General features: G+C 50.4%; 2 protein-coding genes across 3 annotated transcripts; one reads left to right on the plus strand and one right to left on the minus strand.

Moving 5' to 3' along the window:
* Nucleotides 1-8,314: 8,314 nt before the first annotated feature.
* On the plus strand, nucleotides 8,315-16,899 carry LOC144000267 (docking protein 1-like). Its single transcript, XM_077493998.1, has 4 exons — nucleotides 8,315-8,717; nucleotides 8,845-8,938; nucleotides 10,636-10,808; nucleotides 12,935-16,899. The coding sequence occupies exons 1-4, from the start codon at nucleotides 8,472-8,474 to the stop codon at nucleotides 14,588-14,590; spliced, it is 2,169 nt and encodes a 722-aa protein (XP_077350124.1). The 5' UTR covers nucleotides 8,315-8,471; the 3' UTR covers nucleotides 14,591-16,899.
* Nucleotides 16,900-18,374: 1,475 nt separating this feature from the next.
* On the minus strand, nucleotides 18,375-60,037 carry M1AP (meiosis 1 associated protein). Of its 2 annotated transcripts, none has more exons than XM_077494000.1 (9): nucleotides 59,787-60,037; nucleotides 55,602-55,754; nucleotides 55,326-55,500; nucleotides 46,863-46,991; nucleotides 46,542-46,662; nucleotides 46,330-46,471; nucleotides 44,149-44,349; nucleotides 30,234-30,389; nucleotides 18,375-19,935 (listed from the first exon to the last, which is right to left on the minus strand). In XM_077494000.1, exons 1-9 carry the CDS (start codon nucleotides 59,994-59,996, stop codon nucleotides 19,798-19,800), a joined length of 1,425 nt encoding a protein of 474 aa, XP_077350126.1. In that variant the 5' UTR covers nucleotides 59,997-60,037; the 3' UTR covers nucleotides 18,375-19,797. The 2 variants fall into 2 exon arrangements, with proteins under 2 accessions (XP_077350126.1, XP_077350125.1); XM_077493999.1 differs by having other exon boundaries at nucleotides 18,379-19,935; nucleotides 46,857-46,991; nucleotides 59,787-60,036.
* Between the last annotated feature and the right edge of the window lie 11,549 nt (nucleotides 60,038-71,586).

Genomic DNA, 71,586 nt, shown 5'->3' on the forward strand with positions numbered 1-71,586 from the left:
ATGGACCCGACACTGACCCTGAACCGACCCCGACATGGACCCGAAACTGACCCTGAACCGACCCCGACATGGACCCGAAACTGACCGCTAAACCACATGGACCCGACACTGACCCTGAACCGACCCCGACACTGATCCCTGAACCGACCCCGACATGGACCCGACACTGACCCTGAACCGACCCCGACATGGACCTGACACTGATCCTGAACGGACCCCAACATGGGTCAATATTGTCTCAGTTTTGGGTGCATGTCAGCTGCTGGGTCAATGTCAGGTCAAAGACCCAACACTGACCTGAGATTGACCCAGCATCTGACATGGACCCATTACTGAGCCAATATTGACCCGAAATAGACCCATCTTGGGTCAGTGTTGGATCCATGTCAGGTAAAGACCCAGCACTGCCTGAGATGGACCCTGCACTGACCCAAAACCGGCCCCGACACTGACCCAGCACTGACCTGAGATGGACCCAGCACTGACCCAAAACCGGCCCCGACACTGACCCAGCACTGACCTGAGATCGACCCGACACTGACCCGACACTGACCCAACACCGACCTGACATGGACCCGACACTGACCTGACGTGGACCCGACACTGACCCGACATGGACCTGACATGGATCTGACATGAACCCGACACGGACCCGAAACCGACCTGACGTGGACCCGACACTGACCCCGAAAACTGACCTGACGTGGACCCGACACTGACCCCGGAAACTGACCTGACGTGGACCCGACACTGAACCGAACCGACCCGACGTGGACCCGACACTGACCCAAAACCAACCCGACGTGGACCCGACACTGACCCAAAACCAACCCGACGTGGACCCGACACTGACCCAAACCAACCCGACGTGGAACCGACACTGACCCAAAACCAACCCGACGTGGAACCGACACTGACCCAAAACCAACCCTACATGGACCCGACACTGACCCAAAACCAACCCGACACTGGACCCGACACTGACCCAAAACCAACCTGACATGGACCCAACACTGACCCGACATGGACCCGACACTGACCCTGAACCGACCCCGACATGGACCCGACACTGACCCTGAACCGACCCCGACATGGACCCGACACTGACCCTGAACCGACCCCGACATGGACCTGAAACTGACCCTGAACCGACCCCGACATGGAACCGAAACTGACCCTAAACCCACATGGACCCGACACTGACCCTGAACCGACCCCGACACTGATCCTGAACCGACCCCGACATGGACCCGACACTGACCCTGAACCGACCCCCGACATGGACCTGACACTGATCCTGAACGGACCCCAACATGGGGTCAAATATTGTCTCAGTTTTGGGTGCATGTCAGCTGCTGGTTCAATGTCAGGTCAAAGACCCAACACTGACCTGAGATTGACCCAGCATCTGACATGGACCCATAACTGAGCCAATATTGACCCGAACATAGACCCATCTTGGGTCAGTGTTGGATCCATGTCAGGTAAAGACCCAGCACTGGCCTGAGATGGACCCTGCACTGACCCAAAACCGGCCCCGACACTGACCCAGCACTGACCTGAGATGGACCCAGCACTGACCCAAAACCGGCCCCGACACTGCCCAGCACTGACCTGAGATGGACCCAGCACTGACACAAAACCGACCCCCGACACTGACCCAGCACTGACCTGAGATGGACCCAGCACTGACCCAAAACCGACCCCCGACACTGACCCAGCACTGACCTGAGATGGACCCAGCACTGACCCAAAACCGGCCCCGACACTGACCCAGCACTGGACGGGAGATGGACCCAGCACTGACACTAAACCGGCCCCGACACTGACCCAGCACTGACCTGAGATGGACCCAGCACTGACACAAAACCGACCCCCGACACTGACCCAGCACTGACCTGAGATGGACCCAGCACTGACCCAAAACCGGCCCCGACCACTGACCCAGCACTGACCTGAGATGGACCCAGCACTCTCCTCTGATGCTCATAGGACAGACATGTGCCGGTGATATGAAGTCTCCCTGGCCCTGTAAATTGGATGGTAATGAGATGAGAAGATCGATACTTTGTGTCATAAATAGAAACATAATTAACATTCATATCATTAGAGCGTGACAAATTATATATCACCCGTGTCACGGCTCCGCCCACTCAGGGCACACCAGCCGATGTGTACATTTCATTCCAGAACTAGGAGAAATCCTGAGGGAAAGACTCGTCATCACCTGGGGGAGGGGCAGAGACACTACTGGGGGAAATCTCCCCATTGTGGGAGGGGCAGAGACACAAACTACTGGGGGAAATCTCCCCATTGTGGGAGGGGCAGAGACACAAACTACTGGAGGGAAATCTCCCCAATGTGGGAGGGGCAGAGACACAAACTACTGCAGGAAATTTCCCCAATGTGGGGGGGGGGCAGAGACACAAACTACTGCGGGAAATCTCCCCATTGTGGGAGGGGCAGAGACACAAACTACTGCAGGGAAATCTCCCCATTGTGGGAGGGGCAGAGACACAAACTACTGCAGGGAAATCTCCCCATTGTGGGAGGGGCAGAGACACAAACTACTGCGGGTAAACTCCCCATTGTGGGAGGGGCAGAGACACAAACTACTGCGGGAAATCTCCCCATTGTGGGAGGGGCAGAGACACAAACTACTGCGGGAAATCTCTCCATTGTGGGAGGGGCAGAGACACAAACTACTGCAGGGAAATCTCCCCATTGTGGGAGGGGCAGAGACACAAACTACTGCAGGGAAATCTCCCCATTGTGGGAGGGGCAGAGACACAAATTACTGCGGTAAATCTCTCCATTGTGGGAGGGGCAGAGACACAAACTACTGCGGGAAATCTCCCCATTGTGGGAGGGGCAGAGACACAAACTACTGCGGGAAATCTCCCCATTGTGGGAGGGGCAGAGACATAAACTACTGCGGGAAATCTCCCCATTGTGGGAGGGGCAGAGACACAAACTACTGCGGGAAATCTCCCCATTGTGGGAGGGGCAGAGACATAAACTACTGCGGGAAATCTCCCCATTGTGGGAGGGGCAGAGACACAAACTACTGGGGGGAAATCTCCCCATTGTGGGAGGGGCAGAGACATAAAGTACTGCGGGAAATCTCCCCATTGTGGGAGGGGCAGAGACACAAACTACTGCGGGAAATCTCCCCATTGTGGGAGGGGCAGAGACACAAACTACTGCGGGAAATCTCTCCATTGTGGGAGGGGCAGAGACACAAACTACTGCGGGAAATCTCTCCATTGTGGGAGGGGCAGAGACACAAACTACTGCAGGGAAATCTCCCCATTGTGGGAGGGGCAGAGACACAAACTACTGCAGGGAAATCTCCCCATTGTGGGAGGGGCAGAGACACAAACTACTGCGGGAAATCTCCCCATTGTGGGAGGGGCAGAGACATAAACTACTGCGGGAAATCTCCCCATTGTGGGAGGGGCAGAGACACAAACTACTGCGGGAAATCTCCCATTGTGGGAGGGGCAGAGACACAAACTACTGCGGGAAATCTCTCCATTGTGGGAGGGGCAGAGACACAAACTACTGCGGGAAATCTCCCCATTGTGGGAGGGGCAGAGACACAAACTACTGCGGGAAATCTCCCCATTGTGGGAGGGGCAGAGACACAAACTACTGCAGGGAAATCTCCCCATTGTGGGAGGGGCAGAGACACAAACTACTGCAGGGAAATCTCCCCATTGTGGGAGGGGCAGAGACACAAACTACTGCGGGAAATCTCCCCATTGTGGGAGGGGCAGAGACACAAACTACTGGGGGGAAATCTCCCCATTGTGGGAGGGGCAGAGACACAAACTACTGGGGGGAAATCTCCCCATTGTGGGAGGGGCAGAGACACAAACTACTGCGGGAAATCTCCCCATTGTGGGAGGGGCAGAGACACAAACTACTGGGGGGAAATCTCCCCATTGTGGGAGGGGCAGAGACACAAACTACTGGGGGGAAATCTCCCCATTGTGGGAGGGGCAGAGACACAAACTACTGCAGGAAATCTTCCCATTGTGGGAGGGGCAGAGACACAAACTACTGCAGGAAATCTCCCCATTGTGGGAGGGGCAGAGACACAAACTACTGCAGGGAAATCTCCCCATTGTGGGAGGGGCAGAGACACAAACTACTGGGGGGAAATCTCCCCATTGTGGGAGGGGCAGAGACACAAACTACTGCGGGAAATCTCCCCATTGTGGGAGGGGCAGAGACACAAACTACTGCAGGGAAATCTCCCCATCATGAAGATCAGAGGGAGGAGCTTTTAATTGCAGCGTTTGTAGACTGATGAACGAAATATGGTTTATTGCTTTAATTCAGAAAGAAATGCCTCCGCCCAGTAGTTGGTCTGAATTCAGGGTGGAGTCTCATCCCTCCAAGGAGGAATCTTATTTAAAGGGAACTGTGGACTATTTTGCCACCATGGAGATCTGTGGGACCCAGCGAGAAGGTTCAGTGTCTGCAGGAGACATTCTATCATTTTAGATGACATCTCAGTTCGTTCTTCCTGATCTTTCTAATGGAAGCCTTCTAGGTAAATTCTCAGTATGTACAGTACAGTAGCAGGTAAGAATCTGCAATGTACTGAGGAGGGGTGGTTGCACCTTGTTGGGTGATTTCTCCTTATAATTGGCAGATTTCCTCGTCTTCATGTCATGTGTAGATCTACTTCATTTCACCACCAACTGTTCTCCCCAGATTTCGGGTCTCCAGCGGGAGTTGGGCTGCGTTGTCCCCGGAGACAGACTTGGCACTCTGAACTTATTGCCTACAAAATATTTCTGTAAACTTCCTCTTTCTGGCTTTTCGGGTGACGTGTGATATCGGCTGGTGACAGATGTAATCTCACATGCCATAAAAGTGATATCTCCACCGAGGTCTGTCCTTGGCTTCGCTGTATATGATGGATCCAACTTCCTCTCCGGGATCTCCACATCTCCTGGAATTTCCCACTCCTCTACCCAGCTTCAAATTGTGGCCACAAAATTTGGAAAGTTGGGACTATCATGGGGGACAGGTGCAAATCCCAAACCTGGGGACTAATATAGAGGGCATATGCCAGTGCCAAAGCCAGGGACTGCCAAAGGGGACATGTTCCAATGCCAGAGCTGGGGGCTACCAAGGGGGACGTGTACCAGTGCCAGAGCCAGGGCATACCAAGGGGGACATGTACCTATGCCATAGCAGGGGGCTACCAAGGGGACATGAACCAATTCCCAAGGTTGGGGACTGCTATGGGGAACATATACCAATGCCAAAGCTGAGGGATACCATGGGGGACATGTACCAATGCCAAAGCCGGGGGATACCATGGGGGACATGTACCAATGCCAAAGCTGGGGGATACCATGGGGGACATGTACCAATGCCAGAGCCGGGGGATACCATGGGGGACATGTACCAATGCCAAAGCTGGGGGATACCATGGGGGACATGTACCAATGCCAAAGCTGGGGGATACCATGGGGGACATGTACCAATGCCAAATCTGGGGGATACCATGGGGGACATGTACCAATGCTAGAGCCGGGGGATACCATGGGGGACATGTACCAATGCCAGAGCCGGGGGATACCATGGGGGACATGAGCCAAAGCTGGGGACTGCTATGGGGAACATATACAAATGCCAATGTTGGAGTGTGTTTTCATGCAGCATCCAGGGTGACAATGAAAATACGCAGATCATTTAAATGACATGTTGGAGGGGGGAGGGCGATGGCATATCATGGCAGCACATGTATCACCAGGGATTCTATTCTGTTCTGATGAGCTTGGCTTACGTTCAGCAGCAGTGTAATGAAATCACCTTTTTCAGAGAAATTTATCTTCAAATGTTACGAAGTCTGACCGGAGGAAGTAGTGAAAGTAATGTGGCTAGAGGAAGTAGTGTGACTGAGACCAGAGGAAGTAGTGTGACCAGAGGAAGTAGTGTGACCAGAGGAAGTAGTGTGACCAGAGGAAGTAGTGTGACTGAGGCTGGAGGAAGAAATGTGAGTGTGGCCGGAGGAAGTAGTGTGGCCGGAGGAAGTAGTGTGGCCGGAGGACGTAGTGTGGCCGGAGGACGTAGTTTGGCCGGAGGACGTAGTGTGGCCGGAGGACGTAGTGTGGAGAAAGAAATGTGAGTGTGGCCGGAGGAAGTAGTGTGGCCGGAGGAAGTAGTGTGGCCGGAGGACGTAGTGTGGCCGGAGGACGTAGTGTGGCCGGAGGACGTAGTGTGGAGAAAGAAATGTGAGTGTGGCCGGAGGAAGTAGTGTGGCCGGAGGAAGTAGTGTGGCCGGAGGAAGTAGTGTGGCCGGAGGAAGTAGTGTGGCCGGAGGACGTAGTGTGGCCGGAGGACGTAGTGTGGCCGGAGGACGTAGTGTGGCCGGAGGACGTAGTGTGACTGGAGGAAGTAGTGTGGAGAAAGAAATGTGAGTGTGGCCGGAGGAAGTAGTGTGGCCGGAGGACGTAGTGTGGCCGGAGGACGTAGTGTGGCCGGAGGACGTAGTGTGGCCGGAGGACGTAGTGTGACTGGGACCAGAGGAAGTAGTGTGACTGGAGAAAGTAGTGTGACTGAGACCGGAGGAAGTAGTGTGGAGAAAGAAGTGAGTGTGGCCCGGAGGAAGTAGTGAAAGTAATGTGACTAGAGGTAATAGTGAGACTGTGACTGAAGAAAGTAGTGTGACTGAGACCGGAGGAAGTAGTGTGACTGGAGGAAGTAGTGTGACTGGAGGAAGTAGTGTGGCCGGAGGAAGTAGTGTGACTGAGACCAGAGAAAGTAGTGTGACCGGAGGAAGTAGTGTGAGGCTGGAGGAAGAAATGTGGAGAAAGAAATGTGAGTGTGGCCGGAGGAAGTAGTGTGGCCGGAGGAAGTAGTGTGACTGAGACTAGAGGAAGTAGTGTGACTGAGACTAGAGGAAGTAGTGTGACTGGAGGAAGTAGTGTGACTGAGGCTGGAAGAAGAAATGTGGAGAAAGAAATGTGAGTGTGGCTGGAGGAAGTAGTGTGGCCGGAGGAAGTAGTGTGACTGAGACTAGAGGAAGTAGTGTGACTGGAGGAAGTAGTGTGATTGAGGCTGGAGGAAGAAATGTGGAGAAAGAAATGTGAATGTGGCCGGAGGAAGTAGTGTGACTGGAGGAAGTAGTGTGACTGGAGGAAGTAGTGAAAGTAATGTGACTAGAGGTAACAGTGAGACTGTGACTGGAGAAAGTAGTGTGACTGAGACCAGAGGAAGTAGTGTGACTGGAGGAAGTAGTGTGAGGAAGTAGTGTGACCAGAGGAAGTGGTGTGGCCGGAGGAAGCAGTGTGACTGAGACCAGAGGAAGTAGTGTGGCCGGAGGAAGTAGTGTGGCCGGAGGAAGTAGTGTGATTGAGGCTGGAGGAAGAAATGTGGAGAAAGAAATGTGAGTGTGGCTGGAGGAAGTAGTGCGACTGGAGGAAGTAGTGCGACTGGAGGAAGTAGTGTGACTGGAGTAAGTACATAGTAGGTGATTAGTTGTCAGTATTACATTATATGTGTATGTGTATGTGTGTGTGTGAGTGTGTATATATATATATATATAATGATACTACTTCCTCCAGTCACACTACGTCTACGTCTTGCTCAGGTAGGTTCCTGTTGGGGAGGTTGGTGGAAGTAGCGAGTCTTGCTCAGGTAGGTTCCTGTTGGGGAGGTTGGTGGAAGTAGCGAGTCTTGCTCAGGTAGGTTCCTGTCGGGGAGGTTTGTGGAAGTAGCGTGTCTTGCTCAGGTAGGTTCCTGTCGGGGAGGTTTGTGGAAGTAGCGTGTCTTGCTCAGGTAGGTTCCTGTTGGTGGAAGTAGCGAGTCTTGCTCAGGTAGGTTCCTGTCGGGGAGGTTTGTGGAAGTAGCGTGTCTTGCTCAGGTAGGTTCCTGTCGGGGAGGTTTGTGGAAGTAGCGTGTCTTGCTCAGGTAGGTTCCCGTCAGGGAGGTTTGTGGGAGTAGCGTGTCTTGCGCAGGTAGGTTCCCGTCCGGGAGGTTTGTGGGCGTAGCGTGTCTTGCTCAGGTAGGTTCCCGTCCGGGAGGTTTGTGGGAGTAGCGGGTCTTGCTCAGGTAGGTTCCCGTCCGGGAGGTTTGTGGGAGTAGCGTGTCTTGCTCAGGTAGGTTCCCGTCAGGGAGGTTTGTGGGAGTAGTGGGTCTTGCTCAGGTAGGTTCCCGTCCGGGAGGTTTGTGGGAGTAGTGGGTCTTGCTCAGGTAGGTTCCCGTCCGGGAGGTTTATGGGAGTAGTGGGTCTTGCTCAGGTAGGTTCCCGTCAGGGAGGTTTGTGGGAGTAGTGGGTCTTGCTCAGGTAGGTTCCCGTCCGGGAGGTTTGTGGGAGTAGTGGGTCTTGCTCAGGTAGGTCCCCGTTAGGGAGGTAGGTGTTCACCTTCTGAGTTTTTCTTTTCTCTCTAGAAGTGGAAGCGTGCTATGTCCTCCTGTATCCAGACACACCCTTCGGAGTGGCGCGAATGGAGATCTACGATTGGAAGGACGGCACAATGGCGGGCGAGAAATTTCTCACCCGGAAAGCCACGGATCGGAAAGTCATACGTTTAGCGGAATGCATCCGCGTGGCTCCAGCGCCAGCAGAGATCGGCTATAAGGACAACATGGCGGCCTTTATCATAGAGACCAGCGACAAGACCATGCTGCTGTCTGCGGAGCCCGCCACGTGTGAGGAGTGGGTGCAGAGACTGAGCGAGGCCGCATTCCCGGTGAGTGGAGGAGGGGAGAGTCCTCCCTGTACTGTGTATGGACCGCCAGCAGGAAGCTCAGCTGGTTGTCCTCCTTTCCTCTGAGTGAAGCCACGTCTGAGCAGCCATCTTTCTGTTTGTCTCTCAGGGAAATGTGAACGGTACAAAGCCGGGAAAGGAAAGTCCAGATAACGTGGCACTAGAGATGGCAGTAAATAGCATCTACATCTCCCGAGAGCAGGGTGAGTCCTCCAGCACTGCGCCTCATTTCTTGGTGGCATCTGCTCTGTATATCTACAATGTGTACAATGCCTCCTCTCCATAGTGCCACGTGTCCTCTCGCGTATATCCCACCTTCCCCTCTCCATAGTGCCCGTGTCCTCTCCTCGTGTATATCCCACCTTCCCCTCTCCATAGTGCCACGTGTCCTCTCCTCGTGTATATCCCACCTTCTCTTCTTCCATAGTGCCCCGTGTCCTCTCCTCGTGTATATCCCACCTTCTCTTCTTCCATAGTGCCCCGTGTCCTCTCCTCGTGTATATCCCACCTTCTCTTCTTCCATAGTGCCCCGTGTCCTCTCCTCGTGTATATCCCACCTTCCCCTCTTCATAGTGCCCCGTGTCCTCTCCTTGTGTATATCCCACCTTCCCCTCTCCATAGTGCCCCGTGTCCTCTCCTCGTGTATATCCCACCTTCTCTTCCTCCATAGTGCCCCGTGTCCTCTCCTCATGTATATCCCACCTTGTCCTCTCCATAGTGCCCCGTGTCCTCTCCTCGTGTATATCCCACCTTCCCCTCTCCATAGTGCCCCGTGTCCTCTCCTTGTGCATATCCCACCTTCCCCTCTCCATAGTGCCCCGTGTCCTCTCCTTGTGTATATCCCACCCTCCCCTCTCCATAGTGCCCCATGTCCTCTCCTCGTGTATATCCCACCTTCCCCTCTCCATAGTGCCCCGTGTCCTCTCCTCGTGTATATCCCACCTTCCCCTCTCCATAGTGCCCCGTGTCCTCTCCTTTTGTATATCCCACCCTCCCCTCTCCATAGTGCCCCATGTCCTCTCCTCGTGTATATCCCACCTTCTCTTCTTCCATAGTGCCCCGTGTCCTCTCCTCGTGTATATCCCACCTTCCCCTCTCCATAGTGCACTGTGTTCTCTCCTCGTGTATATCCCACCTTGTCCTCTCCATAGTGCCCCGTGTCCTCTCCTCGTGTATATCCCACCTTGTTCTCTCCATAGTGCCCCGTGTCCTCTCCTCATGTATATCCCACCTTCTCCTCTCCATAGTGCCCGTGTCCTCTCCTCATGTATATCCCACCTTCCCCTCTCCATAGTGCCCTGTGTTCTCTCCTCGTGTATATCCCACCTTCTCTTCTTCCATAGTGCCCCGTGTCCTCTCCTCATGTATATCCCACCTTCCCCTCTCCATAGTGCCCTGTGTTCTCTCCTCGTGTATATCCCACCCTCCCCTCTCCATAGTGCCCTGTGTCCTCTCCTCGTGTATATCCCACCTTCTCTTCTTCCATAGTGCCCCGTGTCCTCTCCTCGTGTATATCCCACCTTCCCCTCTCCATAGTGCCCTGTGTTCTCTCCTCGTGTATATCCCACCTTCCCCTCTCCATAGTGCCCCATGTCCTCTCCTCGTGTATATCCCACCTTCCCCTCTCCATAGTGCCCCGTGTCCTCTCCTCGTGTATATCCCACCTTCTCTTCTTCCATAGTGCCCCGTGTCCTCTCCTCGTGTATATCCCACCTTCCCCTCTCCATAGTGCCCTGTGTTCTCTCCTCGTGTATATCCCACCTTCCCCTCTCCATAGTGCCCCGTGTCCTCTCCTCATGTATATCCCACCTTGTCCCCCTCTTAGCGCACAGTGTCCTGTCCTCACCACATCTTGTCTCCAGTATTGCCCTCACTGACGGCGCTCTTTCTTTGTCTCCAGTCTCGGAGTTCTGGGTGACGGCGCAGAGGACGGAAGCTGCTGAGCGTTGTGGTCTGAGGGGCGCCTATATCCTCAGAGCGGAAAGTGATTGTCTTATACTGAAGTGTCCGGAGACTAAGGAAAGCCTCTATTCCTGGCCGTATAAACTGCTCCGCCGATATGGAAGGGACAAGGTAGGAACCTTCCCGTGTCAGATGTGGCAGGGCTCTGCCTAAACCCGAAATGGAACACTACTCCCAGCATCGGCTCTCCTGGGTCACTCAGACACAACATACAGTCTTCATGTTGGGTTCACAGAGTAGGGAGGAGGTGACTGGACCTGGACATGGTGTAGGATGAATAGGAGCCACGTCTTAAAGGGGACAGGGAGGGTGCTGAGGGTCTGGGATATCAGGGATCATGTGTATGATATTAAGGAGATTACAAGCTAAATATCTAGATGATCACATCCCCCACTGATGACAGAGGGACTGGGAAGATGAATTCCCTCAGAAAAGTGCCGGAATTCGCACTGTATGGACCGCCCTTCAAATGATGGGGTTCAGGGGTCTCCAGTGAAGGGTCCTAGTAATCCTCCATCATACAAGGACATTGTAGAAAATTAGGCTCTTCCAGCCTTGTGGTAACAGTTTGGTGAAGACCCTTTTCTGTTCCCCCATGACTGTGCCCCGCCGAGAGGGAGAGGACCTCTACCGACATCCACCGAGAGGGGGGAGCAGGGTACATTACATGTGGGGGAGAGCAGGGCACATTACATGTGGGGGGGAGAGCAGGGCACATTACATGTGGGGGGGAGAGCAGGGCACATTACATGTGGGGGGGGGGAGCAGGGCACATTACATGTGGGGGGGAGAGCAGGGCACATTACATGTGGGGGGGGGGGAGCAGGGCACATTACATGTGGGTGGGGGGGAGCAGGGCACATTACATGTGGGTGGGGGGGAGCAGGGCACATTACATGTGGGGGGGGGAGCAGGGCACATTGCATGTGGGGGGGAGGAGCAGGGCACATTGCATGTGGGGGAGAGCAGAGCACATTGCATGGGGGGGGAGAGAGCAGAGCACATTGCATGGGGGGGGGAGCAGGGCACATTACATGTGGGGGGAGCAGGGCACATTACATTGGGGGGGATGAGCAGGGCACATTACATGAGGGAGGGCAGAGCACATTACATGGGGGGGGAGCAGAGCACATTACATGGGGGGGGAGCAGAGCACATTACATGGGGGGGGGGAGCAGAGCACATTACATGGGGGGGGGGGAGCAGAGCACATTACATGGGGGGGGGGGAGCAGAGCACATTACATGGGGGGGGGGGGGGAGCAGAGCACATTACATGGGGGGGGGGGGAGCAGAGCACATTACATGGGGGGGGGGGAGCAGAGCACATTACATGGGGGGGGGAGCAGGGCACATTACATGGGGGGGGGAGCAGAGCACATTACATGGGGGGGGGGGAGCAGAGCACATTACATGGGGGGGGGGAGCAGAGCACATTACATGGGGGGGGGGAGCAGAGCACATTACATGGGGGGGGGGAGCAGAGCACATTACATGGGGGGGGGGGAGCAGAGCACATTACATGGGGGGGGAGCAGGGCACATTACATGGGGGGAGCAGGGCCCACTACATGGGGGGGAGGGCAGGGCACATTACACGGGGGGAGGGCAGGGCACATTACATGGGGGGGGGGAGCAGGGCACATTACATGGGGGGGAGCAGAACACATCACATGGGGGAAGGGGAAGCCCATTACATGGGTGGGGGAGCAGAACACATTAATTACAGTAGTGGTTTCCTTCTTATGCAGAGCGGCGCAGGGAAGCGGCTCTCTTAGGTCTCGCTGTGGCGTACTCTTCTCCACCAGCCCTCATGACTCCTCCATCCCATGTGAACTCACACACAAGCACCTGGGATGGACAGGAGGAGCCCCCAGGGAACAGCACAGACACTGGTTGCCTCCCTGCACTGCTCTGCATGCGGAGGAAGTGATAGAGTATCGGAAATGGGGCAGTTGCCCCCCTGAGGACCTTTCGTCTAACCCTGGCTGAGAAACCCTGCTATGGGGTATGTGTGGATGGCTGTATGAAATCTCCAATGAAAATTGATGAAAGCTGTAAGTTGCGTATGACATATAGGAGAAGCTGAATTCAGTCAGTGAAAGGTGGAGCAGGTCCAATGTGAACAGAGATCTCCTTCTCAGAATTCAGCTCACCTGCAAGCGTTTACTCTGCAGCTAGCCTTTAGAGCTCACACTCTATTCTTTATTAACATGTACACTGCTTTTTCTGGTTCCAGGTTATGTTCTCCTTTGAAGCTGGCAGACGATGTGCCTCTGGTGCTGGGAATTTTACATTTGAGACATCCCAAGGACATGAGATCTTCCAGAAGGTGGAGTCTTCCATTCGCGCTCAGCAGGGTTCAGAGAACCGATTAAGTGGCCCCACTTTGGAGACGGAGGCCCCCACAGACAACATGTATCATTGCTCCGACCCCGGCCAGCCTGACATACTGGGCCTAGCCCTTAAGAACGATGCAGAGGAAAAAGTGCAGAGAGGAAGAGTTCTTCCCCATCTTCCACCAGTTAAGGTGGCGCAACCTCAACACCTACTGGACCCCTCAATGCCTGGGAAGGTCAGCACTCCTCCTCGCTCTCCGGTTTCCCATCATTCATCAGACAGCGAGCATTTAGCTGTCTACTCAGAGCCTAAAGATTCTGTCAAGGGGGTAAAAGCTCATTTTGATCCTCTTTATTCAGATCCTGTGGACAGTGTATGCAACAAAGATGTCCGATCAAATAAGGAGAAGGTTGCCTCCCCACTATATTCAGACTTGTACGAGCAGGTGGGATACGAGCTAGTGGGGGGAGGGGTTTCCTCAAAAACACTTAGCCTCTCGACCGTTCCTCCCGGAAGGGAGGAGCATATATATGACGAGCCGGAGGGGATAGTACGTACCTCCGACCCTCCCCAGCTCTACTCCGAAGTACGAATGGAGGCGGCCGCATGGAAAAAGCAATCCAATGATGAAAAGATTGGTTATGAATATCCATATAATGCGAACACCGATGACTACTCCGTACCAAACTTCCAGGGACAGCGTAGTCAACCCCGTACCAGGACAGGCCCCAAGCCAATTCTGGCACCAAAGCCCCAAGGAATAATTCTACCAAAACCCCTCGGAAAAGACAGAGATTTGGAAAAGTTGCCGTCTCCTGTCATACAGTCAAACAGTAATAACAACAATGGGAACATTGAGGCGTTGTATAGTCAGGTGATAAAACCAGGGAACAACAAGAGCGCCAAACCACAGTCTGCACCACCTCTGCCAGAAACCAGCCCAGTGCAGTCTGCCCCACCCCTCTCTCTGATCCACCAATCACAATCTGCACCACCTCTACCTCCCATGAACAAGTCACAATCTGCACCACCAATCCCACCCATGAACAAGCCACAATCTGCACCACCAATCCAACCCATGAACAAGCCACAATCTGCACCACCAATCCCACCCATGAACAAGCCGTCATCTACACAACCAATCCCACCCATGAACAAACCACCATCTGCACAACCAATCCCACCCATGAACAAGCCGCCATCTACACAACCAATCCCACCCATGAACAAACCACCATCTACACAACCAATCCCACCCATGAACAAGCAACCATCTGCACAGCCACCACCCCCACCAGCCAAGCCACCATCTGCACTGCCACCACCCCCACCAGCCAAGCCACCCTGTGCATCTACGGAACCAGTGTCAGTGAAATCAGTTCCATTAACTGTACCAGAGATGAACAAAGTTCTTCCATTCCTGCCATCATCTGGCACAGGCGAGACAATAAACATTCAACCTTTGCCTGAGTCTCATACCAACAATGGAACTGATCCACAGTCTGTTCCAAAGAAGAACATTTCTGTGATTTATGAAGATATGGGATTTTTGTGAATGTGAGACAGATCCACATGGATGGTCCCTCTAATCTGTGAAAATAGTTTCTAGAATATAAAATAAAATCTTGGCTTTCCTTGCTCCAGTGACTGGGAGCATGCTTGCTGCTGTTCCTCGAGGCTGCAAGGACCATCTGTTGGGAGAACACCAATCCTGCTGTTGGGAAATTGGAGATAATATGAATACCTGAAATTCCATGTTCAGAGCCATGGACCTCTGAATTGTATTCCTGCCATTGTACCTCTCAGCACTGCCTCACTTTTCCTCAATAGGTCTCCTGTAGAGGAAGCGTGAATATACTGACCTTTCTGGTGGCCCATGTACTGAGAACAGGTTGCTTTACTGCTCCCCAGTGGCTTAAAGTCTTCTCTGTGCCCAAGTATGTAGAAGACTTGCTTCCTTGTTGGCCACTATAGTTCCTCCCGTTGGCTTGTATGTCATTATATAAAATATGAGCCGGTGGGGGAGGGGGAAGGCAAGTCTGAATTTCCCTGCAGTTGTATCATTACAAAAGCTAAGGAGCAGATTTACAGAAAGCGTCATCAGTACGATCACGTTCTTTTACAGCTGATCTTCTGGGTATAAGTGGCCCTATGGTGACAAGTTCACCCTGCCGTCTTCTGTCCTATGTGGTCATTTTGATCTATGCCTTGGAAATCAGTTCCTTTTGTTCTTTATGGTCAGTTCTGTCTTCATCTGAGAACGTTACTCCTCTGTTCAGCAGGGCTAGTCCAGTCCTACGTGGCTGGTCCTATCTGTATCTCCAAATCCGGTTCCTCTGTCCTACGTGGATGGTCCTATCTGCTTCTCTGAATCTGTTTCCTCTGTCCTATGTGGCTGGTCCTATCTATAGCTCCAATCTTGTTCCTCTGTCCTATCTATAGCTCCAATCTGGTTCCTCTGTCCTATGTGGCTGGTCCTATCTATAGCTCCAATCGGGTTCTTCTGTCCTATCTATAGCTCCAATCGGGTTCTTCTGTCCTATCTATAGCTCCAATCGGGTTCTTCTGTCCTATGTGGCTGGTCCTATCTATATCTCTGAATCTGGTTCTTCTGTCCCATGTGGCTGGTCCTATCTGTATCTCCAAATCTGGTTCCTCTGTCCTATGTGGCTGGTCCTATCTAAAGCTCCAATCTGGTTCCTCTGTCCTATCTATATCTCTGAATCTGGTTCCTCTGTCCTATGTGGCTGGTCCTATCTATAGCTCCAATTGGGTTCTTCTGTCCTATGTGGCTGGTCCTATCTATATCTCTGAATCTGGTTCTTCTGTCCTATGTGGCTGGTCCTATCTATATCTCTGAATCTGGTTCTTCTGTCCTATGTGGCTGGTCCTATCTATATCTCTGAATCTGGTTCCTTCTGTCCCATAACACTGGTTCTCTATTTCACTTTTAAGTCCGGTTCTTTTCGCTGGCTCTCTTTCTTTTTTTCCTCAGGCCAGTTATTCTGTATCACAAGCCTGCTTCTGTCTTTATCTCCAAGGCCAGTTCCCCTGTCCTTTTTTGGCTGGTTGTGTTTTCATCTCTGAATCTCGTACCTCTTGTTCTACCTGGCTGATTCTGCCTTCATCTCTTAATCTAGTTTCTCTGTCCTATGTGACCCATTCCATCTTCATCTCTGAATCCTCTAATTTAATCCTTCGTGGTCTGTTCTGTCTTCATCTCTGACAATGGTACCTCTTTCCTAGGACTTTCCTTTTTTCTCCCTTTACTCATGACTGGTTGTTGTCTTATCCCGACTTCACTTTCCTACATGGTTGGTTCTGCCCTCGCTTCTGAGTTCAGCTCCGCCATCTCATTCGGCTGGTTCTAGTTGAGTTCTTCCGTCCCACATGGCCGGTTTTATTTCTTTTTTTTTTTTTAATCCTTTACCCTCCATGATGGGTTTTCTGTCCAACATAACGTGCTTTCTTTCCCCTCTACGCCTGACTGGTTGTTTTCCTAACTCCGCTCCCCCATCCCACTCGACTGCTTCTCTCTTCATCTTGGTTAGTTTTCTCTCACATTTCTGACCTTCATTGCACTCTGCCGCCCTCCTGCCTCATCTCTCTACATTTAAGTTGATCTTCTAGGTTTAGGGGTAACTAACCCTTCTGTAGGAGATTTTTTCCGTCAGTCGGATTCAGAATTCCCTTTCTTTGGTATTGTTATTAGTGACTTTAGCTGGAGCCTTCCAGATTTCCTGGTTTTCTCCTTATTTGTCTGTGTTTTCGCACCCCAGCGGACATCCTGTACAATCTCTTGCTGTAGTATAAACATTATAGATTGCTGTACGGTCATAGATAATAAATCCCTGTATTCTTGTATGAAGTTTTGTATTGAATGGTTATTATTGTTGCATGGTGTTATTGGTCTCCGGAGAACAACTGAACTCTTCATGCTGAAAGAAGAACCATAATGAGGAGAAGATGGAGCGTTAGGAGGTCCATTCACACCCTGGAAGGGGCAGAGCTCAGCAGGGTCGGCATGGAGCTGTTTTCCAGGACGTTGTTTTTTTTCCTAACAGCTTTGCATTGACCAATCTCTGAGAGACATATTACCTAGCCATTGAGTGTCTTAGCCTTTTGGCAAGTTGCGATGAGATCTTTATAAATTGGTTCTGCTCATGCAGCTTTCCCTTTGGAGTTTTCCAGATTTTTCTTCCCTCATCGAGGATTCCACCATTTTTACTGTTCATTTTGGAGATATTTTCTGAACATATTACACACCTGTACTGTATAAATATGGTGGCATTTCAGGGGAATCCTGTGTTCTTTTTCCTTACATGTCCCATTTTTCCTTTATCACAATTACTATCTGCAAAGTGTAGAGTCCTTCTGCATCTAGGTTATGCTGTACTTCCTTCAGGATCTGATGAAGGTAAGTGACCCCCTTTAGAAAGCAGACTTATCTTTATTTTATCGATCACATGAGACAAATTAGCACTACAGACTTTTAATGTTCATTTTAATTAGGAGGCGAATAGAGGCAGACTCCAGTCCAAACCTTATTCTGTATAGAGAATGGTACATGTGTACATCAGTGTAATACATGACATGGGTGTAGCATGGACCTTTTGGTCACTAGTGGTGAAACCCCTACAGTTCTGATTGGCCTTCGCAGTCCAAGGACCATGGCTATGGAAAGCTCTACCCACTAACATCCGCATGGAAGAAAACCATCGAGCCTTCAGAAAAAAAACTCAACACCCACCTCTTCTAAAGAACATGAAGCACAGGATGGATCAAGCGCCTTGAGGCAATTCAGTTCGAATTTGTAGCGCTATACAAATCATTCATTCATTCAGGACCACCTCTGGTTGATGTGGCATTCCCTGGGGCATTGTCTTCGGTTTTCTCCAGCAGTAATAGGTGATGTGACAGACAATAGTCTAAAGCTGGAAGGCCATAGAAAGAGCAATGAGTAGGACAAGCAGGAAAGTTCAGAGCTGGAGGTCTCCAGGATGTCAGGACTGGCAGTAGGTATACAGACAGGATGTAGAGGGTTGGTTGGGGGTCACGCAAATTGACAGTGATATAGTGATCAGTGCTGGACATCTCCATAGAGCCAAGAATGACCTTCTCGCTGAGAAGGACTAGGAAGACCCTCCACAGGATCAGGAAGACCCTTCTCACTCATAAGGACCAGAAAGACCCTCCACGTGATCAGGAAGACCCTCCACATGATCAGGAAGACCCTTCTCACTCATAAGGACCAGAAAGACCCTCCACGTGATCAGGAAGACCCTCCACATGATCAGGAAGACCCTTCTCACTCATAAGGACCAGAGAGAACTAGGATGATCCTCCTTATTGAAAAGAAGCAGGGAGAACTTGCAGAAGACCAGGAGGATCCTTCTTACTCCGAAGGATCAGAGAGTCCTCTTCAGAGAACCAGTAAAATTCTCCTCACTCAAAAGGACCAGGTAGCCCCTCCAGAGAACCAGGAAGATCCTCCTCACTCAAAAGAACTAGAGAGAATCTCCAGAGGACCAGAATGATTCTTTTCACTTAGGCACTGGTCCGTAACACTGACAAATAGTGTAATGCCTGTTCCCTTCTATATTATTTAGCCTTTTTTCACCTTTAGGTACACCCAGCCATGTGGTCAGCTGGAAAATGAGTATTCATAGTTTCATAGTTAGTAGGGTTGAATAAAGACACCAGTCCATCCAGTTCAACCTGAGTGTCTATAATTGTCCCTATCCCTGTACATTACACACTCACATTGGTCCCTACCCTCAAGGAGTCAACAATCCAAGGTCCCCATTCTTATACTAGGGCCAATTTTGGACAGAAGCCAATTAACCTACCTGCATGTCTTTGGTTTGTGGGAGGAAACCGGAGTACCCGGAGGAAACCCACGCAGGCACAGGGAGAACATGCAAACTCCAGGCAGGTAGAGTCATGGGTGGGATTCAAACCAGCGACCCTTCTTACTGCTAGGCGAGAGTGCTAACCACTACACCACTGTGCCGCCTGAGAGTGCAGGAGACAGGTGGGTGGAATTTACTAGGCCGCCATAATACTGCTGCCAGTTTTATATCGCCTACACGTAGTGTCACCTGGTCTCCAGCCGTTTTCTACAGTCTTCATCTAATGTTAAAAGTTATTCCATTGTTCTGGCAGAAAGATAAATGAGCAGCAAGTCAGATCTTAGTATGTGAGGGAAGCAGGCAATTCTTCCAGGTCAAGAAACACATCAGAACTGCTGTGAACATTGATAATAGACTTTAATTAATCTTCTGTATTATACAGCAAAGCTAAGCGCAGCCCTCCTCACCTTACATTCCTCACTTCACCGTCCTAACCTCCTACCCCTCACCCCACACTCCTCATCACGCACCCCTCGCCTCGCACCTATCACTTCTCACCGCGCACCCCTCACCACACACTCCTTGCCCCTCACCTCAATGTCAAAATGTGTGAGTGAGCTCCCAACTCATCGTCACTGAATAATAGAACTTGTGACCAGGGCTGACCCCCAATTCACCATTACCAAATACTAGAACTTGTGAGCAGGACTGACTGCCCTACTCCCCAAAACTCATCATCACTGAATAATAGAACTTGTCAGGAGGACTCTCAAAGTGGGATCAATCCCAAACACTTCGGGATCAAACCTGCAGAACATGCCCTGGATTATGAGCAGTCATTGGAATCTCATTATGGACAGAGTCATTGGAATATCCAAGGCTGTTGAAGCGAGAAGTCAGGTCTGAAGAATTAGTTTTCATCATCGTGCAGAAATCGGATCTTCGATGGCGAGTTTTTCTCTCTGTGTTGCCCCCGTTTACAAGGAAGTGGGGACACGAAAGGTAACGGGGCAATTGTCGCTCTTGCTTTTCCACCACTGGATGACCCCTAAGAAGGAAAAGTCACATACAGCATTTATTAGCTTGTGGTGTTGGATGGCAGTATGAAAGAGGTTTCCCTCCACCTACAACATGTCAGAAAAAGGGGTGTGGCTTCAGCTGCTGATGATTTCATTTTACCATTATTCACAGAAATCATACACAGAGCAGTAATATTAACAATAACAACATCAATGGATGATGTAAGGGGCAGTGGGCAGGCTGTTTAAAAATCAGTGACCTAAGTTAGAAAATGTAGACAGGACGCAGTGGTAGGCCATGGGCAGAATAGGGTGGTAGGCCAGGGGCAGAATAGGGTGGTAAGTCATGGGCGCGATGCAGTGGTAGGCCATGGGCAGGATTGGGTGGTAAGTCATGGGTGCGATGCAGTGATAGGCCATGGGCAGAATAGGGTGGTAAGTCATGGGTGTGATGCAGTGGTAGGCCATGGGCAGGACAGGGTGGCAGGCCATGGGCAGGATGCAGTGGTAGGCCATGGGCAGAATAGGGTGGTAAGTCATTGGCGCAATGCAGTGGCAGGCCATGGGCAGGATGCAGTGGTAGGCCATGGGCAGAATATGGTGGTAGGCCAGGGGCAGAATATGGTGGTAGGCCAGGGGCAGAATAGGGTGGTAAGTCATGGGCGCGATGCAGTGGTAGGCCATGGGCAGGATAGGGTGGTGGGCCATGGGCAGGATGTGGTGGTAGGCCATGGGCAGGATTGGGTGGCATGTCATGGACGCCATGGTGTGCAGAGGATGTGCCAGGTGTGGGCACACACCTTAATCACCTTTTGCAGGCCAGTTTTCCCTTGCTGCCCACCCCCCCCCCCCCCCCCCAATGTCTCCCTTGCAGCGCTGCTGGCTTCCCTTCTCTCACGCAGAATACTACTGCAAATCCTTTCAAGATGGGGTGCGGGGAAGGGGCCAGTAAATATGTAATTTTACAAGCCTCTTCCTTTTCTAAATAAACACCAGTGATTGCCATGGGCAGGATGGGGTGGTAGGCTATGGGCAGAATGAGGTGGTAAGCCATGGACAGGATGGGGTTACAAGCCATGGGCAGGATAGGGTGGTAAGGAGGTGGTTCTCCATAAACACACATGGCATATTCTACAAACACCCAAAGACTGACTGATTTGGAAGGAAGGAATTGGAAGCCATGGGCAGGATGGGGTGGTAAACCAAGGGCAGGATGGGGTAGTAGATAATGGGCAGGATGTGGTGGCGTGTCATGGACAGGATGTCATGGTAAGCCATGGGCAGGATGGGGTGGTAGGCCATGGACAGGATGGGGTGGTAGGTCATAGGTAGGATGGGGTGGTAGGCCATGGGCAGGATGGGGTGGTAAGCCATGGGCCGGATGGGGTGGTAGGCCATGTGCAGGATGGGGTGGTAGGTCATGGGCAGGATGGGGTGGTAGGCCATGGACAGGATGGGGTGGTAGGTCATGGGCAGGATGAGGTGGTAGGCCATAGACAGAATGCCGTGGTAAGCCATGTGCAGGATGGGGTGGTAGGCCCATGTGCAGGATGGGGTGGTAGGCTATGAGTAGGATGTGGTGGCGTGCCATGGACAGGATGCTGTGGTAAGCCATGGATAGGATTGGGTGGTAAGCCATGGGCAGGATGGGGTGGTAGGCCATGGGCAGGATGTGGCGTGCCATGGACAGGATGCTGTGGTAAGCCATGGATAGGATTGGGTGGTAAGCCATGTGCAGGATGCGGTGGTAGGCCATGGGCAGGATGTGGCGTGTCATGGACAGGATGCTGTGGTAAGCCATGGATAGGATTGGGTGGTAAGCCATGTGCAGGATGCGGTGGTAGGCCATGGGCAGGATGTGGCGTGCCATGGACAGGATGCTGTGGTAAGCCATGGATAGGATTGGGTGGTAAGCCATGTGCAGGATGCGGTGGTAGGCCATGGGCAGGATGTGGCGTGTCATGGACAGGATGCTGTGGTAAGCCATGGGCAGGATTGGGTGGTAAGCCATGGGCAGGATGGGGTGGTAGGGAGGTGGCTCTCCATAAACACACATGGCATGTTCTATAAACACCCCCCCCCCCCCCCCAGACTGACTGATTTGGATGGAAGAAATGATTATGTGGAATGGAGATTGTAGGCCATTGTTGGGGAGACCAGGCTTATACTGTGTGTGGGGTCTGCTTGGTGCACCAAGCCAAATGCCCATGTGTTCCTATATATAACATTTGTGTTAGGATCTTCAAGATCTATGGCTACACGGAGTCGGCATACATGTTCACAGATTAGGTCTTGTGAGATGGTGGCTGGAATTAATACACGCTATAGATTGGTGGGGGTGGGGGTACACAAGATCGATAGGTGGGGACAGAGTACAGTGCACACAGTAAATATAATATTCAGAGCTGGATGAGGGCCACATAAGAAGATCTTCATCTTAGCATAAAATCATTTTCTTGGAGGGACACAGGAATTCAGATACAGTCGGGTTATACTGCCACCTACAGGAGTACGGGACATCGGCCGACAGAAAACGATGTCAGTCCCTGTACAACTCCTCCTCTACCCAGCATGCCTGAGTTTTTTGGCAAAGCAGTACCAGGAGCATGAAGAACATGGGGGGGGGGGGATAATGTATTCTACGGTAAGTACAAAAGTCCTCTTTTCATTCTCATCCAATGAGGGAACCAAGGAATTCAGAATGTCCAAAAGCCATCCAAATGAGTGGAGCACAACACAGAAACCACCATTCTATTGGCTGAATGTGATGGATGGTAACCACTGACAGGCCTGATGATGATGTTCATCTGTCTTAGACCAATTTCTGTGATTGGAGACAATTTACAGTGCAGTTGTCTACCTATGTTTGTGAGAAGTTTTCCTTTTACCTACTTTTAATAAAATACATCCAAAGGATAATGGTGCGCCCTTTTTTTCTTTTTCTCTTTCACTGTTAGGATACCCCTATCCTAGAGGGCAGCAAGGCCTGTGACATACATCGTCCTGACTGTTAGGATACCCCTATCCTAGAGGGCAGCAAGGCCTGTGACATACATCGTCCTGACTGTTAGGATACCCCTATCCTAGAGGGCAGCAAGGCCTGTGACATACATCGTCCTGACTGTTAGGATACCCCTATCCTAGAGGGCAGCAAGGCCTGTGACATACATCATCCTGACTGTTAGGATACCCCTATCCTAGAGGGCAATAAGGCCTGTGACATACATCATCCTGACTGTTAGGATACCCCATCCTAGAGGGCAATAAGGCCTGTGACATACATCATCCTGACTGTTAGGATACCCCTATCCTAGAGGGCAGCAAGGCCTGTGACATACATCATCCTGACTGTTAGGATACCCCTATCCTAGAGGGCAATAAGGCCTGTGACATACATCATCCTGACTGTTAGGATACCCCATCCTAGAGGGCAATAAGGCCTGTGACATACATCATCCTGACTGTTAGGATACCCCTATCCTAGAGGGCAGCAAGGCCTGTGACATACATCGTCCTGACTGTTAGGATACCCCTATCCTAGAGGGCAATAAGGCCTGTGACATACATCATCCTGACTGTTAGGATACCCCATCCTAGAGGGCAATAAGGCCTGTGACATACATCATCCTGACTGTTAGGATACCCCTATCCTAGAGGGCAATAAGGCCTGTGACATACATCATCCTGACTGTTAGGATACCCCTATCCTAGAGGGCAATAAGGCCTGTGACATACATCATCCTGACTGTTAAGATACCCCTATCCTAGAGGGCAGCAAGGCCTGTGACATACATCGTCCTGAGTGTTAGGATACCCCTATCCTAGAGGGCAGCAAGGCCTGTGACATACATCGTCCTGAGTGTTAGGATACCCCTATCCTAGAGGGCAGCAAGGCCTGTGACATACATCGTCCTGAGTGTTAGGATACCCCTATCCTAGAGGGCAGCAAGGCCTGTGACATACATCGTCCTGAGTGTTAGGATACCCCTATCCTAGAAGGCAGCAAGGCCTGTGACATACATCGTCCTGACTGTTAGGATACCCCTATCCTAGAGGGCAGCAAGGCCCGTGACATACATCGTCCTGACTGTTAGGATACCCCTATCCTAGAGGGCAGTAAGGCCCGTGACATACATCGTCCTGACTGTTAGGATACCCCTATCCTAGAGGGCAGCAAGGCCCGTGACATACATCGTCCTGAGTGTTAGGATACCCCTATCCTTGAGGGCAGCAAGGCCTGTGACATACATCGTCCTGACTGTTAGGATACCCCTATCCTAGAGGGCAGCAAGGCCTGTGACATACATCGTCCTGACTGTTAGGATACCCCTATCCTAGAGGGCAGCAAGGCCTGTGACATACATCGTCCTGACTGTTAGGATACCCCTATCTTAGAGGGCAGCAAGGCCTGTGACATACATCGTCCTGAGTGTTAGGATACCCCTATCCTTGAGGGCAGCAAGGCCTGTGACATACATCGTCCTGAGTGTTAGGATACCCCTATCCTTGAGGGCAGCAAGGCCTGTGACATACATCGTCCTGACTGTTAGGATACCCCTATCCTTGAGGGCAGCAAGGCCTGTGACATACATCGTCCTGACTGTTAGGATACCCCTATCCTTGAGGGCAGCAAGGCCTGTGACATACATTGTCACGGCTGTTAGGATACCCCTATCCTAGAGGGCAGCAAGGCCTGTGACATACATTGTCACGATATATAGTCCATCTGCTTGCGCAGGAGTGTTTGTTTTCTGACTATCTGATGATGATGTTACCTTATGAGTTTATGTGAAATGTCCATTAATAGCTGTACAATATTCTAATTATGAATATATTCCATTTAGCTTGTATACATGTAGGGCGTGTCTCATATTATCTTCACAGAAGTCTCTGTTAGACAGACAATTCGGTGCCTAGGCTTGTTTATCTAAACAATGGAACCCAAACCTCTTTGTTCTACAAATATTCACTTCAAAGGATCCCATGTTTGAATATGCAATGAAGGGAGGCCAACCCCCGTAATCAATACTTAACTTCCCAGGAATAGGGTTGACTTATGCAAAGTATAGGGATTGGAGATGTAGCCAGTCCTTAACTAGGAATAGGGAAGCCCACCAATCAGAGTCATGCCAACCATTGAGGCTAATCAGCCTGTAATGATATACAGATGGGAGGGAAACACACTCGATGGGAGAGCAGCCACCTGAGTGGGCCATAGCCTGGTAACTAAAGACGTTTGTCTTATGTCTTGTATGTCCTACTGTTTGTCGATTAATGTTTTAAGGAATATCCTCTGTATTCCTTCATGTAATCCATGGTTTTTACCCTTTTGCCTGTACAAAGAGATAGATTGTGTGTATTAGTCTAGGCCACTTTACTATATACCAATCCATTTTTGTTATTGTATTAAAGCTTTCACGCGTGGTCAAAAAACTCTTATTTAACCCAAATCATATCTGAGAGATATTCAATCTCAAATATAGTAAACGGGTAACAATGAGGATCGGGGACCTCCTGGACCAGGACCAACACCTGACAATGATGAGGTGGAACCCCCTTCCAGAGAGGGCACTACACGACCAAAGGGAGAACACGGAGGATCAACCTGATGCTCCAGACAAGTACAAAGAAGGACACCACCAGAGGGGAACACCGAACCTGAACCAGCGAGAAGCTGAGCAACCAAAACCAACCATGACAGGTGGAACAGGAACACATTCCCAAATGGTGAACAAAGACCCCCAGCCTTATGTGGGCAAGAGAAAAAAAAAAAAAAAAACACTTGGGGGAGGGCTGCAACCCTGAAAGGAACAAGTCCCAAGGAAGAACCTAGAACAAAAAACAGGTCCAGGTGGTCCAGGTCTACATTGAAGCCTAACCCTTTAGAATGAAAGAGATGCCTAGCCATATATAGCTCATTATGTGAGGTTTACCATTGACAGTATCGGCAAAACACAGCCCACAAGGGGTGTGAAATGACTCCTCAGACTGCTAGAGATCAAGGAGGGAAGGAGTGGATGTGCATGAGAGACACCCTGGGGTGTCCAATTTGTGAACAATCCATGGAGGCACAGGGCCCTCCAGTGAGGATCTCCGCCCACCTTGAAGGGTCTGAGGGGTGCACTCAGGGGCATCTCCTCCCAGTGCAGAGCCTACCAGTCAAGGGGAGCAAGCCTCCAATGCATTGTCATTGGGGGAGACAGTGCTAGGAAGGATAATACTCCAGAGCAGGGAGCAGGCTACTTCTCTTGTTACATGGAGGACCCCCACCCCTTCCCAGAGGTAAAGGCACTGCCATACCCAGGTGGTGCCCAGCTCAAGGCATGATCCCCAGACATGAAGAAAGCTATCTGATGTGAGGAGCCAGATGGTAACCCCAGAGATGGAGGTACTCCACAAGTGATATCCCCCGTATACAGGGAGAAGGAACTACCCCACTCACCTGAAGAGGCTGAAGGGTCGTACTAGGGAGTACCTTGTGCACAGAGACAGGCCCATTCAGAACCCAAGCCTGTGACTACAGAGAGGGAGCTGAAATGGGCCAATAAAAACAGGGTAGGGGGAAACTACCCTGAGGTGGAATTCCCCCCAAATCCTACCCTCTGGCAATGGAGGGGAAGAGGTGGGCTCCCTGAGTGATGACAATGGATCCTTACAGTACACATTCATTAAAGCTGAACAGCCTTGGCCACCGGTGACAAGTAGCTGCCAAAATCAGAACCCAATAGAGCCCAAGCTGGGCAGATCCTGAAAGTGTTATGCTCTTCAAGAAGGGCCCAATACAAAGATCTATCAATTGGAATACAAGGATCCATAAATCGGAAAACAAGGATTTATAAAGCAGAATACAAAGATCAATAAGTTGGAAAACAGGGATCCATAGATCGCTATACAAGGATCCATAAGGCTGAATACAAAGATCCATAAATCAGAATACACGGATCTGAGGACTGCTTAAGTAAATTAGGGCGAAGAGTGGGATTCTACTGACCTCCCCCTAGACCTCCTACATGGGATTCTACTGACCTCCGCCTAGACCTCCTACATGGGATTCTACTGACCTCCCCCTAGACCTCCTACATGGGATTCTACTGACCTCCCCCTAGACCTCCTACATGGGATTCTACTGACCTCCCCCTAGACCTCCTACATGGGATTCTACTGACCTCCCCCTAGACCTCCTACATGGGATTCTACTGACCTCCCCCTAGACCTCCTACATGGGGATTCTACTGACCTCCCCCTAGACCTCCTACATGGGATTCTACTGACCTCCCCCTAGACCTCCTACATGGGATTCTACTGACCTCCCCCTAGACCTCCTACATGGGATTCTACTGACCTCCGCCTAGACCTCCTACATGGGATTCTACTGACCTCCCCCTAGACCTCCTCCTAGACCTCCTACATGGGATTCTACTGACCTCCCCCTAGACCTCCTACATGGGATTCTACTGACCTCCCCCTAGACCTCCTACATGGGATTCTACTGACCTCCCCCTAGACCTCCTACATGGGATTCTACTGACCTCCGCCTAGACCTCCTACATGGGATTCTACTGACCTCCGCCTAGACCTCCTACATGGGATTCTACTGACCTCCGCCTAGACCTCCTACATGGGATTCTACTGACCTCCGCCTAGACCTCCTACATGGGATTCTACTGACCTCCGCCTAGACCTCCTACATGGGATTCTACTGACCTCCGCCTAGACCTCCTACATGGGATTCCACTGACCTCCCCCTAGACCTCCTACATGGGATTCTACTGACCTCCCCCTAGACCTCCTACATGGGATTCTACTGACCTCCCCCTAGACCTCCTACATGGGATTCTACTGACCTCCGCCTAGACCTCCTACATGGGATTCTACTGACCTCCGCCTAGACCTCCTACATGGGATTCTACTGACCTCCGCCTAGACCTCCTACATGGGATTCTACTGACCTCCGCCTAGACCTCCTACATGGGATTCTACTGACCTCCGCCTAGACCTCCTACATGGGATTCCACTGACCTCCCCCTAGACCTCCTACATGGGATTCTACTGACCTCCACCTAGACCTCCTACATGGGATTCTACTGACCTCCGCCTAGACCTCCTACATGGGATTCTACTGACCTCCGCCTAGACCTCCTACATGGGATTCTACTGACCTCCGCCTAGACCTCCTACATGGGATTTTACTGACCTCCCCCTAGACCTCCTACATGGGATTCTACTGACCCCCCCTAGACCTCCTACATGGGATTCTACTGACCTCCCCTAGACCTCCTACATGGGATTCTACTGACCTCCCCCTAGACCTCCTACATGGGATTCTACTGACCTCCCCCTAGACCTCCTACATGGGATTCTACTGACCTCTGCCTAGACCTCCTACGTGGGATTCTACTGACCTCCCCCTAGAACTCCTACATGGGATTCTACTGACCTCCGCCTAGACCTCCTACATGGGATTCTACTGACCTCCCCTAGACCTCCTACATGGGATTCTACTGACCTCCGCCTAGACCTCCTACATGGGATTCTACTGGCCTCCCCCTAGACCTCCTACATGGGATTCTACTGACCTCCGCCTAGACCTCCTACATGGGATTCTACTGACCTCCGCCTAGACCTCCTACATGGGATTCTACTGACCTCCCCCTAGAACTCCTACATGGGATTCTACTGACCTCCGCCTAGACCTCCTACATGGGATTCTACTGAGCTCCGCCTAGACCTCCTACATGGGATTCTACTGACCTCCCCCTAGACCTCCTACATGGGATTCAGCTCATCTCCGCCTAGACCTTCTACATGGGATACAGCCGACCTCCACCTAGACCTCCTACATGGGATTCAGCTGACCTCCACCTAGATCTCCTACATGGGATTCTACTGACCTCCCCCTAGACCTCCTACATGGGATTCTACTGACCTCCGCCTAGACCTCCTACATGGGATTCTACTGACCTCCCCCTAGACCTCCTACATGGGATTCTACTGACCTCCGCCTAGACCTCCTACATGGGATTCTACTGACCTCCCCCTAGACCTCCTACATGGGATTCTACTGACCTCCGTCTAGACCTACATGGGATTCAGCTGACCTCCCCCTAGACCTCCTACATGGGATTCAGCTGACCTCCCCCTAGACCTCCTACATGGGATTCTACTGACCTCCGCCTAGAACTCCTACATGGGATTCTACTGACCTCCGCCTAGACCTCCTACATGGGATTCTACTGACCTCCCCCTAGACCTCCTACATGGGATTCTACTGACCTCCGCCTAGACCTCCTACATGGGATTCAGCTGACCTCCGCCTAGACCTCCTACATGGGATTCTACTGACCTCCACCTAGACCTCCTACATGGGATTCTACTGACCTCCCCCTAGACCTCCTACATGGGATTCTACTGACCTCCGCCTAAACCTCCTACATGGGATTCAGCTGACCTCCACCTAGACCTCCTACATGGGATTCAGCGGACCTCCGCTTAGACCTCCTAAATGAGATTCAGCTGACCTCCGCCTAGACCTCCTACATGGGATTCAGCTGACCTCCACCTAGACCTCCTACATGGGATTCAGCTGACCTCCACCTAGACCTCCTACATGGGATTCAGCTGACCTCCGCTTAGACCTCCTAAATGAGATTCAGCTGACCTCCGCCTAGACCTTCTACATGGAATTCTACTGACCTCCGCCTAGACCTTCTACATGGGATTCAGCTGATCCCTACCTGTGACATTGCTATTCAAGTCATGAAGCGTAGAGCCAGGGAGACAACATCAGACAGACAGAAGTGGCGGGATCAGCCACCTCACACCAAGACTTAAGGAGGGCCTCTAGCTGCCCGTCAGTAGAATCCTTAGAGGATGCTGTCCTGCGGATGTCCTAAGGAAGGTCACTGATGGAACCACAGGGGGTACAGGCCAACAAATTCCCTCTCATAGGAGAGGAGTTCCTCAGTCCGCACAGAGGAGGACCTCAGACGGGTACTCGCTCCTCCTATGCCCAGTCCAACAGGGCCTCGGTACGGCACCCTGAGGTCAAGCCCAGGTAGGGCCCCTCTGGACAGCTGACATGTAATGAGGAATCCTGATTGACATCAATGGATCAGGAAAAGTCCGTCCTCCGAGAACACTGACAAAAACTGAGGCATGCTGGGTAGTGGGAGGGGTTATACTGTGTTTGTTTGCCCGTGTCTCCATCCTCCTATAGGTGGCAGTATAACCCGAATTGGTTCCTTCGCTCCTCAGTGAATGAAGATGAGAAAAGTTGGAAATGTAAGGAAATGATCAGCCAGGAAGTCAAACATTTCCGGTGTCTCACCTGGCGGCTCTGGCCCCTCCCGCCTCGGAAAGCTGGAGTGACAGGACGCGGGGGAGGTGCAGGCCGGGAAAGTGTCACCTGCAGCTGCTTGTAGAGATTGCTGCTGATCTGTAGAGGGTTGTACAGCGAGTCCTCCTGCAGCCCGCCCAGCGCGTCCTGAGGACAGGAGACAGAGATGGGTCAACTACAGAGCCGGGAGACTGACTTCTATGGGTGTGCACCCCAATTTACCAAAGTGTCCCCCCCATTATATCTGTGTACAGCACCCCCCGTTATATCTGTGTCCAGCACCCCCCATTATATCTGTGTACAGCACCCCCCCATTATATCTGTGTACAGCACCCCCCCAATATATCTGTGTACAGCACCCCCCGTTATATCTGTGTCCAGCACCCCCCATTATATATGTGTCCAGCACCCCCCATTATATATGTGTACAGCACCCCCCATTACATCTGTGTACAGCACCCCCCCATTATATCTGTGTACAGCACCCCCCCCCCATTACATCTGTGTCCAGCGCCCCCCGTTATATCTGTGTACAGCACCCCCCCATTATATCTGTGTACAGGACCCCCCAATTATATCTGTGTACAGCACCCCCCATTATATCTGTGTACAGCACCCCCCATTATATCTGTGTACAGCACCCCCCAATTATATCTGTGTACAGCACCCCCCCATTATATCTGTGTACAGGACCCCCCAATTATATCTGTGTACAGGACCCCCCAATTATATCTGTGTACAATGCCCCCCCATTATATCTGTGTACAGCACCCCCCATTATATCTGTGTACAGGACCCCCCCATTATATCTGTGTACAGCACCCCCCCATTATATCTGTGTACAGGACCCCCCAATTATATCTGTGTACAATGCCCCCCCCATTATATCTGTGTACAGCACCCCCCCATTATATCTGTGTACAGCACCCCCCCATTATATCTGTGTACAGGACCCCCCATTATATCTGTGTACAGCACCCCCCCATTATATCTGTGTACAGGACCCCCCATGATATCTGTGTACAGCACCCCCCCCATTATATCTGTGTACAGCGCCCCCCCATTATATCTGTGTACAGCACCCCTCCCCCATTATATCTGTGTACAGCGCCCCCCCATTATATCTGTGTACAGCGCCCCCCCCATTATATCTGTGTACAGCACCCCCCCATTATATCTGTGTACAGCGCCCCCCCATTATATCTGTGTACAGCACCCCCCCCCCATTATATCTGTGTACAGCGCCCCCCATTATATCTGTGTACAGCACCCCCCCCCCATTATATCTGTGTACAGCACCCCCCCATTATATCTGTGTACAGCACCCCCCATTATATCTGTGTACAGGACCCCCCATTATATCTGTGTACAGCACCCCTCCCCCATTATATCTGTGTACAGCGCCCCCCCCATTATATCTGTGTACAGCACCCCCCCCATTATATCTGTGTACAGCACCCCCCAATTATATCTGTGTACAGGACCCCCCATTATATCTGTGTACAGCACCCCCCATTATATCTGTGTACAGCACCCCCCATTATATCTGTGTACACCCCCCCCCCATTATATCTGTGTACAGCACCCCCCCATTATATCTGTGTACAGCGCCCCCCATTATATCTGTGTACAGGACCCCCCCATTATATCTGTGTACAGCGCCCCCCCATTATATCTGTGTACAGGACCCCCCCATTATATCTGTGTACAGGACCCCCCAATTATATCTGTGTACAGCACCCCCCGTTATATTTGTGTACAGCACCCCCCATTATATCTGTGTACAGGACCCCCCAATTATATCTGTGTACAGCACCCCCCGTTATATTTGTGTACAGCACCCCCCGTTATATTTGTGTACAGCACCCCCCCCCCATTATATCTGTGTACAGGACCCCCCATTATATCTGTGTACAGCACCCCCCCCCCATTACATCTGTGTACAGCACCCCTCCCCCATTATATCTGTGTACAGCGCCCCCCCATTATATCTGTGTACAGCGCCCCCCCATTATATCTGTGTACAGCACCCCCCCCATTATATCTGTGTACAGGACCCCCCATTATATCTGTGTACAGCACCCCCCCCATTATATCTGTGTACAGCACCCCTCCCCCATTATATCTGTGTACAGCGCCCCCCCATTATATCTGTGTACAGCACCCCTCCCCCATTATATCTGTGTACAGCGCCCCCCCATTATATCTGTGTACAGCGCCCCCCCATTATATCTGTGTACAGCACCCCCCCCATTATATCTGTGTACAGCGCCCCCCCATTATATCTGTGTACAGCGCCCCCCATTATATCTGTGTACAGCACCCCCCCCCCATTATATCTGTGTACAGCACCCCCCCATTATATCTGTGTACAGGACCCCCCATTATATCTGTGTACAGCACCCCCCCCATTATATCTGTGTACAGCACCCCCCCCCCATTATATCTGTGTACAGCACCCCCCCCCATTATATCTGTGTACAGCGCCCCCCCATTATATCTGTGTACAGCGCCCCCCCATTATATCTGTGTACAGCACCCCCCCCCCCATTATATCTGTGTACAGGACCCCCCATTATATCTGTGTACAGCACCCCCCATTATATCTGTGTACAGCACCCCCCATTATATCTGTGTACACCCCCCCATTATATCTGTGTACAGCACCCCCCATTATATCTGTGTACACCCCCCCCATTATATCTGTGTACAGCACCCCCCCATTATATCTGTGTACAGCGCCCCCCATTATATCTGTGTACAGGACCCCCCCATTATATCTGTGTACAGCGCCCCCCCATTATATCTGTGTACAGGACCCCCCCATTATATCTGTGTACAGGACCCCCCAATTATATCTGTGTACAGCACCCCCCGTTATATTTGTGTACAGCACCCCCCGTTATATTTGTGTACAGCACCCCCCATTATATCTGTGTACAGCACCCCCCATTATATCTGTGTACAGCACCCCCCATTATATCTGTGTACACCCCCCCCATTATATCTGTGTACAGGACCCCCCCAATTATATCTGTGTACAGCACCCCCCATTCTGTGTACAGCACCCCCCATTATATCTGTGTACACCCCCCCCATTATATCTGTGTACAGGACCCCCCATTATATCTGTGTACAGCACCCCCCATTATATCTGTGTACAGCACCCCCCATTATATCTGTGTACACCCCCCCCATTATATCTGTGTACAGCACCCCCCATTATATCTGTGTACACCCCCCCCATTATATCTGTGTACAGCACCCCCCCATTATATCTGTGTACAGCGCCCCCCATTATATCTGTGTACAGGACCCCCCCATTATATCTGTGTACAGCGCCCCCCCATTATATCTGTGTACAGGACCCCCCCATTATATCTGTGTACAGGACCCCCCAATTATATCTGTGTACAGCACCCCCCGTTATATTTGTGTACAGCACCCCCCATTATATCTGTGTACAGCACCCCCCCATTATATCTGTGTACAGGACCCCCCATTATATCTGTGTACAGCACCCCCCCCCCATTATATCTGTGTACAGCACCCCTCCCCCATTATATCTGTGTCCAGCGCCCCCCCATTATATCTGTGTACAGCACCCCCCCATTATATCTGTGTACAACACCCCCCCATTACATCTGTGTACAACACCCCCCCATTACATCTGTGTACAGCACCCCCCGTTATATCTGTGTCCAGCGCCCCCCATTATATCTGTGTACAGCACCCCCCCATTATATCTGTGTACAGCACCCCCCCATTATATCTGTGTACAGCACCCCCCCATTATATCTGTGTACAGCGCCCCCTTTATATCTGTGTACAGCACCCCCCCCCATTATATCTGTGTACAGCACCCCCCCTTTATATCTGTGTACAGCACCCCCCCATTATATCTGTGTACAGCACCCCCCCATTATATCTGTGTACAGCACCCCCCGTTATATCTGTGTACAGCACCCCCCCCATTATATCTGTGTCCAGCGCCCCCCGTTACATGTGTCCAGCACCCCCCATTATATCTGTGTACAGCACCCCCCCGTTATATCTGTGTACAGCACCCCCCGTTATATCTGTGTACAGCACCCCCCCATTATATCTGTGTCCAGCGCCCCCCGTTACATGTGTCCAGCGCCCCCCATTATATCTGTGTCCAGCGCCCCCCATTATATCTGTGTACAGCACCCCCCCATTACATCTGTGTACAGCACCCCCCCCCATTATATCTGTGTACAGCACCCCCCCCGTTATATCTGTGTACAGCACCCCCCCCATTATATCTGTGTACAGCACCCCCTCATTATATCTGTGTACAGCACCCCCCCATTATATCTGTGTACAGCACCCCCCGTTATTTCTGTGTACAGCACCCCCCGTTATATCTGTGTACAGCACCCCCCCCCATTATATCTGTGTCCAGCGCCCCCCGTTACATGTGTCCAGCACCCCCCATTATATCTGTGTACAGCGCCCCCCATTATATCTGTGTCCAGCGCCCCCCATTATATCTGTGTCCAGCACCCCCCATTATATCTGTGTCCAGCGCCCCCCATTATATCTGTGTACAGCGCCCCCCATTATATCTGTGTACAGCACCCCCCATTATATCTGTGTCCAGCGCCCCCCATTATATCTGTGTACAGCGCCCCCCATTATATCTGTGTCCAGCGCCCCCCATTATATCTGTGTACAGCGCCCCCCATTATATCTGTGTACAGCACCCCTCCCCCCATTATATCTGTGTCCAGCGCCCCCCGTTATATCTGTGTACAACACCCCCCCCATTATATCTGTGTACAGCACCCCCCCATTATATCTGTGTACAACACCCCCCCCATTATATCTGTGTACAGCGCCCCCCCATTATATCTGTGTACAGCGCCCCCCGTTATATCTGTGTACAGCGCCCCCCGTTATATCTGTGTACAGCGCCCCCCCGTTACATCTGTGTACAGCCCCCCCCGTTACATCTGTGTACAGCACCCCCCCCGTTACATCTGTGTACAGCACCCCCCCATTATATCTGTGTACAGCACCCCCTCATTATATCTGTGTACAGCACCCCCCCATTATATCTGTGTACAGCACCCCCCGTTATATCTGTGTACAGCACCCCCCGTTATATCTGTGTACAGCACCCCCCCCCCCATTATATCTGTGTCCAGCGCCCCCCGTTACATGTGTCCAGCACCCCCCATTATATCTGTGTACAGCACCCCCCGTTATATCTGTGTACAGCACCCCCCATTATATCTGTGTACAGCGCCCCCCATTATATCTGTGTCCAGCGCCCCCCATTATATCTGTGTACAGCACCCCCCCATTACATCTGTGTACAGCACCCCCCCCCCATTATATCTGTGTACAGCACCCCCCCGTTATATCTGTGTACAGCACCCCCCCCATTATATCTGTGTACAGCACCCCCTCATTATATCTGTGTACAGCACCCCCCCATTATATCTGTGTACAGCACCCCCCGTTATTTCTGTGTACAGCACCCCCCGTTATATCTGTGTACAGCACCCCCCCCCCCCCATTATATCTGTGTCCAGCGCCCCCCGTTACATGTGTCCAGCACCCCCCATTATATCTGTGTACAGCGCCCCCCATTATATCTGTGTCCAGCACCCCCCATTATATCTGTGTCCAGCGCCCCCCATTATATCTGTGTACAGCGCCCCCCATTATATCTGTGTACAGCACCCCCCATTATATCTGTGTACAGCACCCCCCATTATATCTGTGTCCAGCGCCCCCCATTATATCTGTGTCCAGCGCCCCCCATTATATCTGTGTACAGCGCCCCCCATTATATCTGTGTCCAGCGCCCCCATTATATCTGTGTACAGGACCCCCCATTATATCTGTGTACAGCACCCCTCCCCCATTATATCTGTGTCCAGCGCCCCCCGTTATATCTGTGTACAACACCCCCCCCATTATATCTGTGTACAGCACCCCCCCATTATATCTGTGTACAACACCCCCCCCATTATATCTGTGTACAGCGCCCCCCCATTATATCTGTGTACAGCGCCCCCCCATTATATCTGTGTACAGCGCCCCCCCGTTACATCTGTGTACAGCCCCCCCCGTTACATCTGTGTACAGCACCCCCCCCCCCGTTACATCTGTGTACAGCACCCCCCCGTTATATCTGTGTACAGCACCCCCCCATTATATCTGTGTACAGCGCCCCCCCATTATATCTGTGTACAGCACCCCCCCATTATATCTGTGTACAGGACCCCCCAATTATATCTGTGTACAACGCCCCCCCCCATTATATCTGTGTACAGGACCCCCCATTATATCTGTGTACAGTACCCCCCCCATTATATCTGTGTACAGCACCCCCCCATTACATCTGTGTACAGCACCCCCCCCGTTACATCTGTGTACAGCACCCCCCCCGTTACATCTGTGTACAGCACCCCCCCGTTACATCTGTGTACAGCACCCCCCGTTACATCTGTGTACAGCACCCTCCCCATTATATCTGTGTCCAGCACCCCCCCATTATATCTGTGTACAGCACCCCCCATTATATCTGTGTACAGCACCCCCCCCATTATATCTGTGTACAGCACCCCCCCATTATATCTGTGTACAGCACCCCCCCCCCATTACATCTGTGTACAGCACCCCCCCATTATATCTGTGTACAGCACCCCCCAATTATATCTGTGTACAGCACCCCCCAATTATATCTGTGTACAGCACCCCCCAATTATATCTGTGTACAACGCCCCCCCATTATATCTGTGTACAGGACCCCCCCCCATTATATCTGTGTACAGCACCCCCCCATTATATCTGTGTACAGCGCCCCCCCCCATTATATCTGTGTACAGCGCGCCCCCCCCCATTATATCTGTGTACAGCGCCCCCCCCCCCGTTATATCTGTGTACAGCACCCCCCATTATATCTGTGTACAGCACCCCCCCGTTACATCTGTGTACAGCACCACCCGTTATATCTGAGTACAGCACCCCCCCGTTATATCTGTGTACAGCACCCCCCCGTTATATCTGTGTACAGCACCCCCCCGTTATATCTGTGTACAGCACCCCCCCGTTATATCTGTGTACAGCACCCCCCCGTTATATCTGTGTACAGCACCCCCTCATTATATCTGTGTACAGCACCCCCCCCATTACATCTGTGTACAGCACCACCCGTTATATCTGAGTACAGCACCCCCCCATTATATCTGTGTACAGCACCCCCCGTTATATCTGTGTACAGCACCCGCTCATTATATCTGTGTACAGCACCCCCCCGTTATATCTGTGTACAGCACCCCCCCGTTATATCTGTGTACAGCACCCCCCCATTATATCTGTGTACAGCACCCCCCCATTATATCTGTGTACAGCACCCCCCCATTATATCTGTGTACAGCACCCCCCCATTATATCTGTGTACAGGACCCCCCATTATATCTGTGTACAGCACCCCCCCATTATATCTGTGTACAGCACCCCCCCCATTATATCTGTGTACAGCACCCCCTCATTATATCTGTGTACAGCACCCCCTCATTATATCTGTGTACAGCACCCCCTCATATCTGTGTACAGCACCCCCTCATATCTGTGTTCAGGACCCCCCCATTATATCTGTGTACAGGACCCCCCAATTATATCTGTGTACAGCACCCCCCGTTATATCTGTGTACAGCACCCCCCTGTTATATCTGTGTACAGGACCCCCCAATTATATCTGTGTACAACACCCCCCCATTATATCTGTGTACAGCACCCCCTCATTATATCTGTGTACAGCACCCCCTCATATCTGTGTACAGCACCCCCTCATATCTGTGTTCAGGACCCCCCCATTATATCTGTGTACAGGACCCCCCAATTATATCTGTGTACAGCACCCCCCGTTATATCTGTGTACAGCACCCCCCTGTTATATCTGTGTACAGGACCCCCCAATTATATCTGTGTACAGGACCCCCCAATTATATCTGTGTACAACACCCCCCCATTATATCTGTGTACAGCACCCCCCCCATTATATCTGTGTACAGCACCCCCCCCCCCGTTATATCTGTGTACAGGACCCCCTATTATGTCTGTGGAGGGTTGTACAGCGACTCCTCCTCCAACCCAGCCAAGCTTCCTAAGATAGGAGAGAAAGATGGGTCAACTACAGAGCCGGGAGACTGATATCTACATGCCCAGCACTCTCCCTCCCCCTGATACGAAGGCACAGTGTAGTAGAACGCCCCCTCCCCCCGGTATGAAGGCACAGTGTAGTAGAACACCCCCCTCCCCCGGTATGAAGGCACAGTGCAGTAGAACGCCCCCTCCCCCGGTATGAAGGCACAGTGCAGTAGAACGCCCCCTCCCCGGTATGAAGGCACAGTGTAGTAGAACACCCCCTCCCCTCCGGTATGAAGGCACAGTGTAGTAGAACACCCCCCTCCCCCGGTATGAAGGCACAGTGTAGTAGAACACCCCCCTCCCCTCGGTATGAAGGCACAGTGTAGTAGAACGCCCCCCTCCCCCCAGTATGAAGGCACAGTGTAGTAGAACGCCCCCCTCCCCCCAGTATGAAGGCACAGTGTAGCAGAACGCCCCCCTCCCCCCGGTATGAAGGCACAGTGTAGTAGAACGCCCCCTCCCCCCGGTATGAAGGCACAGTGTAGTAGAACGCCCCCCTCCCCCCGGTATGAAGGCACAGTGTAGTAGAACGCCCCCCTCCCCCCAGTATGAAGGCACAGTGTAGTAGATCGCCCCCCTCCCCCCGGTATGAAGGCACAGTGTAGTAGAACGCCCCCCTCCCCCCAGTATGAAGGCACAGTGTAGTAGAACGCCCCCCTCCCCCCAGTATGAAGGCACAGTGTAGTAGAACGCCCCCTCCCCCCCGCTATGAAGGCACAGTGTAGTAGAACGCCCCCCTCCCCCCGGTATGAAGGCACAGTGTAGTAGAACGCCCCCCTCCCCCCGGTATGAAGGCACAGTGTAGCAGAACGCCCCCCTCCCCCCGGTATGAAGGCACAGTGTAGTAGAACGCCCCCTCCCCCCGGTATGAAGGCACAGTGTAGTAGAACGTCCCCCTCCCCCGGTATGAAGGCACAGTGTAGTAGAACGCCCCCCTCCCCCCGGTATGAAGGCACAGTGTAGCAGAACGCCCCCCTCCCCCCGGTATGAAGGCACAGTGTAGCAGAACGCCCCCCTCCCCCCGGTATGAAGGCACAGTGTAGTAGAACGCCCCCTCCCCCTGATATGAAGGCACAGTGTAGTAGAACACCCCCCTCCCCCCGGTATGAAGGCACAGTGTAGTAGAACGCCCCCCTCCCCCGGTATGAAGGCACAGTGTAGTAGAACGCCCCCCTCCCCCCGGTATGAAGGCACAGTGTAGTAGAACACCCCCCTCCCCCCGGTATGAAGGCACAGTGTAGTAGAACGCCCCCCTCCCCCGGTATGAAGGCACAGTGTAGTAGAACGCCCCCTCCCCCCGGTATGAAGGCACAGTGTAGTAGAACGCCCCCCTCCCCCCGGTATGAAGGCACAGTGTAGTAGAACGCCCCCTGCCCCCGGTATGAAGGCACAGTGTAGTAGAACGCCCCCTCCCCCCGGTATGAAGGCACAGTGTAGTAGAACGCCCCCCTCCCCCTGGTATGAAGGCACAGTGTAGTAGAACACCCCCCTCCCCCCGGTATGAAGGCACAGTGCAGTAGAACGCCCCCTGCCCCCGGTATGAAGGCACAGTGTAGTAGAACGCCCCCTCCCCCCGGTATGAAGGCACAGTGTAGTAGAACGCCCCCCTCCCCCGGTATGAAGGCACAGTGTAGTAGAACGCCCCCCTCCCCCGGTATGAAGGCACAGTGTAGTAGAACGCCCCCCTCCCCTCCGGTATGAAGGCACAGTGTAGTAGAACGCCCCCCTCCCCCTCCGGTATGAAGGCACAGTGTAGTAGAACGCCCCCCTCCCCCGGTATGAAGGCACAGTGTAGTAGAACACCCCCTCCCCCCGGTATGAAGGCACAGTGTAGTAGAACGCCCCCCTCCCCTCCGGTATGAAGGCACAGTGTAGTAGAACGCCCCCTGCCCCGGTATGAAGGCACAGTGTAGTAGAACGCCCCCTCCCCCCGGTATGAAGGCACAGTGTAGTAGAACGCCCCCCTCCCCCGGTATGAAGGCACAGTGTAGTAGAACGCCCCCTCCCCCCGGTATGAAGGCACAGTGTAGTAGAACGCCCCCCTCCCCTCCGGTATGAAGGCACAGTGTAGTAGAACGCCCCCCTCCCCCGGTATGAAGGCACAGTGTAGTAGAACGCCCCCCTCCCCCGGTATGAAGGCACAGTGTAGTAGAACGCCTGCCCGGTATGAAGGCACAGTGTAGTAGAACGCCCCCCTCCCCCGATATGAAGGCACAGTGTAGTAGAACGCCCCCTCCCCCTGATATGAAGGCACAGTGTAGTAGAACGCCCTCCCCCCCCCGGTATGAAGGCACAGTATAGTAGAACGCCCTCCCCCCCCCGGTATGAAGGCACAGTATAGTAGAACGCCCCCTCCCCCCGGTATGAAGGCACAGTGTAGTAGAACACCCCCCGGTATGAAGGCACAGTGTAGTAGAACGCCCCCTCCCCCCGGTATGAAGGCACAGTGTAGTAGAACGCCCCCCTCCCCCCCCGGTATGAAGGCACAGTGTAGTAGAACGCCCCCGGTATGAAGGCACAGTGTAGTAGAACGCCCCCCTCCCCTGATATGAAGGCACAGTATAGTAGAACACCCCCCGGTATGAAGGCACAGTGTAGTAGAACGCCCCCCTCCCCCGGTATGAAGGCACAGTGTAGTAGAACGCCCCCTCCCCCCGGTATGAAGGCACAGTGTAGTAGAACGCCCCCTCCCCCCGGTATGAAGGCACATTGTAGTAGAACGCCCCCCGGTATGAAGGCACAGTGTAGTAGAACGCCCCCTCCCCCCGGTATGAAGGCACAGTGTAGTAGAACACCCCCCGGTATGAAGGCACAGTGTAGTAGAACGCCCCCTCCCCCTGATATGAAGGCACAGTGTAGTAGAACGCCCTCCCCCCCCGGTATGAAGGCACAGTGTAGTAGAACGCCCCCCTCCCCCCCCCCGGTATGAAGGCACAGTGTAGTAGAACGCCCCCGGTATGAAGGCACAGTGTAGTAGAACACCCCCCTACCCCCGGTATGAAGGCACAGTGTAGTAGAACGCCCCCCTCCCCTGATATGAAGGCACAGTATAGTAGAACACCCCCCGGTATGAAGGCACAGTGTAGTAGAACGCCCCCTGCCCCCGGTATGAAGGCACAGTGTAGTAGAACGCCCCCCTCCCCCGGTATGAAGGCACAGTGTAGTAGAACGCCCCCTCCCCCCGGTATGAAGGCACAGTGTAGTAGAACGCCTGCCCGGTATGAAGGCACAGTGTAGTAGAACGCCCCCCCCCCCCCCCCCGGTATGAAGGCACAGTGTAGTAGAACGCCCCCCCGGTATGAAGGCACAGTGTAGTAGAACACCCCCCTACCCCCGGTATGAAGGCACAGTGTAGTAGAACGCCCCCCTCCCCCGGTATGAAGGCACAGTGTAGTAGAACGCCCCCCTCCCCCCGGTATGAAGGCACAGTGTAGTAGAACACCCCCCTCCCCCCCCGGTATGAAGGCACAGTGTAGTAGAACGCCCCCCTCCCCCCCCGGTATGAAGGCACAGTGTAGTAGAACGCCCCGGTATGAAGGCACAGTGTAGTAGAATGCCCCCCTCCCCCCCCCGGTATGAAGGCACAGTGTAGTAGAACGCCCCCGGTATGAAGGCACAGTGTAGTAGAACGCCCCCCTCCCCCCCCGGTATGAAGGCACAGTGTAGTAGAACGCCCCCGGTATGAAGGCACAGTGTAGTAGAACACCCCCCTACCCCCGGTATGAAGGCACAGTGTAGTAGAACGCCCCCCTCCCCTGATATGAAGGCACAGTATAGTAGAACACCCCCCGGTATGAAGGCACAGTGTAGTAGAACGCCCCCCTCCCCCGGTATGAAGGCACAGTGTAGTAGAACGCCCCCTCCCCCGGTATGAAGGCACAGTGTAGTAGAACGCCTGCCCGGTATGAAGGCACAGTGTAGTAGAACGCCCCCTCCCCCCGGTATGAAGGCACAGTGTAGTAAAACACCCCCCTCCCCCCGGTATGAAGGCACAGTGTAGTAGAACGCCCCCTCCCCCCCGGTATGAAGGCACAGTGTAGTAGAACGCCCTGCCCGGTATGAAGGCACAGTGTAGTAGAACGCCCCCCTCCCCCCGGTATGAAGGCACAGTGTAGTAAAACACCCCCCTCCCCCCGGTATGAAGGCACAGTGTAGTAGAACGCCCCCTCCCCCCCGGTATGAAGGCACAGTGTAGTAGAACGCCCCCTCCCCCCCCCGGTATGAAGGCACAGTGTAGTAGAACGCCCCCGGTATGAAGGCACAGTGTAGTAGAACGCCCCCGGTATGAAGGCACAGTGTAGTAGAACACCCCCCTACCCCCGGTATGAAGGCACAGTGTAGTAGAACGCCCCCTCCCCCCGGTATGAAGGCACAGTGTAGTAGAACGCCCCCCTCCCCCCCTCCGGTATGAAGGCACAGTGTAGTAGAACGCCCCCCTCCCCCGATATGAAGGCACAGTGTAGTAGAATGCCCCCCTCCCCTCCGGTATGAAGGCACAGTGTAGTAGAACGCCCCCCTCCCCCCCAGTATGAAGGCACAGTGTAGTAGAACGCCCCCCTCCCCCCGGTATGAAGGCACAGTGTAGTAGAACGCCCCCCTCCCCCCCGGTATGAAGGCACAGTGTAGTAGAACGCCCCCCTCCCCCCGGTATGAAGGCACAGTGTAGTAGAACGCCCCCCTCCCGCCGGTATGAAGGCACAGTGTAGTAGAACGCCCCCCTGCCCCCAATATGAAGGCACAGTGTAGTAGAACGCCCCCCTCCCCCCGGTATGAAGGCACAGTGTAGTAGAACGCCCCCCTCCCCCCGGTATGAAGGCACATTGTAGTAGAACGCCCCCCTGCCCCCAATATGAAGGCACAGTGTAGTAGAACGCCCCCCTGCCCCCGGTATGAAGGCACATTGTAGTAGAACGCCCCCCTGCCCCAATATGAAGGCACAGTGTAGTAGAACGCCCCCCTGCCCCCGGTATGAAGGCACATTGTAGTAGAACGCCCCCCTGCCCCCAATATGAAGGCACAGTGTAGTAGAACGCCCCCCTCCCCCGATATGAAGGCACAGTGTAGTAGAACGCCCCCCTCCCCCGGTATGAAGGCACAGTGTAGTAGAACGCCCCCTGCCCCCGGTATGAAGGCACAGTGTAGTAGAACGCCCCCCTCCCCCGGTATGAAGGCACAGTGTAGTAGAACGCCCCCCTCCCCCCGGTATGAAGGCACAGTGTAGTAGAACGCCCCCCTCCCCCCGGTATGAAGGCACAGTGTAGTAGAATGCCCCCCTCCCCCCGGTATGAAGGCACAGTGTAGTAGAACACCCCCCTCCCCCGGTATGAAGGCACAGTGTAGTAGAACGCCCCCCTCCCCCCCGGTATGAAGGCACAGTGTAGTAGAACACCCCCCTCCCCCGGTATGAAGGCACAGTGTAGTAGAACACCCCCCTCCCCTCCGGTATGAAGGCACAGTGTAGTAGAACGCCCCCCTCCCCCCGGTATGAAGGCACAGTGTAGTAGAACACCCCCCTCCCCCGGTATGAAGGCACAGTGTAGTAGAACGCCCCCCTCCCCCCGGTATGAAGGCACAGTGTAGTAGAAACACCCCCCTCCCCCGGTATGAAGGCACAGTGTAGTAGAACACCCCCCTCCCCCGGTATGAAGGCACAGTGTAGTAGAACGCCCCCCTCCCCCCCGGTATGAAGGCACAGTGTAGTAGAACACCCCCCTCATACCTGGACTCGGTTAAGAGCATCATCTGGGACGGGTCCAGTAAGTGTTGGTGGTTTGATGAGAAGCAGAAGCTCCCGGGGAGCCAGCGGACGTAGCAGTAACGACATGGAGTCCGACGCTGAGACAATAAAATGTGACAAAACCGGGGGGGCCCAAGTCACCGATCGCTGACTACTGCACCCCAAGAGGGACATCGCTCGGCTCTACAAGATAGAGAATGAAGAAAGAGTGAAAGAATTAAAAGAACTGGGGGAGGGTCCAGAGATACCCCCTCTAAATTCAGCACAAAATGGGCCTGTTGGAAACACTTCCAGACCACTGCTGATTACCTGGACGCATACAAATAAGGACATTTTGAATTAAGGATTGGCTGTGAGGATTTACATATCATGATATTAATTTACTTTGGAAATCACCAGATCAGAAGGGCGAACAAGATATCTAATTATGTGTCAATTTCCATGCTCCGGGGGGTCCTGGGGAAGGGGACCCCAAACGTCCCCAGTCTCTCCTGTACCTTTACATCCCACGGCTGCTTCCCTTCCCCACCACCCCCCCTCCCCCCCTCCCTCTCTTTTTCTCCTTCTCCCCTCTTTTCCCACCCACACCCTTCTGCCCATTCTCCTCCAACCTAGGCACACAGACATACCACTGCACTTCATGCCACAGACCCCCAACATGACGTCACTCCAGCCTTTATCCGAAGCGTCTTTCAGGAACCTACATGAAGCGACTTGGAAATCTATTACCTACCCTGCCCTACCATTTACCCCTGGACCTTTCTGAAACAGACCCATTCCCCCTTGCTTCGAGCTCCGACCCCATCCCCCAGATGGGCCCTCCCACCACACGGGGACAGATATCTCCTTAGCCCCCTGCTGCAGATCATACCAAGCCCCCCTTATGCTCCTCTCCATCTCAACTCCCCCTTTTCCCCACTCTTGGTAGTTGCCCTATACCTAGCAGTCTGTACCTATACATCTCACACCTTTATGGTCCTTTCAATCCAAGAATGTTCATGTACACAATATTACCGAACTTGTTGTATGTTCAATTTGCAATTTTGTTAACATCTTACTCCCCCCGATTGTTGGGGATCTCGCTGTATATCTGAACCTTTGTGCCTATTATCTCTTTTCAATAAAAATTGTTTAAAAAAAAAAAAAGAACTGGGGGAGGGAAGGGGTGGATAGAGGAGGGGGGGTAAGAGTAAGAGGGGGAGAGGAAAGGGTGGGGGGGGATAGAGAAGGGAGGGTGGAGGAGGGGGGTAAGAGTAAGGGGGGGAGAGGAAAGGGCGGGGGGATAGAGAAGGGAGGGCGGTGACAAAGGGTTGCCAGAAGAGGCGGCCTCCTTTGGGCTTCAGCAGAATGGGGAGAAATAGATGGCCGCACTTCTCCCAGCACTGAATCTACATTATAAGGAGACAGATGTACTACCTAAAGCCACCACTAGGAGTCTGGCTTAAAACCTTCCACAGTGTTCCCTCCCCAATCCTTCTCTATAGCAGTGACATTTGGGGTCCCCTCACCTATCCAGAGGGGGGGCACCATCCTACCTTGACCACCTACGGGGGTGCCATCCTACACCGAGATCACCTACAGAAGGGCACCATCCTACCGGGACCACCTACAGGGAGTGCCGTCCTACCAGGACAACCTACAGGGGGTCCCATCCTACCTGGACCACCTGCAGGAGGGCGCCATCCTACCGGGACCACCTACAGGAGGGCGCCATCCTACCGGGACCACCTACAGGGAGTGCCATCCTACCGGGACCACCTACAGGGAGTGCCATCCTATCGGGACCACCTACAGGGAGTGCCATCCTACCAGGACAACATACAGGGGGTACCATCCTACCGGGACCACCTACAGGAGTGCGCCATCCTACCGGGACCAGCTACAGGAGGGCGTCATCCTACTGGGACCACCTACAGGAGGGCGCCATCCTACCGGACCACCTACAGGGAAGAGCTATCATACTGGGACCACCTATAGGGGGGCGTTATCTGGGACCACCTACAGGAGGGCGTTATCATACTGGGACCACCTACAGGAGGGCGTTATCATACTGGGACCACCTACAGGAGGGCGTTATCATACTGGGACCACCTACAGGAGGGCGTTATCATACTGGGACCACCCAGCTTATCCCACCATCATTAGCCGCACTGCTGTTCCCACCTGCAGGCAGTGACACAAGGCCTGGAAATTCTCCTGGTTGGATTCCAGCTGATCCCAGTCCAGTTCCCAGCATGCAGTGGGGTTGAGAATGGATGGAAGTCCATACAGCATGGAGCCGCACACTCCCTGAGAGGACAGAGCTCTGGAAGGAGAGAAGATCACAGTCACCTCTGGAGTACAGAGGAAGGGCAGCCATGGAGGGTCAGTCTTACCGGAGGATGCGGAGGGTCTGGGGGGCTCCAGGGGTCCGCTCTTGTTCACCATCATGAGGGAGACCTCCAAGGAGGAGGCTAGGGGGGAGGAGAGGGCGGTGTACATCACAGATGATCTGTACTGTGGATGGAGAGAGGTCCAGATTTATGTCATGGGGGCAGTTCAAGATGAGTCATTGCAATCCCCCCCCCCCCCAGAGTAATTACCCCCTATCTAAATGATAGCATATTCTACACTCACTCTTAGCATGTTTAGATTTATAGCCAGTATATATAACACCATGCCCCCCCAATGATTATATACTATATACTCACACTTACTGTCTCCTTTAGGAAAGATGAGGCGGACCTCTTCCCTCTCGGACTCAAACAGCCAGGCCTTGAAGAAACTCTCCAGACTGAGAACATCCCCGGAGCTCACCCGGAGTTCAATATCATAGATGTGCGACCCTAAAAGAACATAGAACATTACATGACCAGAAATACCCGGCCCAGGGTCCGGAACATGGAACTAAATATCATACGAGGAACCCTGAGAGCCTTAGAATGTCACCATAAATACACGGAACCCGGAATGACACGTCATGTATGTAGAAGATGGAGGGGTATGGAGGAGATGGAGAACACAACCAGGAATGACACGTCATGTATGTAGAAGATGGAGGGGTATGGAGGAGATGGAGAACATAACCAGGAATGACACGTCATGTATGTAGAAGATGGAGGGGTATGGAGGAGATGGAGAACATAACCAGGAATGACACGTCATGTATGTAGAAGATGGAGGGATATGGAGGAGATGGAGAACATAACTAGGAATGACACGTAACGTATGTAGAAGATGGAGGGGTATGGAGGAGATGGAGAACACAATCAGGAATGACACGTCATGTATGTAGAAGATGGAGGGGTATGGAGGAGATGGAGAACATAACCAGGAATGACACGTCATGTATGTAGAAGATGGAGAGCATAACCAGGAATGACACGTCATGTATGTAGAAGATGAAAGGGTATGGAGAACATAACCCGGAATGACACGTCATGTATGTAGAAGATGGAGGGATATGGAGGAGATGGAGAACATAACCAGGAATGACACGTCATGTATGTAGAAGATGGAGGGGTATGGAGGAGATGGAGAACATAACTAGGAATGACACGTCATGTACGTAGAAGATGAAGAGGTATGGAGGAGATGGAGAACATAACTAGGAATGACACGTCATGTATGTAGAAGATGGAGGGGTATGGAGGAGATGGAGAACACAACCAGGAATGACACGTCATGTATGTAGAAGATGGAGAGCATAACCAGGAATGACACGTCATGTATGTAGAAGATGGAGGGGTATGGAGGAGATGGAGAACATAACCAGGAATGACACGTCATGTATGTAGAAGATGGAGAGCATAACCAGGAATGACACGTCATGTATGTAGAAGATGAAAGGGTATGGAGAACATAACCAGGAATGACACGTCATGTATGTAGAAGATGGAGGGGTATGGAGAAGATGGAGAACATAACCAGGAATGACACGTCATGTATGTAGAAGATGGAGGGGTATGGAGGAGATGGAGAACATAACTAGGAATGACACGTCATGTATGTAGAAGATGGAGGGGTATGGAGGAGATGGAGAACATAACCAGGAATGACACGTCATGTATGTAGAAGATGGAGGGGTATGGGGGAGATGGAGAACATAACCAGGAATGACACGTCATGTATGTAGAAGATGGAGGGGTATGGAGGAGATGGAGAACATAACCAGGAATGACACGTCATGTATGTAGAAGATGAAGGGGTATGGAGGAGATGGAGAACACAACCAGGAATGACACGTCATGTATGTAGAAGATGGAGAGCATAACCAGGAATGACACGTCATGTATGTAGAAGATGGAGGGGTATGGGGGAGATGGAGAACATAACCAGGAATGACACGTCATGTATGTAGAAGATGGAGAGCATAACCAGGAATGACACGTCATGTATGTAGAAGATGGAGGGGTATGGGGGAGATGGAGAACATAACCAGGAATGACACGTCATGTATGTAGAAGATGGAGGGGTATGGAGGAGATGGAGAACATAACTAGGAATGACACGTCATGTATGTAGAAGATGGAGGGGTATGGAGGAGATGGAGAACATAACCAGGAATGACACGTCATGTATGTAGAAGATGGAGGGGTATGGAGGAGATGGAGAACATAACTAGGAATGACACGTCATGTATGTAGAAGATGGAGGGGTATGGAGGAGATGGAGAACATAACCAGGAATGACACGTCATGTATGTAGAAGATGGAGAGCATAACCAGGAATGACACGTCATGTATGTAGAAGATGAAAGGGTATGGAGAACATAACCAGGAATGACACGTCATGTATGTAGAAGATGGAGGGGTATGGAGAAGATGGAGAACATAACCAGGAATGACACGTCATGTATGTAGAAGATGGAGGGGTATGGAGGAGATGGAGAACATAACTAGGAATGACACGTCATGTATGTAGAAGATGGAGGGGTATGGAGGAGATGGAGAACATAACCAGGAATGACACGTCATGTATGTAGAAGATGGAGGGGTATGGGGGAGATGGAGAACATAACCAGGAATGACACGTCATGTATGTAGAAGATGGAGGGGTATGGAGGAGATGGAGAACATAACCAGGAATGACACGTCATGTATGTAGAAGATGAAGGGGTATGGAGGAGATGGAGAACACAACCAGGAATGACACGTCATGTATGTAGAAGATGGAGGGATATTGAGGAGATGGAGAACACAATCAGGAATGACACGTCATGTATGTAGAAGATGGAGGGGTATGGAGGAGATGGAGAACATAACCAGGAATGACACGTCATGTATGTAGAAGATGAAGGGGTATGGAGGAGATGGAGAACATAACCAGGAATGACACGTCATGTATGTAGAAGATGGAGGGATATTGAGGAGATGGAGAACACAACCAGGAATGACACGTCATGTATGTAGAAGATGGAGAGCATAACCAGGAATGACACGTCATGTATGTAGAAGATGAAAGGGTATGGAGAACATAACCAGGAATGACACGTCATGTATGTAGAAGATGGAGGGGTATGGAGAAGATGGAGAACATAACCAGGAATGACACGTCATGTATGTAGAAGATGGAGGGGTATGGAGGAGATGGAGAACATAACTAGGAATGACACGTCATGTATGTAGAAGATGGAGAGCATAACCAGGAATGACACGTCATGTATGTAGAAGATGAAAGGGTATGGAGAACATAACCAGGAATGACACGTCATGTATGTAGAAGATGGAGGGGTATGGAGGAGATGGAGAACATAACTAGGAATGACACGTCATGTACGTAGAAGATGAAGAGGTATGGAGGAGATGGAGAACATAACTAGGAATGACACGTCATGTATGTAGAAGATGGAGGGATATGGAGGAGATGGAGAACACAACCAGGAATGACACGTCATGTATGTAGAAGATGGAGGGATATTGAGGAGATGGAGAACACAACCAGGAATGACACGTCATGTATGTAGAAGATGGAGAGCATAACCAGGAATGACACGTCATGTATGTAGAAGATGAAAGGGTATGGAGAACATAACCAGGAATGACACGTCATGTATGTAGAAGATGGAGGGGTATGGAGAAGATGGAGAACATAACCAGGAATGACACGTCATGTATGTAGAAGATGGAGGGGTATGGAGAAGATGGAGAACATAACCAGGAATGACACGTCATGTATGTAGAAGATGGAGGGGTATGGAGGAGATGGAGAACATAACTAGGAATGACACGTCATGTATGTAGAAGATGGAGGGGTATGGAGGAGATGGAGAACATAACCAGGAATGACACGTCATGTATGTAGAAGATGGAGGGGTATGGAGGAGATGGAGAACATAACCAGGAATGACACGTCATGTATGTAGAAGATGGAGGGGTATGGGGGAGATGGAGAACATAACCAGGAATGACACGTCATGTATGTAGAAGATGGAGGGGTATGGAGGAGATGGAGAACATAACCAGGAATGACACGTCATGTATGTAGAAGATGGAGGGGTATGGAGGAGATGGAGAACATAACCAGGAATGACACGTGATGTATGTAGAAGATGGAGGGGTATGGAGGAGATGGAGAACATAACCAGGAATGACACGTCATGTATGTAGAAGATGGAGGGGTATGGAGGAGATGGAGAACATAACCAGGAATGACACGTCATGTATGTAGAAGATGGAGGGGTATGGAGGAGATGGAGAACACAACCAGGAATGACACGTCATGTATGTAGAAGATGGAGGGGTATGGAGGAGATGGAGAACATAACCAGGAATGACACGTCATGTATGTAGAAGATGGAGGGGTATTGAGGAGATGGAGAACATAACCAGGAATGACACGTCATGTATGTAGAAGATGGAGGGGTATGGAGGAGATGGAGAACATAACCAGGAATGACACGTCATGTATGTAGAAGATGAAGAGGTATGGAGGAGATGGAGAACATAACTAGGAATGACACGTCATGTATGTAGAAGATGGAGGGGTATGGAGGAGATGGAGAACATAACCAGGAATGACACGTCATGTATGTAGAAGATGAAGGGGTATGGAGGAGATGGAGAACATAACCAGGAATGACACGTCATGTATGTAGAAGATGGAGGGATATTGAGGAGATGGAGAACACAATCAGGAATGACACGTCATGTATGTAGAAGATGGAGGGGTATGGAGGAGATGGAGAACATAACTAGGAATGACACGTCATGTATGTAGAAGATGAAGGGGTATGGAGGAGATGGAGAACACAACCAGGATTGACACGTCATGTATGTAGAAGATGGAGGGGTATGGAGGAGATGGAGAACATAACCAGGAATGACACGTGATGTATGTAGAAGATGGAGGGGTATGGAGGAGATGGAGAACATAACCAGGAATGACACGTCATGTATGTAGAAGATGGAGGGGTATGGAGGAGATGGAGAACATAACCAGGAATGACACGTCATGTATGTAGAATATGGAGGGGTATGGAGGAGATGGAGAACATAACCAGGAATGACACGTCATGTATGTAGAAGATGGAGGGATATGGAGGAGATGGAGAACATAACCAGGAATGACACGTCATGTATGTAGAAGATGGAGGGGTATGGAGGAGATGGAGAACATAACCAGGAATGACACATCATGTATGTAGAAGATGAAGGGGTATGGAGGAGATGGAGAACATAACTAGGAATGACACGTCATGTATGTAGAAGATGAAGGGGTATGGAGGAGATGGAGAACACAACCAGGAATGACACGTCATGCATGTAGAAGATGGAGGGGTATGGAGGAGATGGAGAACATAACTAGGAATGACACGTCATGTATGTAGAAGATGAAGGGGTATGGAGGAGATGGAGAACACAACCAGGATTGACACGTCATGTATGTAGAAGATGAAGGGGTATGGAGGAGATGGAGAACACAACCAGGATTGACACGTCATGTATGTAGAAGATGAAGGGGTATGGAGGAGATGGAGAACACAACCAGGATTGACACGTCATGTATGTAGAAGATGGAGGGGTATGGAGGAGATGGAGAACATAACTAGGAATGACACGTCATGTATGTAGAAGATGAAGAGGTATGGAGGAGATGGAGAACATAACTAGGAATGACACGTCATGTATGTAGAAGATGGAGGGATATTGAGGAGATGGAGAACACAATCAGGAATGACACGTCATGTATGTAGAAGATGGAGGGGTATGGAGGAGATGGAGAACACAACCAGGATTGACACGTCATGTATGTAGAAGATGAAGGGGTATGGAGGAGATGGAGAACACAACCAGGATTGACACGTCATGTATGTAGAAGATGAAGGGGTATGGAGGAGATGGAGAACACAACCAGGATTGACACGTCATGTATGTAGAAGATGAAGGGGTATGGAGGAGATGGAGAACAAACCAGGATTGACACGTCATGTATGTAGAAGATGGAGGGGTATGGAGGAGATGGAGAACATAACTAGGAATGACACGTCATGTATGTAGAAGATGAAGAGGTATGGAGGAGATGGAGAACATAACTAGGAATGACACGTCGTGTATGTAGAAGATGGAGGGGTATGGAGGAGATGGAGAACATAACTAGGAATGACACGTCATGTATGTAGAAGATGGAGGGTATGGAGGGGTATGGAGGAGATGGAGAACACAACCAGGATGACACGTCATGTATGTAGAAGATGGAGGGGTATGGAGGAGATGGAGAACATAACTAGGAATGACACGTCATGTATGTAGAAGATGGAGGGGGTATGGAGGAGATGGAGAACATAACTAGGAATGACACGTCATGTATGTAGAAGATGGAGGGGTATGGAGGAGATGGAGAACACAACCAGGAATGACACGTCATGTATGTAGAAGATGGAGGGATATTGAGGAGATGGAGAACACAACCAGGAATGACACGTCATGTATGTAGAAGATGAAGAGGTATGGAGGAGATGGAGAACATAACCAGGAATGACACGTCATGTATGTAGAAGATGGAGGGGTATGGAGGAGATGGAGAACATAACCAGGAATGACACGTCATGTATGTAGAAGATGGAGGGGTATGGAAGAGATGGAGAACAGAACAGGAATGACACGTCATGTATGTAGAAGATGGAGGGGTATGGAGGAGATGGAGAACATAACCAGGAATGACACGTCAAGTATGTAGAAGATGGAGGGGTATGGAGGGAGATGGAGAACATAACTATGAATGACACGTCATGTATGTAGAAGATGAAGAGGTATGGAGGAGATGGAGAACATAACTAGGAATGACACGTCATGTATGTAGAAGATGAAGGGGTATGGAGGAGATGGGAGAACATAACTAGGAATGACACGTCATGTATGTAGAAGATGAAGAGGTATGGAGGAGATGGAGAACATAACCAGGAATGACACGTCATGTATGTAGAAGATGGAGGGGTATGGAGGAGATGGAGAACACAACCAGGAATGACACGTCATGTATGTAGAGATGGAGGGGTATGGAGGAGATGGAGAACATAACCAGGAATGACACGTCATGTATGTAGAAGATGGAGGGGTATTGAGGAGATGGAGAACATAACCAGGAATGACACGTCATGTATGTAGAAGATGGAGGGGTATGGAGGAGATGGAGAACATAACCAGGAATGACACGTCATGTATGTAGAAGATGAAGAGGTATGGAGGAGATGGAGAACATAACTAGGAATGACACGTCATGTATGTAGAAGATGGAGGGGTATGGAGGAGATGGAGAACATAACCAGGAATGACACGTCATGTATGTAGAAGAGAAGAGGTATGGAGGAGATGGAGAACATAACCAGGAATGACACGTCATGTATGTAGAAGATGAAGGGGTATGGAGGAGATGGAGAAACACAACCAGGAATGACACGTCATGTATGTAGAAGATGGAGGGGTATGGAGGAGATGGAGAACATAACTAGGAATGACACGTCATGTATGTAGAAGATGAAGGGGTATGGAGGAGATGGAGAACATAACCAGGAATGACACGTGATGTATGTAGAAGATGGAGGGGTATGGAGGAGATGGAGAACATAACTAGGAATGACACGTCATGTATGTAGAAGATGAAGAGGTATGGAGGAGATGGAGAACATAACTAGGAATGACACGTCATGTATGTAGAAGATGAAGAGGTATGGAAGAGATGGAGAACATAACCAGGAATGACACGTCATGTATGTAGAAGATGGAAAGGTATGGAGGAGATGGAGAACATAACTAGGAATGACACGTCATGTATGTAGAAGATGGAGGGGTATGGAGGAGATGGAGAACATAACCCAGGAATGACACGTCATGTATGTAGAAGATGGAGGGGTATGGAGGGAGATGGAGAACATAACCAGGAATGACACGTGATGTATGTAGAAGATGGAGGGTATGGAGAAGATGGAGAACATAACCAGGAATGACCACGTCATGTATGTAGAAGATGAAGGGGTATGGAGGAGATGGAGAACATAACTAGGAATGACACGTCAATGTCATGTAGAAGATGGAGGGGTATGGAGGAGATGGAGAACATAACCAGGAATGACACGTCATGTATGTAGAAGATGAAGGGGTATGGAGGAGATGGAGACACATAACTAGGAATGACACGTCATGTATGTAGAAGATGAGGGGTATGGAGGAGATGGAGAACATAACCAGGGAATGACACGTCATGTATGTAGAAGATTGAGGGGTATGGAGGAGATGGAGAACATAACCAGGGAATGACACGTGATGTATGTAGAAGATGGAGGGGTATGGAGGAGATGGAGAACATAACTAGGAATGACACGTCATGTATGTAGAAGATGGAGGGGTATGGAGAAGATGGAGAACATAACCTGGAATGACACGTCATGTATGTAGAAGATGGAGGGGTATGGAGGAGATGGAGAACATAACCAGGAATGACACGTCATGTATGTAGAAGATGGAGGGGTATGGAGGAGATGGAGAACATAACCAGGAATGACACGTCATGTATGTAGAAGATGGAGGGGTATGGAGGAGATGGAGAACATAACCAGGAATGACACGTCATGTATGTAGAAGATGGAGGGGTATGGAGGAGATGGAGAGCATAACTAGGAATGACACGTCATGTATGTAGAAGACAAGAGGCTACACACCTACAGACATGTTCATACTACATACCGTGATCTGGATGTCTGGTGGGGTCAGGGGTGGCCTCGTTGCTCCCGCCGTCCTCCACATCACATGACAATTGGACAACCAGCAGTCTTCGCAATGTACTGAGATCAGATTCCTTCAAGCCTTCATCCAGCTCAGAGGCCAGGTCTTGTCCCGGTCGGGTGGACAACACCAACACCTGTACATAGAAGGCCTAGAATGTGAGGATGTCCCCACCGATGTCACCAATCACACGTGTCTTCTGCTCGGCCAGTGTATGTAATGATTGGAGAGATTTACCTCTACAAAGGAGTTGTGTGCTCCACCCCCATAGGCGCTGTGCTGGGCCAGCTGTCTGTTCTGCTGCAGAGCATCCAGGACGGCCAGAGACAGGAGCGGGTCCGCAGGGCCTGAGAGCCCTCCCCACAGATCGAGTACAGCTCTGATAGGCAGCTGTGAAGGCGAATGAAATTTCCTCTCAGAGGCTACAAAAATAAAAAATAAACAAACAGCCATTGAAGGATGGAGAGACCTGAGATACGACCCCTCCATCCATTCCATATATCTACATATCACACGGGGGATGGGGGGCCGAGGGGAAGACACAAGAGGCAGCTGCCTTGGGAGCTTCAGCAAAAAAAAAGAGAAGAAAGGGGCCAAAACGACAACCTACCCTACTGGAGAAGTCCTACTTACTGGATGGGCTTCCTCACTCCTATACCGGACCCCTGTACCTTCCTCACACCTATACCGGACCCCTCTACCTTCCTCACTCCTATAACGGACCGCTCTACCTTCCTCACTCCTATACATACTCCTCTACCTTCCTCACACCTATACCGGACCCCTGTACCTTCCTCACACCTATACTGGACCCCCTCTACCTTCATCACACCTATACCGGACCCCTCTACCTTCATCACACCTATACCGGACCCCTGTACCTCCTCACACCTATACCGGACCCCTGTACCTTCCTCACACCTATACTGGACCCCCTCTACCTTCATCACACCTATACCGGACCCCTCTACCTTCATCACACCTATACCGGACCCCTCTACCTTCATCACACCTATACCAGACCCCTGTACCTTCCTCACACCTGTACCGGACCCCTCTACCTTCCTCACACCTATACTGGACCCCTGTACCTTCCTCACACCTATACTGGTCCCCTCTACCTTCCTCACGCCTATACCGGACCCCTTTACCTTCCTCACACCTATACTGGACCCTCTACCTTCCTCATACCTATACCAGACCCCTCTACCTTCCTCACACCTACACGGACCCCTGTATTTTCCTCACTCCTATACTGGACGCCTCTACCTTCCTCACACCTATACTGGACCCCTGTACCTTCCTCTCTACCCTATACCGGATCCCTGGTAGCTTCCTCACTCCTATACTGGACAGGTACTTGACCTCCATTATTAATATTAACAGTAAGGAAACAGACACCAGTGCTGGGTACTGACCCCCCAGTTTTACCAGTAGGCACCAGTTCCGAGTATTACCAGTAGGGGGAGAAGTTCCCAGTATTACCAGTAGGCACCAGTTCCCAGTATTACCAGTAGGCAGGAGCAGTTCCCAGTATTACCAGTAGGGGGCAGTTCCCAGTATTACCAGTAGAGGAGCAGTTCCCAGTATTACCAGTAGGCAGAGCAGTTCCCAGTATTACCAGTAGGGGGAGCAGTTCCCAGTATTACCAGTAGGGGGAGCAGTTCCCAGTATTACCAGTAGGGGGGAGCAGTTCCCAGTATTACCAGTAGGGGGAGCAGTTCCCAGTATTACCAGTAGGGGGAGCAGTTCCCAGTAATTACCAGTAGGGGGAGCAGTTCCCAGTATTACCAGTAGGGGGAGCAGTTCCCAGTATTACCAGTAGAGGGGAGCAGTTCCCAGTATTACCAGTAGAGGGAGCAGTTCCCAGTATTACCAGTAGGCAGAGCAGTTCCCAGTATTACCAGTAGGGGGAGCAGTTCCCAGTATTACCAGTAGGCAGAGCAGTTCCCAGTATTACCAGTAGAGGAGCAGTTCCCAGTATTACCAGTAGGCAGAGCAGTTCCCAGTATTACCAGTAGGGGAGCAGGTTCCCAGTATTACCAGTAGAGGAGCAGTTCCCAGTATTACCAGTAGAGGAGCAGTTCCCGGTATTACCAGTAGGGGAGCAGTTCCCGGTATTACCAGTAGGGGGAGCAGTTCCCAGTATTACCAGTAGGCAGAGCAGTTCCCAGTATTACCAGTAGGCAGAGCAGTTCCCAGTATTACCAGTAGAGGAGCAGTTCCCAGTATTACCAGTAGAGGGAGCAGTTCCCGGTATTACCAGTAGGGGGAGCAGTTCCCAGTATTACCAGTAGAGGGAGCAGTTCCCAGTATTACCAGTAGGGGGAGCAGTTCCCAGTATTACCAGTAGGGGAGCAGTTCCCAGTATTACCAGTAGAGGAGCAGTTCCCGGTATTACAGTAGGGGAGCAGTTCCCGGTATTACCAGTAGGGGAGCAGTTCCCGGTATTACCAGTAGGGGAGCAGTTCCCGGTATTACCAGTAGGGGGAGCAGTTCCCAGTATTACCAGTAGGGGAGCAGTTCCCAGTATTACCAGTAGGGGAGAGCAGTTCCCAGTATTACCAGTAGGGGGAGCAGTTCCCAGTATTACCAGTAGAGGGAGCAGTTCCCAGTATTACCAGTAGAGGGAGCAGTTCCCAGTATTACCAGCAGGGGAGCAGTTCCCAGTATTACCAGTAAGGGGAGCAGTTCCCAGTATTACCAGTAAGGGAGCAGTTCCCAGTATTACCAGTAAGGGGAGCAGTTCCCAGTATTACCAGTAAGGGGAGCAGTTCCCAGTATTACCAGTAAGGGGAGCAGTTCCCAGTATTACCAGTAGAGGAGCAGTTCCCGGTATTACCAGTAGAGGAGCAGTTCCCGGTATTACCAGTAGGGAGCAGTTCCCGGTATTACCAGTAGGGGAGCAGTTCCCGGTATTACCAGTAGGGAGCAGTTCCCGGTATTACCAGTAAGGGGAGCAGTTACCAGTATTACCAGTAGAGGAGCAGTTCCCAGTATACCAGTAGAGGAGCAGTTCCCAGTATTACCAGTAGAGGGAGCAGTTCCCAGTATTACCAGCAGGGGAGCAGTTCCCAGTATTACCAGTAAGGGGAGCAGTTGCCAGTATTACCAGTAAGGGGAGCAGTTCCCAGTATTACCAGTAAGGGGAGCAGTTCCCAGTATTACCAGTAGGGGAGCAGTTCCCAGTATTACCAGTAGGGGAGCAGTTCCCAGTATTACCAGTAAGGGGAGCAGTTCCCAGTATTACCAGTAGGGGGAGCAGTTCCCAGTATTACCAGTAGGGGAGCAGGTCCCAGTATTACCAGTAGGGGAGCAGTTCCCAGTATTACCAGTAGAGGAGCAGTTCCCAGTATTACCAGTAGAGGAGCAGTTCCCAGTATTACCAGTAGGGGAGCAGTTCCCAGTATTACCAGTAAGGGGAGCAGTTCCCAGTATTACCAGTAGGGGGAGCAGGTCCCAGTATTACCAGTAGGGGAGCAGTTCCCAGTATTACCAGTAGAGGGAGCAGTTCCCAGTATTACCAGTAAGGGGAGCAGTTCCCAGTACTACCAGTAGGGGGAGCAGTTCCCAGTATTACCAGTAGGGGGAGCAGGTCCCAGTATTACCAGTAGGGGGAGCAGTTCCCAGTATTACCAGTAGAGGGAGCAGTTCCCAGTATTACCAGTAGGGGAGCAGTTCCCAGTATTAGCAGTATGGGGAGCAGTTCCCAGTATTAGCAGTAGAGGAGCAGTTCCCGGTATTACCAGTAGGGGAGCAGTTCCCAGTATTACCAGGAGGCAGAGCAGTTCCCAGTATTACCAGTAGGGGAGCAGTTCCCAGTATTAGCAGTATGGGGAGCAGTTCCCAGTATTACCAGTAAGGGGAGCAGTTCCCAGTATTACCAGTAGGGGAGCAGTTCCCAGTATTACCAGTAGAGGAGCAGTTCCCAGTATTACCAGTAGAGGGAGCAGTTCCCAGTATTACCAGTAAGGGGAGCAGTTCCCAGTATTACCAGTAGGGGAGCAGTTCCCAGTATTACCAGTAGAGGGAGCAGTTCCCAGTATTACCAGTAAGGGGAGCAGTTCCCAGTACTACCAGTATAGCAGTATGGGGAGCAGTTCCCAGTATTAGCAGTAGAGGAGCAGTTCCCGGTATTACCAGTAGGGGGAGCAGTTCCCAGTACTACCAGTATTAGCAGTATGGGGAGCAGTTCCCAGTATTACCAGTAGGGGAGCAGTTCCCAGTATTACCAGTAGGGGAGCAGTTCCCAGTATTACCAGGAGGCAGAGCAGTTCCCAGTATTACCAGTAGGGGAGCAGTTCCCAGTATTACCAGTAGGGGAGCAGTTCCCAGTATTACCAGTAGGGGAGCAGTTCCCAGTATTACCAGTAGGGGAGCAGTTCCCAGTATTACCAGTAGAGGAGCAGTTCCCGGTATTACCAGTAGGGGGAGGAGGCAGTGGGCGGTCTCTCTTGCGGTGTACATGCTCAGTAGGTCTCCTCTCGGTGACGTCGATGCCGCCAGACTCAGCACATTCATCAACGCCTCACATAGCTCCGCCCTCACCATCGCCCAACCAGGAGGGTTTATATCCAATAGGAGGACCCGAGGAGACACAGAGCGCCGCCCACTGGGCGGTCCCATGCTCATCTTCACCCTGAGGGAAGAGAAATATGAGACATCAATAAACAATACTGACTGTATAATATATAGAGACACAGCGCAGGACAGGAAGTGATAGAAATGTGTGTATTGGGGACACGGATGATGATGATTGGTGGTGATGAGGAGATGTAGAGGACAGGAAGTGATAGAAATGTGTGTATTGGGGACACGGATGATGATGATGATGATGATTGGTGATGATGAGGAGATGTAGAGGACAGGAAGTGATAGAAATGTGTGTATTGGGGACACGGATGATGATGATGATGATGATTGGTGATGATGAGGAGATGTAGAGGACAGGAAGTGATAGAAATGTGTGTATTGGGGACACGGATGATGATGATGATGATGATGATGATGATTGGTGGTGATGAGGAGATGTAGAGGACAGGAAGTGATAGAAATGTGTGTATTGGGGACACGGATGATGATGATGATTGGTGGTGATGAGGAGATGTAGAGGACAGGAAGTGATAGAAATGTGTGTATTGGGGACACGGATGATGATGATTGGTGGTGATGAGGAGATGTAGAGGACAGGAAGTGATAGAAATGTGTGTATTGGGGACACGGATGATGATGATGATTGGTGATGATGAGGAGATGTAGAGGACAGGAAGTGATAGAAATGTGTGTATTGGGGACACGGATGATGATGATGATTGGAGGTGATGAGGAGATGTAGAGGACAGGAAGTGATAGAAATGTGTGTATTGGGGACACGGATGATGATGATTGGTGGTGATGAGGAGATGTAGAGGACAGGAAGTGATAGAAATGTGTGTATTGGGGACACGGATGATGATGATTGGTGGTGATGAGGAGATGTAGAGGACAGGAAGTGATAGAAATGTGTGTATTGGGGACACGGATGATGATGATTGGTGATGATGAGGAGATGTAGAGGACAGGAAGTGATAGAAATGTGTGTATTGGGGACACGGATGATGATGATGATGATGGTGGTGATGAGGAGATGTAGAGGACAGGAAGTGATAGAAATGTGTGTATTGGGGACACGGATGATGATGATTGGAGGTGATGAGGAGATGTAGAGGACAGGAAGTGATAGAAATGTGTGTATTGGGGACACGGATGATGATGATTGGAGGTGATGAGGAGATGTAGAGGACAGGAAGTGATAGAAATGTGTGTATTGGGACACGGATGATGATGATGATGATTGGAGGTGATGAGGAGATGTAGAGGACAGGAAGTGATAGAAATGTGTGTATTGGGGACACAGATGATGATGATGATTGGTGGTGATGAGGAGATGTAGAGGACAGGAAGTGATAGAAATGTGTGTATTGGGGACACGGATGATGATGATGATGATTGGTGGTGATGAGGAGATGTAGAGGACAGGAAGTGATAGAAATGTGTGTATTGGGGACACGGATGATGATGATGATGATGATGGTGGTGATGAGGAGATGTAGAGGACAGGAAGTGATAGAAATGTGTGTATTGGGGACACGGATGATGATGATTGGAGGTGATGATGAGATGTAGAGGACAGGAAGTGATAGAAATGTGTGTATTGGGGACACGGATGATGATGATGATGATTGGTGGTGATGAGGAGATGTAGAGGACAGGAAGTGATAGAAATGTGTGTATTGGGGACACGGGATGATGATGATGATGATGGTGGTGATGAGGAGATGTAGAGGACAGGAAGTGATAGAAATGTGTGTATTGGGGACACGGATGATGATGATGATGATGATGATTGGAGGTGATGAGGAGATGTAGAGGACAGGAAGTGATAGAAATGTGTGTATTGGGGACACGGATGATGATGATGATGATTGGAGGTGATGAGGAGATGTAGAGGACAGGAAGTGATAGAAATGTGTGTATTGGGGACACGGATGATGATGATGGTGATGATGATGATGATTGGTGGTGATGAGGAGATGTAGAGGACAGGAAGTGATAGAAATGTGTGTATTGGGGACACGGATGATGATGATGATGATGATGATGATGATTGGAGGTGATGAGGAGATGTAGAGGACAGGAAGTGATAGAAATGTGTGTATTGGGGACACGGATGATGATGATGATGATGATGATGATGATTGGTGGTGATGAGGAGATGTAGAGGACAGGAAGTGATAGAAATGTGTGTATTGGGGACACGGATGATGATGATGATGATGATGATGATGATGATTGGAGGTGATGAGGAGATGTAGAGGACAGGAAGTGATAGAAATGTGTGTATTGGGGACACGGATGATGATGATGATGATTGGAGGTGATGAGGAGATGTAGAGGACAGGAAGTGATAGAAATGTGTGTATTGGGGACACGGATGATGATGATGATTGGAGGTGATGAGGAGATGTAGAGGACAGGAAGTGATAGAAATGTGTGTATTGGGGACACGGATGATGATGATGATGATTGGTGGTGATGAGGAGATGTAGAGGACAGGAAGTGATAGAAATGTGTGTATTGGGGACACGGATGATGATGATGATTGGAGGTGATGAGGAGATGTAGAGGACAGGAAGTGATAGAAATGTGTGTATTGGGGACACGGATGATGATGATGATGATTGGTGGTGATGAGGAGATGTAGAGGACAGGAAGTGATAGAAATGTGTGTATTGGGGACACGGATGATGATGATGATGATTGGAGGTGATGAGGAGATGTAGAGGACAGGAAGTGATAGAAATGTGTGTATTGGGGACACGGATGATGATGATGATGATGGTGGTGATGAGGAGATGTAGAGGACAGGAAGTGATAGAAATGTGTGTATTGGGGACACGGATGATGATGATGATGATGATGATGATTGGTGGTGATGAGGAGATGTAGAGGACAGGAAGTGATAGAAATGTGTGTATTGGGGACACGGATGATGATGATGATGATGATGATGATTGGAGGTGATGAGGAGATGTAGAGGACAGGAAGTGATAGAAATGTGTGTATTGGGGACACGGATGATGATGAGGAGATGTAGAGGACAGGAAGTGATAGAAATGTGTGTATTGGGGACACGGATGATGATGATGATGGTGGTGATGAGGAGATGTAGAGGACAGGAAGTGATAGAAATGTGTGTATTGGGGACACGGATGATGATGATGTTGATTGGAGGTGATGAGGAGATGTAGAGGACAGGAAGTGATAGAAATGTGTGTATTGGGGACACGGATGATGATGATTGGAGGTGATGAGGAGATGTAGAGGACAGGAAGTGATAGAAATGTGTTTATTGGGGACACGGATGATGATGATTGGAGGTGATGAGGAGATGTAGAGGACAGGAAGTGATAGAAATGTGTGTATTGGGGACACGGATGATGATGATTGGAGGTGATGAGGAGATGTAGAGGACAGGAAGTGATAGAAATGTGTGTATTGGGGACACGGATGATGATGATGATGATGATGATGATGATTGGAGGTGATGAGGAGATGTAGAGGACAGGAAGTGATAGAAATGTGTGTATTGGGGACACGGATGATGATGATGATGATGATGATGATTGGTGGTGATGAGGAGATGTAGAGGACAGGAAGTGATAGAAATGTGTGTATTGGGGACACGGATGATGATGATGATTGGAGGTGATGAGGAGATGTAGAGGACAGGAAGTGATAGAAATGTGTGTATTGGGGACACGGATGATGATGATGATGATTGGTGGTGATGAGGAGATGTAGAGGACAGGAAGTGATAGAAATGTGTGTATTGGGGACACGGATGATGATGATGATTGGAGGTGATGAGGAGATGTAGAGGACAGGAAGTGATAGAAATGTGTGTATTGGGGACACGGATGATGATGATGATGATTGGTGGTGATGAGGAGATGTAGAGGACAGGAAGTGATAGAAATGTGTGTATTGGGGACACGGATGATGATGATGATGATTGGAGGTGATGAGGAGATGTAGAGGACAGGAAGTGATAGAAATGTGTGTATTGGGGACACGGATAATGATGATGATGATGATGATGGTGGTGATGAGGAGATGTAGAGGACAGGAAGTGATAGAAATGTGTGTATTGGGGACACGGATGATGATGATGATGATGATTGGAGGTGATGAGGAGATGTAGAGGACAGGAAGTGATAGAAATGTGTGTATTGGGGACACGGATGATGATGATGATGATGATTGGTGGTGATGAGGAGATGTAGAGGACAGGAAGTGATAGAAATGTGTGTATTGGGGACACGGATGATGATGATGATGATGGTGGTGATGAGGAGATGTAGAGGACAGGAAGTGATAGAAATGTGTGTATTGGGGACACGGAGATGATGATGATGATGGTGGTGATGAGGAGATGTAGAGGAACAGGAAGTGATAGAAATGTGTGTATTGGGGACACGGATGATGATGATGATGATGATGGTGGTGATGAGGAGATGTAGAGGACAGGAAGTGATAGAAATGTGTGTATTGGGGACACGGATGATGATGATGATGATGATGATGGTGGTGATGAGGAGATGTAGAGGACAGGAAGTGATAGAAATGTGTGTATTGGGGACACGGATGATGATGATTGGAGGTGATGAGGAGATGTAGAGGACAGGAAGTGATAGAAATGTGTGTATTGGGGACACGGATGATGATGATGATGATGTATGATTGGTGGTGATGAGGAGATGTAGAGGACAGGAAGTGATAGAAATGTGTGTATTGGGGACACGGATGATGATGATTGGAGGTGATGAGGAGATGTAGAGGACAGGAAGTGATAGAAATGTGTGTATTGGGGACACGGATGATGATGATGATGATGGTGGTGATGAGGAGATGTAGAGGACAGGAAGTGATAGAAATGTGTGTATTGGGGACACGGATGATGATGATGATGATGATGGTGGTGATGAGGAGATGTAGAGGACAGGAAGTGATAGAAATGTGTGTATTGGGGACACGGATGATGATGATTGGAGGTGATGAGGAGATGTAGAGGACAGGAAGTGATAGAAATGTGTGTATTGGGGACACGGATGATGATGATTGGAGGTGATGAGGGAGATGTAGAGGACAGGAAGTGATAGAAATGTGTGTTTGGGGACACGGATGATGATGATGATGATGATGATGATTGGTGGTGATGAGGAGATGTAGAGGACAGGAAGTGATAGAAATGTGTGTATTGGGGACACGGATGATGATGATGATGAGTGATGATTGGAGGTGATGAGGAGATGTAGAGGACAGGAAGTGATAGAAATGTGTGTATTGGGGACACGGATGATGATGAGGAGATGTAGAGGACAGGAAGTGATAGAAATGTGTGTATTGGGGACACGGATGATGATGATGTGGTGGTGATGAGGAGATGTAGAGGACAGGAAGTGATAGAAATGTGTGTATTGGGGACACGGATGATGATGATGATGATTGGAGGTGATGAGGAGATGTAGAGGACAGGAAGTGATAGAAATGTGTGTATTGGGGACACGGATGATGATGATTGGAGGTGATGAGGAGATGTAGAGGACAGGAAGTGATAGAAATGTGTGTATTGGGGACACGGATGATGATGATGATGATTGGTGGTGATGAGGAGATGTAGAGGACAGGAAGTGATAGAAATGTGTGTATTGGGGACACGGATGATGATGGTGGTGATGAGGAGATGTAGAGGACAGGAAGTGATAGAAATGTGTGTATTGGGGACACGGATGATGATGATGAGAGGTGATGAGGAGATGTAGAGGGACAGGAAGTGATAGAAATGTGTGTATTGGGGACACGGATGATGATGATGATGATGGTGGTGATGAGGAGATGTAGAGGACAGGAAGTGATAGAAATGTGTGTATTGGGGACACGGATGATGATGAGAGGTGATGAGGAGATGTAGAGGACAGGAAGTGATAGAAATGTGTGTATTGGGGACACGGATGATGATGATGATGATGATTGGAGGTGATGAGGAGATGTAGAGGACAGGAAGTGATAGAAATGTGTGTATTGGGGACACGGATGATGATGATGATGATGGTGGTGATGAGGAGATGTAGAGGACAGGAAGTGATAGAAATGTGTGTATTGGGGACACGGATGATGATGATTGGAGGTGATGAGGAGATGTAGAGGACAGGAAGTGATAGAAATGTGTGTATTGGGGACACGGATGATGATGATGATGATGGTGGTGATGAGGAGATGTAGAGGACAGGAAGTGATAGAAATGTGTGTATTGGGGACACGGATGATGATGATTGGAGGTGATGAGGAGATGTAGAGGACAGGAAGTGATAGAAATGTGTGTATTGGGGACACGGATGATGATGATGATTGGTGGTGATGAGGAGATGTAGAGGACAGGAAGTGATAGAAATGTGTGTATTGGGACACGGAGATGATGATGATGATTGGAGGTGATGAGGAGATGTAGAGGACAGGAAGTGATAGAAATGTGTGTATTGGGGACACGGATGATGATGATTGGAGGTGATGAGGAGATGTAGAGGACAGGAAGTGATAGAAATGTGTGTATTGGGGACACGGATGATGATGATTGGAGGTGATGAGGAGATGTAGAGGACAGGAAGTGATAGAAATGTGTGTATTGGGGACACGGATGATGATGATGATGATGATGATGATGATTGGAGGTGATGAGGAGATGTAGAGGACAGGAAGTGATAGAAATGTGTGTATTGGGGACACGGATGATGATGATGATGATGATGATGATGATGATGATGATGATTGGTGGTGATGAGGAGATGTAGAGGACAGGAAGTGATAGAAATGTGTGTATTGGGGACACGGATGATGATGATGATGATTGGAGGTGATGAGGAGATGTAGAGGACAGGAAGTGATAGAAATGTGTGTATTGGGGACACGGATGATGATGATGATTGGAGGTGATGAGGAGATGTAGAGGACAGGAAGTGATAGAAATGTGTGTATTGGGGACACGGATGATGATGATGATGATTGGAGGTGATGAGGAGATGTAGAGGACAGGAAGTGATAGAAATGTGTGTATTGGGGACACGGATAATGATGATGATGATGATGATGGTGGTGATGAGGAGATGTAGAGGACAGGAAGTGATAGAAATGTGTGTATTGGGGACACGGATGATGATGATGATGATGATTGGAGGTGATGAGGAGATGTAGAGGACAGGAAGTGATAGAAATGTGTGTATTGGGGACACGGATGATGATGATGATTGGAGGTGATGAGGAGATGTAGAGGACAGGAAGTGATAGAAATGTGTGTATTGGGGACACGGATGATGATGATGATGATGATTGGTGGTGATGAGGAGATGTAGAGGACAGGAAGTGATAGAAATGTGTGTATTGGGGACACGGATGATGATGATGATGATTGGTGGTGATGAGGAGATGTAGAGGACAGGAAGTGATAGAAATGTGTGTATTGGGGACACGGATGATGATGATGATGGTGGTGATGAGATGTAGAGAACAGGAAGTGATAGAAATGTGTGTATTGGGGACACGGATGATGATGATGATGATGATGATGGTGGTGATGAGGAGATGTAGAGGACAGGAAGTGATAGAAATGTGTGTATTGGGGACACGGATGATGATGATGATGATGATGGTGGTGATGAGGAGATGTAGAGGACAGGAAGTGATAGAAATGTGTGTATTGGGGACACGGATGATGATGATTGGAGGTGATGAGGAGATGTAGAGGACAGGAAGTGATAGAAATGTGTGTATTGGGGACACGGATGATGATGATGATTGGTGGTGATGAGGAGATGTAGAGGACAGGAAGTGATAGAAATGTGTTTATTGGGGACACGGATGATGATGATTGGAGGTGATGAGGAGATGTAGAGGACAGGAAGTGATAGAAATGTGTGTATTGGGGACACGGATGATGATGATGATGAGGAGATGTAGAGGACAGGAAGTGATAGAAATGTGTGTATTGGGGACACGGATGATGATGATGATGATGATTGGTGTTGATGAGGAGATGTAGAGGACAGGAAGTGATAGAAATGTGTGTATTGGGGACACGGATGATGATGATTGGAGGTGATGAGGAGATGTAGAGACAGGAAGTGATAGAAATGTGTGTATTGGGGACACGGATGATGATGATTGGAGGTGATGAGGAGATGTAGAGGACAGGAAGTGATAGAAATGTGTGTATTGGGGACACGGATGATGATGATGATGATTGGTGGTGATGAGGAGATGTAGAGGACAGGAAGTGATAGAAATGTGTGTATTGGGGACACGGATGATGATGATGATGATGATGATGATTGGAGGTGATGAGGAGATGTAGAGGACAGGAAGTGATAGAAATGTGTGTATTGGGGACACGGATGATGATGAGGAGATGTAGAGGACAGGAAGTGATAGAAATGTGTGTATTGGGGACACGGATGATGATGATGATGGTGGTGATGAGGAGATGTAGAGGACAGGAAGTGATAGAAATGTGTGTATTGGGGACACGGATGATGATGATGATGATGATTGGAGGTGATGAGGAGATGTAGAGGACAGGAAGTGATAGAAATGTGTGTATTGGGGACACGGATGATGATGATTGGAGGTGATGAGGAGATGTAGAGGACAGGAAGTGATAGAAAATGTGTGTATTGGGGACACGGATGATGATGATGATGATTGGTGGTGATGAGGAGATGTAGAGGACAGGAAGTGATAGAAATGTGTGTATTGGGGACACGGATGATGATGGTGGTGATGAGGAGATGTAGAGGACAGGAAGTGATAGAAATGTGTGTATTGGGGACACGGATGATGATGATGAGAGGTGATGAGGAGATGTAGAGGACAGGAAGTGATAGAAATGTGTGTATTGGGGACACGGATGATGATGATGATGATTGGTGGTGATGAGGAGATGTAGAGGACAGGAAGTGATAGAAATGTGTGTATTGGGGACACGGATGATGATGATGATGATGGTGGTGATGAGGAGATGTAGAGGACAGGAAGTGATAGAAATGTGTGTATTGGGGACACGGATGATGATGAGAGGTGATGAGGAGATGTAGAGGACAGGAAGTGATAGAAATGTGTGTATTGGGGACACGGATGATGATGATGATGATGATTGGAGGTGATGAGGAGATGTAGAGGACAGGAAGTGATAGAAATGTGTGTATTGGGGACACGGATGATGATGATGATGATGGTGGTGATGAGGAGATGTAGAGGACAGGAAGTGATAGAAATGTGTGTATTGGGGACACGGATGATGATGATTGGAGGTGATGAGGAGATGTAGAGGACAGGAAGTGATAGAAATGTGTGTATTGGGGACACGGATGATGATGATGATGATGGTGGTGATGAGGAGATGTAGAGGACAGGAAGTGATAGAAATGTGTGTATTGGGGACACGGATGATGATGATTGGAGGTGATGAGGAGATGTAGAGGACAGGAAGTGATAGAAATGTGTGTATTGGGGACACGGATGATGATGATGATTGGTGGTGATGAGGAGATGTAGAGGACAGGAAGTGATAGAAATGTGTGTATTGGGGACACGGATGATGATGATGATGATTGGAGGTGATGAGGAGATGTAGAGGACAGGAAGTGATAGAAATGTGTGTATTGGGGACACGGATGATGATGATTGGAGGTGATGAGGAGATGTAGAGGACAGGAAGTGATAGAAATGTGTGTATTGGGGACACGGATGATGATGATGATGATGATGATGATTGGTGGTGATGAGGAGATGTAGAGGACAGGAAGTGATAGAAATGTGTGTATTGGGGACACGGATGATGATGATGATTGGAGGTGATGAGGAGATGTAGAGGACAGGAAGTGATAGAAATGTGTGTATTGGGGACACGGATGAGGATGATTGGAGGTGATGAGGAGATGTAGAGGACAGGAAGTGATAGAAATGTGTGTATTGGGGACACGGATGATGATGATTGGAGGTGATGAGGAGATGTAGAGGACAGGAAGTGATAGAAATGTGTGTATTGGGGACACGGATGATGATGATTGGAGGTGATGAGGAGATGTAGAGGACAGGAAGTGATAGAAATGTGTGTATTGGGGACACGGATGATGATGATGATGATTGGAGGTGATGAGGAGATGTAGAGGACAGGAAGTGATAGAAATGTGTGTATTGGGGACACGGATGATGATGATGTGGAGGTGATGAGGAGATGTAGAGGACAGGAAGTGATAGAAATGTGTGTATTGGGGACACGGATGATGATGATGATGATGATGATGATGATTGGTGGTGATGAGGAGATGTAGAGGACAGGAAGTGATAGAAATGTGTGTATTGGGGACACGGATGATGATGATGATTGGAGGTGATGAGGAGATGTAGAGGACAGGAAGTGATAGAAATGTGTGTATTGGGGACACGGATGATGATGATGATGATTGGAGGTGATGAGGAGATGTAGAGGACAGGAAGTGATAGAAATGTGTGTATTGGGGACACGGATGATGATGATGATGGTGGTGATGAGGAGATGTAGAGGACAGGAAGTGATAGAAATGTGTGTATTGGGGACACGGATGATGATGATGATGGTGGTGATGAGGAGATGTAGAGGACAGGAAGTGATAGAAATGTGTGTATTGGGGACACGGATGATGATGATTGGGGGGTGATGAGGAGATGTAGAGGACAGGAAGTGATAGAAATGTGTGTATTGGGGACACGGATGATGATGATGATTGGAGGTGATGAGGAGATGTAGAGGACAGGAAGTGATAGAAATGTGTGTATTGGGGACACGGATGATGATGATGATGATTGGAGGTGATGAGGAGATGTAGAGGACAGGAAGTGATAGAAATGTGTGTATTGGGGACACGGATGATGATGATGATGATGATGGTGGTGATGAGGAGATGTAGAGGACAGGAAGTGATAGAAATGTGTGTATTGGGGACACGGATGATGATGATGATGATTGGTGGTGATGAGGAGATGTAGAGGACAGGAAGTGATAGAAATGTGTGTATTGGGGACACGGATGATGATGATGATGATGATTGGTGGTGATGAGGAGATGTAGAGGACAGGAAGTGATAGAAATGTGTGTATTGGGGACACGGGATGATGATGATTGGAGGTGATGAGGAGATGTAGAGGACAGGAAGTGATAGAAATGTGTGTATTGGGGACACGGATGATGATGATGATTGGAGGTGATGAGGAGATGTAGAGGACAGGAAGTGATAGAAATGTGTGTATTGGGGACACGGATTGATGATGATGATGATGATGAGGAGATGTAGAGGACAGGAAGTGATAGAAATGTGTGTATTGGGGACACGGATGATGATGATTGGAGGTGATGAGGAGATGTAGAGGACAGGAAGTGATAGAAATGTGTGTATTGGGGACACGGATGGATGATGATGATGATGATGATTGGTGGTGATGAGGAGATGTAGAGGACAGGAAGTGATAGAAATGTGTGTATTGGGGACACGGATGATGATGAGGATGATGATTGGAGGGTGATGAGGAGATGTAGAGGACAGGAAGTGATAGAAAGGTGTGTATTGGGGACACGGATGATGATGAGGAGATG

Source organism: Lithobates pipiens, unplaced genomic scaffold (genome assembly GCF_037356315.1).
Source record: "Lithobates pipiens isolate NorthernLeopardFrog02 unplaced genomic scaffold, aLitPip1_a1.2 Scaffold_198, whole genome shotgun sequence".
Taxonomy (NCBI): Eukaryota; Metazoa; Chordata; class Amphibia; order Anura; family Ranidae; genus Lithobates; species Lithobates pipiens.

Excerpts from the sequence above, each read along its gene's own strand:
- LOC144000267 (XM_077493998.1), top strand. The coding sequence starts at position 8,472 with ATGGAGATCTACGATTGGAAGGACGGCACAATGGCGGGCGAGAAATTT. Across the intron at positions 8,718-8,844 it reads TGAGCGAGGCCGCATTCCCG|GGAAATGTGAACGGTACAAA; the intron begins GTGAGTGGAGGA and ends TTTGTCTCTCAG. Across the intron at positions 10,809-12,934 it reads GCCGATATGGAAGGGACAAG|GTTATGTTCTCCTTTGAAGC; the intron begins GTAGGAACCTTC and ends TTCTGGTTCCAG.
- M1AP (XM_077493999.1), bottom strand. The coding sequence starts at position 59,996 with ATGAGCATGGGACCGCCCAGTGGGCGGCGCTCTGTGTCTCCTCGGGTC. Across the intron at positions 55,755-59,786 it reads ACTGCCTCCTCCCCCTACTG|CTGCCTATCAGAGCTGTACT; the intron begins GTAATACCGGGA and ends TCGCCTTCACAG. Across the intron at positions 46,992-55,325 it reads CACCAGACATCCAGATCACG|GGTCGCACATCTATGATATT; the intron begins GTATGTAGTATG and ends ATGTTCTTTTAG.